Source organism: Atractosteus spatula, chromosome 10 (assembly GCF_055471065.1).
Source record: "Atractosteus spatula isolate fAtrSpa1 chromosome 10, fAtrSpa1.hap1, whole genome shotgun sequence".
Lineage (NCBI taxonomy): Eukaryota > Metazoa > Chordata > Actinopteri > Semionotiformes > Lepisosteidae > Atractosteus > Atractosteus spatula.
The window spans coordinates 17,517,193-17,588,994 of record NC_142715.1 but is presented as its reverse complement, the minus strand read 5'-3'; the positions used below and the strand labels follow the sequence as shown (position 1 = coordinate 17,588,994).

The window sequence follows — 71,802 nt, the reverse complement described above, 5'->3', positions numbered from 1 at the left end:
GCCATACTCACTGGGACTTGGAGGAGCAGAAGACTCTGTAGCAGTGGTGCTGCATGTTGTTGAGTCTGGGAATTAATAAAAGAGGTTGGTTCGGCACCAGCTCCAGACACCAGGGGGCGGAATTGACATTGGCATCCTTTCTGTCCCCTTTAACCAATGTGCAAACAACGTATCTTTTATTCCTCATTTATATAGAGGCTGGGGACCCTTAATAAAATTATATACTTTCTCACCTGGACATCCATTGCAACATGCATCACAATCTGAAAAAGAAATAGAGTTTGATGAGGCACTGCAAACCCATCCTGACTAACTCAGCCCCTGCTCACCCTTTAACCAGCATGCAGTCATGTTGAGTGAGTCCTGTTGTTCAGTACAGTGTCAATACGAGTGTGAACAGTGAGTCCTGTTGTTCAGTACAGTGTCAATACGAGTGTGAACAGTGAGTCCTGTTGTTCCGTACTGTGTCATTACGAGCATGCAGACAACATATATTTATATTTAATTTATATAGAGCCTGGAGACCCTTAATGTAGTTATATACTTATTCACCTGAACAATCAGTGCTGCTTTTATTAAAGTCTGAAAAAGAAACAGAGTTTGATGAGACACTGCAAAACCAGCATGGCTACCTCAGCCCCTGGTCACCCTTTAACCAGTGTGTAGCAAAATGGAAATGAGCGAAAGAAGGGAAAGAGAAGAAGCAGGGGAATAGAAAGATGGATCATTACTGTCCGCTGTGTCCCTGATCCAGTTGGTCCAGGGGTCTGTGTCTCTGGTCCAGTTAATACAAGGGTCTGTGACTCTGGTCCAGTTAGTCCAGGGGTCTGTGTCCCTGATCCAGTCAGTCCAGGGTTCTGTGTCCCTGGTCTAGTCAGTCCAGGGGTCTGTGACTCTGGTCCAGTTAGCCCAGGGGTCTGTGTCCCTGGTCTAGTCAGTCCAGGGGTCTGTGTCCCTGGTCTAGTCATTCCAGGGGTCTGTGTCCCTGGTCTTGTCAGTCCAGGGGTCTGTGTCCCTGGTCCAGTTAGTCCAGGGGTCTGTGTCCCTGATTCAGTTAGTCCAGGGCTCTGTGTCCCTGGTCCAGTCAGTCCAGGGGACTGTGACTCTGGTCCAGTCAGTCCAGGGGTCTGTGTCCCTGGTTCAGTTAATACAGGGGTCAGCTGGAACCTATTTTAGGTTTTCAGAGATGTTCTTTTTTATTTGTGAATGTACCTGTATATTTTTGCAAAACGTATTTTTTCCTACTGTTTAGAGGGATATACAGTGCCTTGGGAAAGTATTCGGCCCCCTTGAACTTTTCAACCTTTTGCCACATTTCAGGCTTCAAACATAAAGATATAATTTTTTTTTATTTTATGTGAAGAATCACCAACAAGTGGGACACAATTGTGAAGTGGAACGAAATCTATTGGATTTTTGAAACTAATAAAAAAAATGAAAAGTGGGGCGTGCAAAATTATTCGGCCCCTTTACTTTCAGTGCAGCAAACTCACTCCAGAAGTTCAGCGAGGATCTCTGAATGATCCAATGTTGTCCTAAATGACTGATGGTGATAAATAGAATCCACCTGTGTGTAATCAAGTCTCTGTATAAATGCACCTGCTCTGTGATAGTCTCAAGGTTCTGTTGAAAGCGCAGAGAGCATCATGAAGACCAAGGAACACACCAGGCAGGTCCGTAATACTGTTGTGGAGAAGTTTAAAGCCGGATTTGGATACAAAAAGATTTCCCAAGCTTCAAACATCCCAAGGAGCACTGTGCAAGCGATCATCTTGAAATGGAAGGAGTATCAGACCACTGCAAATCTACCAAGACCTGGCCGTCCCTCTAAACTTTCAGCTCAGACAAGGAGAAGACTGATCAGAGATGCAGCCAAGAGGCCCATGATCACTCTGGATGAACTGCAGAGAACTACAGCTGAGGTGGGAGAGTCTGTCCATAGGACAACAATCAGTCTTACACTGCACAAATCTGGCCTTTATGGAAGAGTGGCAAGAAGAAAGCCATTTCTCAAAGATATCCATAAAAAGTCTCGTCTAAAGTTTGCCACAAGCCACCTGGGAGACACCCCAAACATGTGGAAGAAGGTGCTCTGGTCAGATGAAACCAAAATCGAACTTTTTGGCCACAATGCAAAACGATATGTTTGGCGTAAAAGCAACACAGCTCATCACCCTCAACACACCATCCCCACTGTCAAACATGGTGGTGGCAGCATCATGGTTTGGGCCTGCTTTTCTTCAGCAGGGACAGGGAAGATGGTTACAATTGAGGGGAAGATGGATGCAGCCAAATACAGGACCATTCTGGATGAAAACCTGTTGGAGTCTGCAAAAGACCTGAGACTGGGACGGAGATTTATCTTCCAACAAGACAATGATCCCAAACATACAGCAAAATCTACAAAGGAATGGTTCACAAATAAACGTATCCAGGTGTTTGAATGGCCAAGTCAAAGTCCAGACCTGAATCCAATCGAGAATCTGTGGAAAGAGCTGAAAACTGCTGTTCACAAACGCTCTCCATCCAACCTCACTGAGCTCGAGCTGTTTTGCAAGGAAGAATGGGCAAGAATTTCAGTCTCTCGATGTGCAAAACTGATAGAGACATACCCCAAGCGACTTGCAGCTGTAATCGCAGCAAAAGGTGGCTCTACAAAGTATTAACGCAAGGGGGCCGAATAATTTTGCACGCCCCACTTTTCATTTTTTTATTAGTTAAAAAAGTTTCAAAAATCCAATAGATTTCGTTCCACTTCACAATTGTGTCCCACTTGTTGGTGATTCTTCACATAAAATAAAAAAATTATATCTTTATGTTTGAAGCCTGAAATGTGGCAAAAGGTTGAAAAGTTCAAGGGGGCCGAATACTTTCGCAAGGCACTGTATACACCCACACACACACCCCCACAGTTCTGACTGCATATTTAGTGCAGCAGCTTCCTGTTGGGTTTCTGTGGCTTTTTAAAAAGCCGTTTGTCGATTTCCTCTTGGAGTTGCAAGAGCCAGATAGATACGATCGACAAGAGCAGAGAAAATAGAAACGGTAAAAAAAATGCTTCCTTGCAATCTTGCAATTGCCGGCAATGTTTTTTGTATGTTCGTGTAAGGAAGAGGTGAATTTTTAGTGTCAGACAAATTAGAAAACGCTCGTGTGGAGAGGAGTGAGGAACAAGCTGCCCTGTCCATGTTGTTGAAGCCAATACCCTGGCTTCTCTCAGCCCAATTGGCGATGGGCTGTCACACAGGCCAGATGGGCCAACTGACACTTCTTTAAACAAAGGGGCGGTGTGGTGGCTCTGTGGCTAAGGATCTGTGCCTGTGGCTGAAAGGTTGCCACAGAATCCCACAGCCGGCAGAGGAATCCTACTCTGTTGGGCCCCCGAGCACAGCCCTTAACTCCAAGTGCTCCAGGGGCGCTGTATAAACGACCCCGTGCTCTGACCCCCAGCTTCTCTCCCCGTCTGTGTGCCTGTGTGTCTCATGGAGAGCAAGCTGGGGTCTGCAAAAAGACAATTTCCTAATGCAAGAAACTTTATATGGCCAATAAAGTGATCTTATCTTATGGTCCTATCTAAGGGGTGTGGTGCTCCACACTATAACCAGAAAGGCTTATATTTTCCATAGGTGTTTATCGGAGGACAAAAACAATTAATACAAATGATGTATTTGCAGAAGTAATTAACCAGTTAACAAGGGAAGTAGTTTGTTGTAGATGTGTCCTTGAGTTAACACTGCTAATTCCAAACAAGATAGCGGGTTGCATCTGCTCTACCAGAGTGATTGCTCTTACTGCGTCATATTAACCTGAAGAAAAGCTCCATTTCTCTACTAACGTCGATGCTTTTGATGCTTTTCTTCCAATTGCTGCTGCTTCTACTCCTCATAATCCTTTTCAGTTTTTGAGAACCAGATATTTAGCTTTGAAGCTGGAATTACAGAATATGTTTAGATATAAAACACGTGCAATATGTAGATATTCTGTCTGTGGTGCAGCTCCTACAGTAAATTATCTGGTTCCTATCCAGTACATACACAGTGGAAAGCGACAGTACTGGGACAGGGAGATTAAATGAAATGCACTGGTGTTTAAGAGACCAGTAAAGTCATATAGAGTTCAGCAGAAAGAAAAAACCCACTGTTTCGGCTGCTGAGCTCTCTGAAAGGTGTGATGCACAGTATGTATAAATTATAGACCTATTTACACATCGTATGTGTGCCGAGATCTATGTATATGAACAAGTACAGGTTTATTCCACGCTGAAAAGAGAAGAAAAACAACATTTCATCATATAAACTTCTTTTTTTCTTCTCTTTTCAGTGTGGAATAAACCTGTACTTGTTCATATACATAGATCTTGGCACACATATGATATGTACGTACATGTATAACCTTTACTTGTTGCTTTGCAGCCTACGCATGCTGACACAGCTCCCTATGTGATCTGTGTACAGTACATGTACATATCGTATGTCTGTGGAGAACTGTGGATATGAACATTTACACTACAGTAATACTTTCATTTCTATGATTTTTGTCCTGCCTCCCAGCAGCTGTGTTTTACACACAGAAACGTAACAAAACAGAACACCCAAATATCTCCAAACATCTGCTGGATGTGTTTTTCGAAATGCACGTACTGTATGTGTGTAGAACGCTCTGGGACTCGGTAGTGTGCTGGGGGCCAGGTTATGGAAGGTGATGGAAAGAGGATGGGAAGACGGAGCTCGCTCACCTGTGGAGTCGCCGGAGCATCCGGTGACTTCCCCCACGCGGTTCATAGGGAGCAGCAGCAGGAGGAGCAGGGAGATGAAGAGGCAGGCTCGGAGTCCCATGGCGTCTCTGCAGAGGCCAGCTGTGTCACACTCACACAGGCGCGGGTGTGAGCGGCACAGCTATTTGAACCCCCACTGCTATGCTGGAGGGACGTGGGGGGGGTGACATGTCGTTCGGTTTCCTGCGAGTAGTTTCAGAAACTTGTGTCTCCTCCCAGCAAAAATGAGTGAAAAAAAAAAACTGAAAATCAAGATTTGGAGACATTTAATTGTTCTGTATTTACACTTTAAGCAGGAATTGACCCATGAATAACTGGCTTACAAACCCCAGGTCGAGTCCAGCTGAGCCTCACTGTATGAACTGTGTTCAGTACTTATCTAGACGTGTTGTAAACAAAGCAATGTTTATTGCAGCTTTGGAATCAGTCCAGAGAAAATCAACCAGATACGTACCAGGGTTGAAGACAGATGACAGGCTAAAGGAACTGAGTCTCTTAGGTCTAAAGGGAGTGTCCCACACTGACAGGATACAGGAACTGAGACTCTTTAGTCTGAAGGGAGTGTCCCACACTGACAGCTGCAGGAACTGAGTCTCTTCAGTCTGAAGGGAGTGTCCCACATTGACAGACTGAAGGAACTGAGTCTCATTAGTCTGAAGGTAGTGTCCCACACTGACAGGCTGCAGGAACTGAGTCTCTTTATTCTGAAGGGAATGTCCCACACTGACAGCCTGGAGGAACACAGTCTCTTCAGTCTGAAGGGAGAGTCCCACACTGACAGGCTGCAGGAACTGAGTCTCTTTAGTCTGAAGGGAGTGCCCCACACTGACAGGCTGCAGGAACTGAGTCTCTTCAGTCTGAAGGGAGTGTCCCACATTGATAGACTGAAGGAACTGAGTCTCATTAGTCTGAAGGTAGTGTCCCACACTGACAGGCAGCAGGAACTGAGTCTCTTTATTCTGAAGGGAATGTCCCACACTGACAGCCTGGAGGAACACAGTCTCTTAAGTCTGAAGGGAGAGTCCCACACTGACAGGCTGCAGGAACTGAGTCTCTTTAGTCTGAAGGGAGTGTCCCACACTGACAGGCTGCAGGAACTGAGTCTCTTCAGTCTGAAGGGAGAGTCCCACATTGACAAACTGAAGGAACTGAGTCTCATTAGTCTGAAGGGAGTGTCCCACACTGACAGCCTGGAGGAACACAGTCTCTTCAGTCTGAAGGGAGAGTCCCACACTGACAGGCTGCAGGAACTGAGTCTTTTTAGTCTGAAGGGAGTTTCCCACACTGACAGCCTGTAGGGACTGAGTCTCTTTGGTCTGAAAGGAGTGTCCCACATTGACAGGCTGCATGAACTGAGTCTCTTCAGTCTGAAGGGAGTGTCCCACCCTGACAGGCTGAAGGAACTGAGTCTCTTTAGTTTGAAGGTAGTGTCCCACACTGACAGGATGAAGGAACTGAGTCTCTTTAGTCTGATGGAAATGTCCCACACTGACAGCCTGAAGGAACACAGTCTCCAGTCTGAAGGGAGAGTCCCACACTGACAGGCTGCAGGAACTGAGTCTCTTTAGTCTGAAGGAGACTAAAGACAGGCTGCAATGTCCCACACTGAAAGCTTGGAGGAACTGAGTCTCTTTGGTCTGAAGGGAGTGTCCATCATTGACAGGCTGCATGAACTGAATCTCTTCAGTCTGAAGGGAGTGTCCCACCCTGACAGGCTGAAGGAACTGAGTCTCTTTAGTTTGAAGGGAATGTCCCACACTGACAGCCTGAAGGAACAGAGTCTCCAGTCTGAAGGGAGAGTCCCACACTGACAGGCTGCAGGAACTGAGTCTCTTTAGTCTGAAGGGAATGTCCCACACTGACAGCCTGGAGGAACTCAGTCTCTTCAGTCTGAAGGGAGAGTCCCACACTGACAGGCTGCAGGAACTGAGTCTCTTTAGTCTGAAGGGAATGTCCCACACTGACAGCCTGGAGGAACTCAGTCTCTTCAGTCTGAAGGGAGAGTCCCACACTGAGAGGCTGCAGGAACTGAGTCTCTTCAGTCTGAAGGGAGTGTCCCACCCTGACAGGCTGCAGGAACTGAGTCTTTTTAGTCTGAAGGGAGTTTCCCACACTGACAGCCTGGAGGGACTGAGTCTCTTTGGTCTGAAGGGAGTGTCCCACATTGACAGGCTGCATGAACTGAGTCTCTTCAGTCTGAAGGGAGTGTCCCACCCTGACAGACTGAGGGCACTGAGTCTCTTTAGTCTGAAAGGTAGTGTCCCACACTGACAGGCTGAAGGAACTGAGTCTCTTTAGTCTGAAGGGAATGTCCCACACTGACAGCCTGAAGGAACAGAGTCTCCAGTCTGAAGGGAGAGTCCCACACTGACAGGCTGCAGGAACTGAGTCTCTTTAGTCTGAAGGGAGTGTCCCACACTGACAGGCTGCAGGAACTGAGTCTCTTTAGTCTGAAGGGAATGTCCCACACTGACAGCCTGGAGGAACTCAGTCTCTTCAGTCTGAAGGGAGAGTCCCACACTGACAGGCTGCAGGAACTGAGTCTCTTTAGTCTGAAGGGAATGTCCCACACTGACAGCCTGGAGGAACTCAGTCTCTTCAGTCTGAAGGGAGAGTCCCACACTGAGAGGCTGCAGGAACTGAGTCTTTTCAGTCTGAAGGGAGTGTCCCACATTGACAGACTGAAGGAACTGAGTCTCATTAGTCTGAAGGGAGTGTCCCACATTGACAGGCTGCATGAACTGAGTCTCTTCAGTCTGAAGGGAGTGTCCCACCCTGACAGGCTGCAGGAACTGAGTCTTTTTAGTCTGAAGGGAGTTTCCCACACTGACAGCCTGGAGGGACTGAGTCTCTTTGGTCTGAAGGGAGTGTCCCACATTGACATGCTGCATGAACTGAGTCTCTTCAGTCTGAAGGGAGTGTCCCACCCTGACAGGCTGAAGGAACTGAGTCTCTTTAGTCTGAAGGTAGTGTCCCACACTGACAGCCTGAAGGAACACAGTCTCCAGTCTGAAGGGAGAGTCCCACACTGACAGGCTGCAGGAACTGAGTCTCTTTAGTCTGAAGGAGACTAAAGACAGGCTGCAATGTCCCACACTGAAAGCTTGGAGGAACTGAGTCTCTTTGGTCTGAAGGGAGTGTCCCACATTGACAGGCTGCATGAACTGAGTCTCTTCAGTCTGAAGGGAGTGTCCCACCCTGACAGGCTGAAGGAACTGAGTCTCTTTAGTTTGAAGGGAATGTCCCACACTGACAGCCTGAAGGAACAGAGTCTCCAGTCTGAAGGGAGAGTCCCACACTGACAGGCTGCAGGAACTGAGTCTCTGTAGTCTGAAGGGAGTGTCCCACACTGACAGGCTGCAGGAACTGAGTCTCTTTAGTCTGAAGGGAATGTCCCACACTGACAGCCTGGAGGAACTCAGTCTCTTCAGTCTGAAGGGAGAGTCCCACACTGACAGGCTGCAGGAACTGAGTCTCTTTAATCTGAAGGGAATGTCCCACACTGACAGCCTGGAGGAACTCAGTCTCTTCAGTCTGAAGGGAGAGTCCCACATTGACAGGCTGCATGAACTGAGTCTCTTCAGTCTGAAGGGAGTGTCCCACACTGACAGGCTGCAGGAACTGAGTCTCTTTAGTCTGAAGGAGACTAAAAACAGGCTGCAATGTCCCACACTGACAGCTTGGAGGAACTGAGTCTCTTTGGTCTGAAGGGAGTGTCCCACATTGACAGACTGAAGGAACTGAGTCTCATTAGTCTGAAGGGAGTGTCCCACATTGACAGACTGAAGGAACTGAGTCTCATTAGTCTGAAGGTAGTGTCCCACACTTACAGGCTGCAGGAACTGAGTCTCTTTATTCTGAAGGGAGAGTCCCACACTGACAGCCTGGTGGAACACAGTCTCTTCAGTCTGAAGGGAGAGTCCCACATTGACAGGCTGCATGAACTGAGTCTCTTCAGTCTGAAGGGAGTGTCCCACCCTGACAGACTGAAGGTACTGAGTCTCTTTAGTCTGAAGGTAGTGTCCCACACTGACAGGCTGAAGGAACTGAGTCTCTTTAGTCTGAAGGAAATGTTCCACACTGACAGCCTGAAGGAACACAGTCTCCAGTCTGAAGGGAGAGTCCCACACTGACAGGCTGCAGGAACTGAGTCTCTTTAGTCTGAAGGAGACTAAAGACAGGCTGCAATGTCCCACACTGACAGCCTGGAGGAACTGAGTCTCTTTGGTCTGAAGGGAGTGTCCCACATTGACAGGCTGCATGAACTGAGTCTCTTCAGTCTGAAGGGAGTGTCCCACCCTGACAGACTGAAGGTACTGAGTCTCTTTAGTCTTAAGGTAGTGTCCCACACTGACAGGCTAAAGGAACTGAGTCTTTTTAGTTTGAAGGGAATGTCCCACACTGACAGCCTGAAGGAACACAGTCTCCAGTCTGAAGGGAGAGTCCCACACTGACAGGCTGCAGGAACTGAGTCTCTTTAGTCTGAAGGGAGTGTCCCACACTGACAGGCTGTAGGAACTGAGTCTCTTTAGTCTGAAGGGAATGTCCCACACTGACAGCCTGGAGGAACACAGTCTCTTCAGTCTGAAGGGAGAGTCCCACACTGACAGGCTGCAGGAACTGAGTCTTTTTAGTCTGAAGGGAGTGTCCCACATTAACAGGCTGCAGGAACTTTCTTTTTAGTCCGAAGGGAGTGTCCCACACTGACAGACTGAAGGAACTGAATCTCTTCAGTCTGAAGGGAGTGTCCCACACTGACAGGCTGCAGGAACTGAGTCTCTTTAGTTTGAAGGGAGTGTCTCACACTGACAGCCTGGAGGGACTGAGTCTGTTTAGTCTGAAGGGAGTGTCCCACATTGACAGGCTGCATGAACTGAGTCTCTTCAGTCTGAAGGGAGTGTCCCACCCTGACAGACTGAAGGTACTGAGTCTCTTTAGTCTGAAGGGAATGTCCCACACTGACAGCCTGAAGGAACACAGTCTCCAGTCTGAAGGGAGAGTCCCACACTGACAGGCTGCAGGAACTGAGTCTCTTTAGTCTGAAGGAGACTAAAGACAGGCTACAATGTCCCACACTGACAGCCTGGAGCAACTGAGTCTCTTAACCCCCTACGCTCAACCTAGAGCGATACCAGCTCAAGCACTCTTCAGGATCTTCGATCGGCTTCTAGAACTTTGTCTTTCCAAAATCAAATCGTCTCGCGGGTGAGCCAGAGCCTCTCCTGCATGCAACGGGCACAGGGCGGGGTACACCCTGGAGAGGACACCAGTCCATCACAGGACACACACTGGACAGGACACCAGTCCATTACAGAAGACACACACAGGACACACACAGGACACCAGACTCCCAGTACTGACACCTGTGCCCCCCTTCTGAGGTAAGCATCTTGTAGAAAGAAAGGGAACTGAAATTAAGGCACATGAAGATATAAGTAAATGAGACGTGACTGTTAGATGTGTTCAGGTACATCTGGGTGTCTCCAAGCTTTTTTACGCACTGTAACACAACACCTTCAAGCGACCCATAAGATGCTCAGACGTTCTGACAAGTCATTAACCCATGAAAACCAGGAAAAAAATGAGGCAGCGAGTTCTTATTTTCAAACTTTAGTTCAACATCAAATCAAGTCAAGTCAAGTCAAGTCAAGTTCAAGTTTATTGTTATTACACTCATATACATGGTATATGGTATAACAAAATGCTATTTAGCTAGCTCTCGGACATAAGAAAACAACAACAACAACAACAACAATACAATTGTGTAGCAAAAGAAAGACAGAGACAACAGGCAGTGTGCAAAAAACAACAGACGATGTGCAAAAAACCAACAACAGGCAATGTGCAAAACAACAAAAAGGTAACAGGTTGTGTGCAAAAATATGCATCAACAGAATAAAATAAAGGGATAGAAATTATGGGGGTTGAGCCTTTGACATGTATGGTAGAGGTAGATTTTCAATGTGTGTTTGGGTTTTTGGTAAGAAAGAAAGAAAGGAAGAAGGCACTGTGAGGTTCAGATCATAGGTGAGAGGTGAGGTGAGAGTGAGATTGAGAGAGGCTGGGAATTTAACAGTTTGATAGTGCAGGGGTAAAAACTGTCTCTGAGTCTGGTAGTCCGGGCCCGAATGCTCCGGTACCGTTTTCCAGATGGTAGCAGATCATAAAGTTCGTGAGGTCGGCGGTGACTAAACACTCCGCCTGCAGGGAGAGGGACGGGACGGAGACGGTTATTCTCTTCTGGCAGTTTATTTTAACTGTCACATTTCCACCGTCTCTCTCTCTCTTTCATTTTCGTCCTGCTCTCTCCCGTTTCCTCGTCACATGGCCGCCGCATGGCCAGTCAGAGAACAAGGAAACGCGTGTATCATCATCGTAAACCTGTCCAGAGACGGAAGTAGAGAGCTCTCTTTAACTTAAAAATATTTTAAACTGCATAACCGAATAAAACAATGACAACGGGCCAGGGCATAAACGCGCACCAGTTTCTGACGCGTAGGCGGACTTCAGAGGCGCCTGACTCCTTTTGTCGTTGAACCGACTTCTGTCTTCATTACTTCGGAGTTTCACTCCTACTTCGTATCAGAAATAAACAACTTTCCACACGACTTTACAGGAAGCTGGAAACAACAGGTTCGAGAAGTGATATTTACATGTCTCTATTTAGTGATATTTACATGTCCGGGGGAGGCTCAGTGGTTGTTATTCCTGCCCTGGAATCAGTTCAGAACCTGGGGTGCTGTCTGTGTGGAGTTCTTAACTGTGTCTGTGGGGGTTTCCTCCTGGTGCTCCAGTTTCCTCCCAGTCCAGAGACAGGCTGGGGGGTTAATTGACTCCTTGGTGTGTGTGTCCTGTGATGGACTGGTGCCCTGTCCAGGGTGTGTGTGTGTGTGTGTGTGTGTGTGGGTGTGTGTGTGTGAGTGTGTGTGTCCTGTGATGGACTGGTGCCCTGTCCAGTGTGTGTGTGTGTGTGGGTGTGTGGGTGTGTGTGTGAGTGTGTGAGTGTGTGTGTCCTGTGATGGACTGGTGCCCTGTCTAGGGTGTGTGTGTGCGTGTCCTGTGATGGACTGCTGTCCTGTCCAGGGTGAACCCTGCCTTGTGCCTGTTGCTTGCTGGGATAGACTCCAGCTCCCCCCTGTGACCCTGGACTGGATACAGCTGTTAGAAAATGGATGGATGGTTTGAATGTTTTTTTTTATTAATGTTTTTCTTCTCTTTTTTCAGGAGTGGATGGTTGTTTTAGGTGGGGATGGGGGGGCATGAGGGATTGAATCTGTTATTTTGTGATTGTTTATAAAAAATCCTTATAAATAGGATTAAACATTTTTTTTAAATGTCCACACTGGGGTCTGACACAGCGTGATCTGATGTCCCTCTGCGATGAGGAGCCTGCTGCCGTGTCTGGCTGTGCTGTTTGCCCTGTGCCTTACCAGTGAGTACCTCAGCCTCATCACCTCTCACGCCGGTGTATGGAGGTCTTGCCTGTCTGTCTGTCTGCCTGCCTGTGTTTGTTTGTCTGTTTGCCAGATTTCCTCTCTGTCCTCCTGCCTGTGTCTGTCTGATAGGCTCTCTGACTGTGTGCCTGCAAGTACTGTAGGTGTGTCTCTGATTGTCTGACTGTCTGCCTGCGAAAGTCTGTCTGACTGCCTGCAAGAGTCTGTCTGATAGACTGTGTGTATGACTGACTGACTGCCTGCATGTAGGTGTGTGTCTGATTGTCTGACTAATTCAGGTGGGGTAGCTGCATCAGCATGCGTAGCCTGCAAAGGAATAGGTTTATTCCATGCTGAAAAGAGAAGAAAGAAAACACAACATTTCAGCCATGGAGCCTTCAGGTATCAGGTGTCAGGTGTGATTGTCTGACTGTCTGCCTGTGTCTGTCTGACAGACTGACTGACTGCCTGCAAGTACTGTAGGTGTGTGTCTGATTGTCTGATTGTCTGACTGTCTGACTGTCTGCCTGCGAGAGTCTGTCTTACTCTATCTGACTGACTGCCTGCAAGTAGGTGTGTGTCTGATTGTCTGTCTAAAATTACGATGACACGTTTGTCAGCCAGCTCTTGAGAAAAGTTAGGATCGCACCAGTAAAAAAGAAATTCTCCCTCAGAGAACAAGAGCCGCCAGGACTGTTCCTCGTGTCAGAAGTGTGTGGCCAGCATGTGAAAGGAACTTAATCTCTTCAGTGTCTTAGATGGGCGCTATCTGTTTGGATATAGCTATCATCTAGAAGGAGTTTGCTGCTCGACAGAGATCTGCATGGAGTACTGACACACAGAAGACATGATGGATGGGTGGATTAATACCCTCATTCATTTATTTTCTTTTTCTTAATTGTATAATGTTAGAATGCCCAAAAGGGATGGGAAGCCAGTTGACCATGGACCCCCAGGGGTTTCTTTTCTCCATACTAAGGAGTTTTTGGTTCCTCTCCTCTGTTGTCTATTGGTCTTCTGTTCTTCTGTTCTGTATTCACACAATGTCACTTGCATTGTTCACTTGGGGCAACCTGTCGTGAAAGGCACTATATCCAAATAAATTGAATTGAAATTAAAAGGTCCGCACTCAAGTGCTAAGGAAACAGTGCTGTTCTCCTTTCACTCCCCCGCACACAGAGAGCGCCTCAGCCTCTCACTGGCTGGTCTACAGCTCCACGGCGGTGTCGGAGGCAGGGCTCTCTCCCAGCTCCTGATCTCCAGGGTGCTGGACCAGCAGACGGTCTCTCACTGGGACAGCGCCTCCTGGAGGCTCTGCTGGCCCAGCGGAGCTGCCGGCCTCAGAGACGTCGACTACGAGCACGATGAGACAGAGAGCAGGGAGAGGCTGAGGAAAGGGAGGAACATGGGGAAAGGTCAGTCAGCCCTCCGCTCTGTCCTCTGTCCTCTGTCCTCTGTCCTCTGTCCTCTGCCCCTGCCCCTGCCCCTGTCTCTGTCTCTGTGTGCGTGTCAGTGTCCTCTGTTTCTCTGTGTGTGCGTGTCAGTGTCCTCTGTCTCTGTCTCTGTCTCTGTCTCTGTGTGTGTGTGTGTCAGTGTCCCTGCTCTCTCTGTGTGTGTGTCACTGTCCCCTGTCTCTTTCTGTGTGTCAGTGTGCTCGGTCTCTGTGTGTATGTCAGTGTGCCCAGTCTCTCTCTGTGTGTCACTGTCCCCGGTCTCTTTGTGTGTGTCAGTGTCCCCGGTCTCTCTATGTGTGTCACTGTCCCCAGTCTCTGTGTGTGTGTGTCACTGTCCTTGGTCTCTCTTTGTGTGTCACTGTCCCTGGTCTCTCTGTCTGTGTCAGTGTCCTCGGTCTCTCTCTCCAGATGCGCTCCAGAGGTGGCAAGGCTGTAGACTGGAGGATGATGGGAGTGTGGCTCTTTTTGATCACTACAGCTTCAATGGACAAGACTTCCTGTCCTTTGAGGTGGACAACATGACCTGGAGAGCAAGTTCCCTGGAGGCAGAGGGCACTCAAAGGGACTGGAACCAGAACAAGATTAAAAACCAGTATACCAGATTCTTCCTGGAGACTGACTGTATAGAAACACTGAAGAGATTCCTGCAGTACAGAGAGAAACACAAAAACCACACAAAGGTGAGACAGAGAGATATCAGATACAATATGAGACAAATGCACCTAGAAGCTCTACACAAGAAGTTCCCCCATGTGCAGAGGAGTGGGTGGCACAGTGCAGTTTCTGGGGTGCTGTCTGTGTGGAGTTTGTATGTTCACCTCATGTTTGTGTGGGTTTCCTCCCACTTGCTGGTGGGTAAATTGGCTTATGGGAAATTGGCTCGTGTGTGAGTGTGTATCTGTGTCTGTGTGAATGTGAAGCTTGTGTGATCCTGTGTGAATAGGACGTGTCTGCAGTGCTCCAGTTCTACTGTGATCTCCTTTCTTAGCCTGAGGAACAGACAAAGAGAAAATGTGTTTGATTTGTATAATTGTCTAATACTGACATGTCTTGGTTGTAAAGGTTTGCAGAAAGGAGCCACACTATATTTTGTCTGTGCAGCGATGTCGCCTCACCTTGCACAGTGTCCACACTAATTCTCAGTGTGTTAACATTGCTTCCGGTCTCCCTCTCAGTCTCTCCTCAGGTGTTTGTCTCTTCCAAGCATCTGGGAGACACACAGAGCTGTTCCCTGTCCTGTCTGGTCACTGGCTTCAGTCCTAGAGTCATAGATGTCAGTTTGTCCAGGCCTGTAGAGACCGAGGGAGAGGACGTGTGGTCCAGTAGGCTCAGACCCAACGGAGACAGCTGAGGAAGAGTGTGGAGATCTGAGAGAGTAAGATCGAGGAATACAGCTGTACTGTCACTCATCACAGCTCCAACCACAGCGTCACGCTGAGCTGGGGTAAGTGTCTGGAGCAGATCAGTGTGTGTTATACTATATCACACACGGGGGTGAGTCTGGAGCAGATCAGTGTGTATTATACTGTATCACACACAGGGGTGATACAGGAGCAGATCAGTGTGTATTATACTATATCACACACGGGTGAGTCTGGAGCAGATCAGTGTGTATTATACTGTATCACACACTGGGGTGAGTCTGGAGCAGATCAGTGTGTATTATACTGTATCACACACAGGTGAGTCTGGAGCAGATCACTGTGTATTATACTGTATCACACACTAGGGTGATAACAGAGTCACATTATTTTTGTCATGCAGCAGGTAACGTCTGAAACTTTTCTTGTCTCTATAACAGATTATGCCGCATGTCTGAACTCTGACCACCTGGATTCCAGACTGCATGTCAGGGTGATTCTGGCACTTCTGTGTGTGATGGCAGCAGGGGCTGTAGTCATCTTGCACCAGAAGAAGCTGTGCTGTGTGCCATTTTTACCACTGTCTTCACAAAGTCTTTTCACAGACCCCAGCTTGCTCTCCATGAGACACACAGACAGGGAGAGAAGCTGGGGGTCAGAGTGCAGGGTCAGCCATTGTACAGCACCCCTGGAGCAGTTGGGGTTAAGGGCCTTGCTCAGGGGCCCAAAGGAGTAGGATTTCTCTGCCAGCCGCAGATTTTTAAAAAAGATTTTAAGATTTTTAAAGTACGCAGGCTGGATAGCCAGTAGCCATATCACCCTGCAGCTCGCAACTGGCAACCCACAGACACCCAGCAGTGTGAGTCTGGTCAGTACTTGGATGGGAGACCTTCTGGGAAAGCTGAGGTACTGCTGGGAGAGGTGTTAGTGTGGCCAGCAGGAGGCGCTCACCCTGCGGTCTGTGTGGGTCCTAATGCCCCAGTATAGTGATGGGGACACTAGACTGTAAACAGGCGCAGTCCTTCGGATGAGACGTCAAACCGAGGTCCTGACTCTCTGTGGTCATCAACAATCCCAGGGCGTTTCTCGAAAAGAGTAGGGGTGTTTCCCCAGTGTCCTGGTCTAATCCCCCCGTGGTCTTTACCAGTCACAGCCTCCTAATTATCCCCATCTCTGAACTGGCTTCATCCCTCTGCTCTCCTCCCCACTGAGAGCTGCTGTGTGCTGAGCGGACTGGAGCATCATCCAGGTGGGGCTGCACACTGGTGGGGCTGGAGGGGATCCCCATTAACCTGTAAAGTGCTTTGAGTGGAGTGTCCAGAAAAGCACTATATAAATGTAAGGGATTATTATTAATTTTTATTATTAAGCTGTTTAAGATGGCAACACACTTCAGGCACATGGAACATGAATGCTGGACACGAATATTAATAAGCTTCCAATGACAACACCACAGAGCAAGAACACGTTTGAGCTGAAAGATGTATATTTCACATTGAAACTGCAGGAAGTCTGATTACAGAGTAATTATGTGGTGAATGTTTCTACCACCCTGGGGGTGTCAAAGCATGGTGTTGTAGTCCTAGATGTTGATGCATTTTTTAAAACTCTGTTTGCTTTTGGACATCCACTTTGTAGGAAGAGATTTAGCTCGAGTTTGCTTTTTATTTTATTTTATAGAGATTGGCCTGTCTCATTATTGTCCAGTGCTTCAGGTTAAGGAGCTAGAATTGTGTTAAGGAGCCTCTGAGACTCCTTATTTGATATATATGGAGTACCTGGGGGACAGCTCTGTGGCTCAGTGGTTTTGCTTGGCTGCCTCGTACTGCAGAGGCCCCGGATTCAATTCCAGACCCAGAGTGCTGTCGGGGTGGAGTCTGCATATTCTTCTGTGTGTGTGTGTCCCTTATTGGACTAGCAGGGTACACCACTATCCATCCTGGATGCATGCACATGATCTCACAAAAGACTTGAACGCGGGTGCCTTGTGCTTCCATTGGATGACAGAGGAGCTACGACCACGATGATTACACAGTACCTAGTTTGGATGATGTCTTACGCTCATGAAAGTCGACTGCAGTTCCAGATATTGAGCAGGTATATTCAAGATTTATACAACCCTGACAGCCTCGATCCTTTCTTGACAGCCTTGTTAGGAGCAAAGGCAATTACTGCTATGTTTAATTACTCTGGTGACCGACACCAAGCTGCATGGTCACTATAATCCACTATTTATTCCATACATGCCAGTGTGATTAAGTAGCACTATAACCCTGAGTATGCACAGATATATACAGTATGTCTCCTTCAAGAAGTTCCTTGAAGTATGTTCCTTTTAAATCATTAATACTACACTTTATTATATTGATTAAATGAAATGGTCTGAGACATATGTTTGAAAAGTTTAAAATAGGCATAAGGGCATTATCTACAATGCAGTATTTCTAAATGTAAGAATGTGAGAGTTGTGTGGACCTTATCTTTTTTTTACCTTGTTTAGTCTTTTTTTTGGTCAAGTGTAATTGTATTACAGTATGTAGCCCCTGACGGTGTTATTGGTGTTATATGTTATATGTACTCTTGTTTGTACGGTATGAATTTTTGCTGTTGCAATAAAAAAAACGAAAGTCGTGCATAGCAATGGTCACTAAGGAAGTGCGGCTTAATCCCTGAATTCCGGTGTCCGTGCAGTAGAGGGAGACACTCCCTCCGCTCTCACAGTGGATCAGCTGTCACCCTGCTCACAAGGGGGTGGAGGGGATCCCCATTAACCTGTAAAGAGCTTTGAGTGGAGAGTCCACAAAAGTGCTATATAAGTGTAAGCAATTATTATTATTTATAACAAATCAAATTACTTAAGAACATATGAAAAGTTAATGATACCAATAGACAATTCAGCTTATTAGAGCTCAGTGTTTGTTCTGTACACATGTACTTATAATACATGGAATAATTTACAAAGATCCCACTACGTCCCCCTGTGTAGAATAGATGTTCATAATCTGTTTAGTCTATTGTTAGTCTCTAAGCTGTCAAAATTGAAAATCTGACGTTTAATCATATTCCACTTACTGTAAGTCCACTTGTTCTGATCTGTGGTTTCAATGTCATCAACCATCAACTAACCAACTATTTTTATTCTCCTAAAAACTTTTGAAATCCAACTTTTCAGCAGCTGGTCAGAAAGTCAAGTTGCCCAGTAAGGCTGATCGAATGTTCCCTTACAAACATACGTGAGAGGAAAAATACACCAGTGATTGCCAAAGCAAACAATTCTCAAATAGTATTTCCTTGGACCTGAATACTACTACTACATTTAAATGTGATAATATATATATATTCATTAAACAACTCTCAATGCATTTTCACTGTACTGAGACCAGACCTTCATGTTAAAACAGAGAACCACTCATAGAGAAAATATTATACTATATCCATATATATTGAACCTTAATATAAATGCTACGGTATTTGAAGCTTGCATTATTCTTAGATGTCGGTCTGTCGCCAGTGGCCAGTCGCCAGTGTTTCACAGAGGAATCCTGTGCAGACTGATCCTCCGACACTCAGTCTCCCATAGGGTGGCACTGCCCTGTGGAGCAAAGACATCACCGATGAAGTTCCTGGCATTCAGAATGCGCGACGCCAAGGCTGTGCTGCTTAAGCATCTCACCATCTTCCTCCTCGTCTTTCGAGAACACCACGCCATTGTCCTCCTGGCCCCAACGCAGGCTGGTGTTGCCCAGCTCGGTGTGCCTGGACAGCTCTCTCGTCACCTGCGGAGGGGACAGTACCACAGCAGCCCGGGTCAGAAATCAGGGCCCGGTACGTCTTCCTGAACGAGAGCCGCGGTCTTGTCGCGGCAGGGAGGACGCAATCACCGGGCGAAACAGGGAAGCAGCAGCAGACAGCGCCTGTGGTGGGTGATAGTGGTCTGTAGTGGGAGGTGGCAGCTGGAGTGAGCGCTCTGGAAAACGTGGGACGTAGTGTGATTCAAAGTCGCAGAACGAAGCAGGGAGGCAGCCAGAGAGGTGACGTCGAAAGCAAGCAAAGCCCGGAGCCGATAGATACCCAAGCGAAGCAGCTAAGAGATGAGGTCGAGGCGAGAAATCTTCGACGCCAAGGAGCAAACACAAGGGCAATCCAAGAGCAAGGTCAAGGGAAACGGGGTCAAAGAATCAAGGAAAACTTGACTAAGGAACACCAAGGCTCAAGCCTGAACTCCCTAACACTGAGTGAGTGGGGGGCTGACTGTGAGCAGTTGGAACTGATCTTCCACCCGATTGCACTGTCACGGCAACCAGGTGACTGACAGGTGGCCACGTCAGTTGCTGTGGTTACTCGGAAGGGTCTTCGAGCAATCCAACGTGAGCAGGCATGATACAATAAACAAAGCCAGCAAGGGAAAGGTCAGCGCTTCGATATAACTGCAACTATGATCTCCAGTATTCTCTCTCTTATATTCTAGTTTAAAGCCCTTATTTACTCTATAACTCTACCCTGCACTTTTGGGCCTATTCATATGCTCCCTTAATTCAAAATGCCAAAAGGAAGATAATAGTAATTTCTTCTGTTTGTTTTGTATTGTGTTTATTAATCACTTCCACTCCCCAGTTTATAAATACTCCCAGTCTGTCCACAGCTCTGCGCTCATCTTCTCTTGCTCCCCTCCCTCCATCCCATCTTGACCCTTGCAACTGCCTCCCTGGCTCATTCTTCACAAATGATTTCCCCAGCCAGGTGAGGTAACACTACAATAATAAGTACACTATCCCTTTATATTCATCTGATTGTTTCCTGAATTCCTAAAATGCTGCTTTTTAACCAAAGAAAATCCCCAATAATGATTCATATTGGTAGGAACCCACTGCGTGTAATGTGTGACAAACATTTTGATTGAGTGTATTTCTGATTTCTGTATAACGTAGCAATGTGTGGCTCATTATGCATAGCATTGACTGAATGATCTTTTTTGTCTACTGCAGCTCCAACAGTATGATTTGCTTAGTTTCTTCTTTACGAGGAGCCTCGAATATCGCAAGCCACCTATGCACACTGACACAACCTAGTAGTCGATTTCCTATACCTGGACCAGAAGCCACTCTTTAACATCTGGGTCATTAGGATTCACTTCCGAGTCCATTAATATCCTTACTCTCAGCACCACTCTCTTCCCTGTGGAGGAAAGGATGAAAACAGCGTAGAAGACAAAAAAAGAGGCAAACCCCATTCTGAAGTAGCATTAAGTGATTCACCCTGCCTGGTCTGAGGGACAGTTATATGGTCAAGGACGTCAAAACATCACTTACAATATTACAAAAGACTGGTGCTCTGGAGGTGGCTCCAGAGTCTATCCCAGCAAGCAACAGGTGCAAGGCAGGGTTAACCCTGGCAGTAATGCCAGTCTGTCACAGGGCACACACCACAGCTCATTTTCCCAGGAGCCGATTCAAAACCTACCAGCATGTCTTCGTACTGCAGGAGAAAACCCACGCAAAGACAAGGAGAACATTCAAACTCCATGCAGACAACAGCCCAGATACTGAACCCAGAGCTCAGGCACTACGAGGCAGCAATGCTAACCACTGCACCCAGTGCACCCTGGGACCGACTCTGGGCCACCACAAGTGCGAACTGGACAAGCGGTCGTGGAATAGCAAAGTGCCGGCGACGTTCCCCGCAAGGTTACCCCCATAAGGCTGTCGAAGTGGCACAGCGATAACTTACCACTGTAGCAGAAGAAAGCGTAGGTGGTATTGCAATTATAGTCATTCCAGGAGCCTCTCGCACTCCCCTGAAGATTCACGGCGCCACAGGTCTCGATGCCGCCATAATTGTTGGGCTCGCCCACGTGCCAGGGGCGGAAAGTGGAGACGTCCCCATCGGACCACTTCCAGGGCTCAGTGAACAGCCCGATCCAGACCTCCCTGCCTCCGGCCGTGACTCTTACTAACTCATTCTCGCTCTGGCTCCTCACCCGGGTCAGGTCGGTGTAATGTTCTCTGCAAAACGTCAGGGCTTCTGTCCAGTTCTTGGCCTCAGCCACCAGGAAGTATTGATCGGCTGCGCCTTCCCCTCCTGAAGAAGTGAACCCCAGTCAGTAGTCGGATTGAGGGTCGCGGAGCAGACTCGGCAAGCAACAGGCAAGATACCACCTGGATGGGACGCCAGTCCACTGCACGGAGGCACAAGCACCGCATACAGTCACACCAGGGCCAAACATTCCCAGCAGCCAATTCACTCACCAGAGCGTCTTTGGACTGTGGGAGGACACTGGAGCACCTGGAGGAAACCCCCACGCACAAGGGGAGAACATGCAAACTCCACCTCGCCACCCCAGGATTTGAACCCAGGGCCCCGGTGCCGCCATCCCATCAGCCCAAGAGCCACTCAAACGATGGAGAACAATGGGGAATTTCATTAGGAGGAATTACTCGTTCTCCCAACCCCCCCCCCTCCCACCACCACCTTCACATGCAGTAGTCGCGTGAGAAAGACCGTAAAAGGCTGTAAAAGACTCAGGGGCCATTTACCTTGATAGCAAACGGAATAGCTCATGAAACTGCAAGGGCGATCGGCCCACAACCCGCCGCCGACCATCGCCACGCAGTTCTCCTTGCCGCCGTAGTTGTTTGGTTCTCCTGCACGCCAGCTGGTAAAAGCAGACCTCCCCGCGCCGTAGAGGTAGCCCCCCCCGAGGGACCACTGCCACAGGTCCCAGACATAGTACAGGCCGGTCCAGGCGCAGCCCGTGACCGGCTCGGCGGTGGCAAGGAGCTGCTCCAGGTCGGCTGGCCCACTCACGGTAGCCATGTCCGTGTACTGGCCCCTGCAGTACGCCCGAGCCCCCGCCCACGTCTTGCGCTTGCTCACGAAGTGGTAGTGGTGAGGCGAGACCAACTCCCAGAGGCCTGAAACACGGGAGGCAGGGTTGAGGCTTAGGAGCAGGGGTGACCAGCTCGCGATGCCTGGCCAAGCCAGCGCAAGACATGCCAACGCGTCGGAGAAGCAAATCCGGTCAGGGAATGGCCCGGCACTTCTCAACCCGACATTTGTGGCTGTCGTTTTGAGTGGTTTTGTCTTCCCTGGGGGAGGATTTCAAATGGGTCTGCCAATGCACTGTGAAGTGGCACAGGGGCTTTAGGACTGCAGTTTCTCAGCGTTGGGACGCTGGGTTCAGCTCTGCTTCTGGTCTGGTTTGTATATTCGACACTGTGCTCACGCTGGGTTTCCTCTAGGGTGCTCCAGTCTGCTCCCCAGTCGAAAGGCATGCTGGTATGTTCACTGACGTCTGGGAGAGTTAGTGCCAGTGTGATGGAGTACCACTCCTTGTGCCTGCTGTTTACTGGAATAAGCTCTGGCTGTCCCACCACCCTGAACTGCATGAGGTGGAGCAGGTGGACGGATGGAATATCATATAATCAAGAGCACCGCTGATATCAAAGTCAGGCGGAACGATTAATTGGCACAAAGCAACGGCATCAACAAGACCAGATGATAATCAATCTAAGATGGCGCCGTGTTAGTGGCAGCCTGCTACAACAGCTCTGTGTCTTTTTGCTGTCTTTTTGTTTCTTTCAGTTAGTTAATGCTAGTGTGTTAGTGTTTTTTCCTCATACCTTTGCCGGCAACTAGATTTGCGATCACAACATGATGGATACTAGAAAGCTGAGATGCTTTTCTTGTTTTTTCTGATACTCGGACCTCTGTTTCTATCGGGTTGCAATGCCGATAGCTACAGAGGCATTGTCTACACGCGGGACCAGCTGATCGCGCTAGCGCATCCGGCTCTACTCACTGGAGAGAAGCCATCGGTGCCGGAGGAGCTGAGGAGGAGAAGCCGAGGCTGTAGGGCTGGTGCAGGCGAAGAGGCGAAAGGCGAAGAGAAGGAGATTTAAACCCTACCTTCCTTCGATCATCCTGGGAAATGTGAGGTCCTTAGTGAACAAGATGGACGAACTGGGAGCATTGGTGAGAAGCCAGAGGGAGTATCGTGAATGCAGTATCATGTGTTTCACCGAGACATGGCTGCAGGAACTTATTCCGGACTCAAACATTACCATTGGCAGCTTTCAGACAGTGCGGGCGGACAGAAACACCGAGAGTGGTAAGAGGAAAGGAGGGGGGCTTGCGGTGCTTGTCAACAACAGATGGTGGACATACTCATTTTAAGGAGCGCGTCTGTAACCCGGACACCACGGGAGTTTACATGCGCCATCTTTGTTGTTGTTTACATTCCACCTACGGCAAACGCAGAGGTAGCGTGTGACTTCATAAACACAGTCATAGCCAGGCTACAAACAAAGCACCCTAGCGCTTTTATAGCTATTTCAGGGGACTTTAACCACGTATCTATTTCCACCACTTTGCCTACTTTCCACCAATTTGTTAAGTGCCCGACCAGAGAAAACAAAAAACTGGACTTATTATATGCCAATGCTAAGGATGCATATAGTTCCACAGCCCTTCCCCCCCTTGGCAGATCAGATCACAACCTTGTCTTGCTTACACCACTATACACGCCTATTGTCCAGCGCCAACCTGCGACCATGAGGACTGTGAGGAGATGGTCTCAAGAGGCTATGGAGGATCTACGTGGTACTTTGGAGGCCACCGACTGGGATGTGCTGTGCGAACCACATGGGGACGACATAGACAGCATGGTGGACCGTGTCACTGACTACATTAACTTCTGCGTAGACAACACCATCCCCACCAAAGACGTACACTGCTTTTCCAATAACAAACCCTGGATCACCAGCGACCTGAAGGCTCTTCTGAATGACAAGAAGAGAGCCTTTAGGAGGGGGGATAAGGAAGAGGTCAAGCGTGTACAGAGGGAGCTAAAGCAGAAGTTAAGAGAGAGCAAGGACGCCTACAGGAGGAAGGTAGAGGACAAGCTGCAAAGGAATAGGGTAAGGGATGTATGGATCAGCATGAGAGATATCACTGGCTTCAAACAGGCTGGGGATGCAACAGAGGGGAACCTGGAGATGGCCAACGAGTTGAACCAGTTTTTTAACAGGTTTGATTCTGGGTGCTCTGTGGCTCAACACCCATCCCCCCACAGCCACACGCTCCCTAACCCTTCACAGCTGCGACTGCCTAACACCTCCTCCATCCCCCCACAAACATGGCCGCCTACAGCTACAACCCCCGACAGCTACTCACCCACCCATCCCCCACAGCTGCCACTCCAACACCTCCGCCATTAACACCTGCAGCACTGAAAGCCCTATGAGCACCATCCCCCAGGCCAGGCTGACCATCACAGCTGACCAGGTGAAGAAGGAGCTGAAGAGGCTGCACCAGGGTAAGGCCACAGGGCCAGATAACATCTGTCCCAGAGTTCTGAGGGCCTGTGTTGATCAGCTGAGCGGAGTGCTCCAGCGACTATTCAACCTGAGCCTGCGCTTGGAGAGAGTCCCGGTGCTCTGGAAGACATGCCTGGTCCCGGTACCAAAGAAAGGGCGCCCCTCTGTCCTCAACGACTACAGACCAGTTGAACTGACTTCTCACGTCATGAAGACACTGGAGAGGTTGGTCTTATCCCACCTGAGACCCCTTGGTCAGCTCATCACTGGACACCCTACAGTTCGCCTACCAGCCTAGTGTTGGTGTGGAGGATGTGATCATCTACATGCTGCAAAGGGCCTACTCACACCTGGACAGGGCTGGCAACACTGTAAGGATCATGTTTTTAGACTTCTCCAGTGCCTTCAATACCATCCAGCCCTTACTTCTAAGGAGGAAGCTGGAGGATATGCAAGTCGATGCCTCCATGACCTCGTGGATCACTGACTACCTGAGTGGTGTGGAGATGGTAGACTCGTACAAGTACCGGGGAGTGCACATATCGACGATAGACTGGAATGGTCTAAGAACATCGAGGCCATCTATAAGAAGGGACAGAGCCGGCTTTACTTCTTGAGGAGGCTCAGGTCCTTCAATGTATGTAGTAAGATGCTACATTTGTTCTATCAGTCGGTGGTGGCGAGCGCCATTTTCTACGCAGTGGTATGCTTGGGCTCTGGGATTAGAGCTGTGGATTCTAAAAGGCAGAACAAGCTCATCAGGAGAGCAAGCTCTGTCATTGGGTCTGACCTGGACCCCTTGGAGGTAGTGGCTGAGAGGAGAATGGTGTCCAAACTAGAGGCCATCATGGACAACATCTCCCATCCCCTCTATGACAGGCTTGTAGAAATGAAGAGCATGTTCAGCAATAGACTGATTCAACCACGGTGCGACAGGGAGCGCTACAGGAGGTCATTCTTGCCTTCTGCCATAAGACTGTACAAACCATCCACCTTGCGTCTGGGCAGAGGCAACATTGACAGTGACCTGTTTCTGGACTGAACGCATCTACACATCTACTGCTACATCTGGTCTCTTCTTTTCTTTTCCCGTTTACAACCGTTTTTTGTGCAATATATGCCAGGGACCCGTGCAATACATTTATATTTATATCTATATCTATATTTAGATCTATATTTATTTTCATATGTGTGATACGATTTTTCTGCGTACTGTTCTGTTCTAGTTTGTTCTTTGTGTGTCCGGACTGTGAGTAACTCTTTTAGTGCACCCCTCACTGTACTGATTGTATTGTATGTATTGCATTATTATTTTTATTATTATTATATAATTCGTTACACTGTGGCTGTGTTGTCTGTGTAAAGCTGCTGTTGCGCTGCACTTTCCCTCACGGGATCAATAAAGTATCTATCTATCTAAGGAGGTACAACCTCCGAGTTGGTAGGCTGGTGGCCACAGGTTCTTTGATGAGCAATCGGCCCCCTGGTCATTTCTGTACTTTGCTCAGATCCAGATGAGCGGACCAGTCCAGACTGCAGACGATCGCAGGTGATACAGCGGGATTAGCGGAGACCGAGAAGCGGGCAGCAAATGAAATTCAAATGATTTAAACCAAAAACACCTGACTCCTATCCTATCTCATGTCTAAGTGTGGGGTTCTGGCGTGCCGGCAGGAAAAACAAACTTTCTATGCAAAACTCAGGGAGGATACTCGGGGAAAAGACTGAGGTGTTTATGCTGATGCGTCGTTTGCATCCTCGAAACAATGTGAGCGAGCCATAAGCCACAGGCACAAGGCAGGACAGATGAATGACTATGTTAACACAGGGACACCAGCCTATTGCAGGGCACAGATATGCCCACACTCACACCAGGGCCAATTTTCCCAGAAGCCAATTAACCCACCAGCATGGCTTTGGACTGTGGGAGGAAACCGGGGCAAACCTATAAGAAACACACATGAACTGGAGGCACATACCAACTCCAGACAGCAGACAGCAGAACTGAATCCAGGGTGCAACCACTCCAGTCATTGGTGAGCCAAGTGCTTATGAGACTTTAGCCATCTTGATCCTGCAGAAAGAGACTGTGTCCCCAACAGAAAAAGTCTTGAACAGTCTCCTCACAAAGGACATAAGTAAAGGAAAGGCTGTGGAAATATGAAGATAACATGGAATGAAGGGCCAATCCTGGCCCTAGAGCTCTGATATTCACTTTTGAGACTATAAGACTGTTATTCACTGTTGAGACTTTAGACTGCTAAATAGCCAACCTGCAGCTCCTTTAGCAAATCACCTGTAATGGCGACATGGACACACAGTTTTCACTGTATTCAGCATAACCGCACTACTTGTATATATTGCATACACCATGGACACATAGCAGCTCTACTCATATTGAGTTTTATTCCATTTAAAAAAATGTAACCTCAATTTTGTGATTTTTGTGTTTTTGTGAATTTTGTGATTTCTGTGATTCTTGTGGTTTTTGTGAGCTCGCAGAAAAAGACAATTCATTGCCAGCAACTACTGCTGCTGCATGCCATTTTGTTGTGCATCTGATAAATAAACTTTGATTTGATTTGATTTTTGAGCCTGGAGGGCTTTTGTATCTTTTAATCTTTATTCCATCCTAGGCTCTTAATACCTGGATTTGGACCAGGACTGAGACCTCCAGATTTAGAAGCATCTTGAACCTTTCCCAGTGGGTTTTAAAGGGAGCCTGCAAATAATCAAAGGGCATATTGATGTCCTTTCTTGGACTCTTAATGGTTTGAATACACTCTAAATGCAATTAGACTCGATTGGCACTGTTATAAGGCTCTCACTCATAAATTTACCTGTCACACTCCAGGACCAGGAGTAAATAACAGTGCTTTGATCAATTAATAAAGGCCTGGATCACCTGGACTATGATCGATTAAACAGGTGGTCTGTTCAATAAAGTAACTAAGGGATCATTGGGAGCAAACATCAATAAAACCGACGATTCAGGGTGACCTGTAAGATTTACTTGACCTGAGCTCTCCCTGGGTCAGGATCAGAGAGCCCTGCACTGACTGGACCAGAGTCACAGACCCCTGGACTAACTGGACTGGTGGCACAGACCCCTGGACTGACTGGACCAGGGACACAGACTCCTAGACTAACTGGAACAGAGTCACAGACCCCTGGACTGACTGGACCAGAGACACAGACTCCTAGACTAACTGGAACAGAGTCACAGACCCCTGGACTGACTGGACCGGGGACACAGACCCCTGGACTAACTGGACTGGTGGCACAGACCCCTGGACTGACTGGACCAGGGACACAGACTCCTAGACTAACTGGAACAGAGTCACAGACCCCTGGAATGACTGGACCAGAGTCACAGACCCCTGGACTAATTGGACCAGAGGTCACAGATCCCTGGACTGACTGGTCCGGGGACACAGACCCCTGGACTAACTGGACCAGAGTCACAGATCCCTGGACTAATTGGACCTGGGTCACAGACCTCCTTGATTGACTGGACCAGAGGTCACAGACCGCCTGGACTAACTGGACCGGGGACACAGACCCCTGGACTGACTTTTTTGGGACTGACTGTAAGCGCCAGCCCTTTCAACGCTGAAGTTCAGAGGTCTGAATAAACCTCTTTTCATCTTCCATCTCTGCCAGTCCATATTGGAAAGGAGAGAAAAAGCCCACATGAGGAGATTACAATACATATGCTGTATATAATCATTTTTTTAAAGCCAGCCATTAATAAACCTTGGCAAATTGTCTATAACCGTTCACTGTATTTTTTTCCCTACGACACTATATAAATTTGTGACCAATTCTAAATAAAATAAACAAGTAGGCAGGAGCAAACAATGTATTTGAATGAAGCTGCACACATATTTCTTTGCCTCTTTACTGGAGAACTCCAAAAAGGTCGATCGTGTGCCCCAGGAAAAACCTTATAGGCCATCATGGACATCTCCCATCTTTCCCTCTAAGACATGCTTGGAAGAATGAAGAGCACATTCAGCGACAGGCTGATCCACACGCGGTGCGACAGGGGGCGCTACAGGAGGTCATTCGTGCCTTCAGCCATCAGACTGTAACACTCATCCACTGTGTGTCTGGGCAGGAGCAGCACTGACACTGACCTGGTTTTGGACTAAACAGTAAACTCTCTGCTTCCCTCTGTTTTTTTTCCCCGTTTACAACTGTTTTTTGTGCAATACATGCCAGGGACAATATATTTATATTGTGCAATACAACTTTTTTGTGTACTGTTCCGGCTTGCTCTTTGTATATTCTGGACTGTGAGCGACTCTTCTTAGCGCACTTCTCACTGACTGGACTGATTGGATTGTGTTTTTGTATTGTTGTATCATTTCGTTACACTGTTGCTGTGATGACTGTGCTGCTGTCGTACTGCAATTTCCCCTCAGGGGATCAATAAAGTATCTGTCGATAAGTAACCGTCGTTGTGTTTCAGATAGTTACAGAGAGCTGGTGACACAGTTCTGTTCACATACTAGGGTTGCCCTCCCATCTATCCAGGACATTTATGACAGACGGTGCTTGAGGAATGCTCTAAGCATCATCAAAGACCTCACACACCCCAGCTACAAACTGTATGACCCTCTACCATCTGGAAAACGGTACCGGAGCATTCGGGCCCGGGCTACCAGACTCAGAGACAGTTTTTACCCCTGCACTATCAAACTATTAAACTCCCAGCCTCTCTCTATCTCACCTCACCTCTCACCTATGATCTGAACCTCACAGTGCCTTCTTTCTTACCAAAAACTCAAACACACATTGAAATCTACCTCTACCTTACATGTCAAAAAGCTCACTCCCCATAATTTCTATCCTTTTACTTCATTCTGTTGATGCATGTTTTTGCACATCTGATGTTGTTTTGCACATTACCTGTTACCTTTTGTTGTTTTGCACACTGCCTGTTGTTGTTTTTGCACACTGCCTGTTGTCTCTGTCTTTCTTTTATTATACAATTGTATTGTTGTTTTTTGTATTACTTATCGTCTGAGAGCTAGCTAAATAGCTTTTCGTTCTACCATATACCTGTATATGAGTATAATGACAATGAACTTGAACTTGAATACTGTGCAGTAAAGCAACATCATCTTTCCAAACAGAGGTTCGGGATTAGTCCACACAAATGAAAAAAGGACTCACTAACCTGAGACGATCAAGGTGAGGCATATCTTCTTAGCCATCACTGTGGGTCAGCGAATCTGCAATCAGAGAAACACTTAAGAGCTCCTTTCAGATTTCTTCGATTTTCATTTAGATGTAGTTTCCAATTAGGTTCCAGCCTTTAGTGGCCCAGATGCGAACTTGGCTTTGCCGGACAAACACAACACATACATAATAAAGACATAATACATGATCAATTTACCAAGACCTGGGATGGAGTGGCGTCCTGTCAGAGTGTAGCCCGCCTAGTGCCCTTTGCTTGCCAGAATAGGTCCTGTGGCCCTGAATTGGTAAGATCAGATCACTTTTATTAGCCATATTCAATTTCTTGCATTAGGAATTTGTCTTTTCACAGACCCCAGCTTGCTCTCCATGAGACACACAGGCAGGGAGAGAGAAGCTGGGGGTCAGAGCGCAGGGTCAGCCATTTATACGACACCCATGGAGCAGCTGGGGTTCAGGGTCTTGCTCAGGGACCCAACAGAGTAGGATTCCTCTGCCAGCCGCGGGATTTGAACCGGCAAACCCTTCCAGCCACAGGCACAGAGCCTTAGCCACAGAGACACCGATTTGTTTTTAACTGGATAAGCAGTTACTTAAAGCAAGGTGATGTCATGAAAATAAAGGAGAAGCTGATCGTTTTTCATCTTTCTCATCAGGTTCTCCCTGGGTCAACATCGTTTGACCGGTACAGTTTCACTTAAGGCAGAGCCTGGCTTTGGAGTCGCCACTTACTCCACTAAAGCAACCGACCACTCCCTCTTCAAAACAGGTCGCATCGCGGGCTTACAGTGAAATAAACGCTCTTTTTGGGCCCTGTCGGTTCACTAGGTACTTAAAAAAAAAACCTACCCGCTTAAAAGTTCCCAGACTCTCAAACGACCAAAGCTTACATTTCTCGCAGGTTTGGACATTGACAATCTTTAAAATGTCCTGAAATTTCCCTATAATCCTCAAAATCTTCCTCCACACCTCGAAACAGTAACATCGGGATTTCCTAATAAGTCACTCATTACACAGCGTTTCTGAAACTTTGCACTTTTTCTGAAACTTTGCTCCTCAATATTTTTTTCCTCTCTAATTTAGTCACCACTCACTCTTCTTCTCCCCTCTGGATGCAGGGAGTGTCTCTGACCTCCCAGGACGCTGTGTAGACGCGGACTGTTACCAGGCCTGTACAGCCCTCGGATCACCTAGCTGCGGTCCCCATGGAAACCATTTGGGCTTAGCTAGGCCCTATCTAATTGATTCTCTGCAGGGACAATATTCATATCGGACTCCTCCCCCCACCCCATGCCAGGTGCCTAGGCAAATCAGTCTCTCTGCTTTACTTTGGGCTCATTTAAATTTTAATCCCTGGCAAATCAGGTTTGGATTTATATCTATTGGGGTGGGGGGGATAAATTTGTTTTCTTACGGCCAAGGTCCAGCAAAACCAATACGACAAAGACAAAACACTGTCAACAAAGAAGGTGGCGCAACAAAGTTTCAGCAGATTATTTCAGAAAATTAGTTTACACTGTTCAGAAGTCAGAGGGTGGCACAGTTCTGGTATAGTGGTTAGCATCCTTTGACGGACTGGCACCCTGTCCATCAAACGTACACTGAGAGGCTGAAATAAGTCTTTAGTCTGATGGAACTGAGTCTCCGTAGTCTGAAGGGAATGTCCCACACTGACAGGTCTGAAGGAGCTGAGTATCTTTAGTCTGAAGGGTAGTGTTCTACACTGACAGAATCTCTTGAGTCTTGAACATAGATCAAAGTCAACCCATCTGATTTTTTCGAAATGAACCATGAAACTCCAACCACAAGTGGAAACTACCCTAAATTGAGAAGAAGAGGCACCAACATTATATGCACTATTCTAAATGAGATCCTCCTACTCCTACTGTGCGATAAAATCTTAACACAACATAGTCTCATCTCTGCTGGCAGCTTTTCCCATATATATTCTAATCTATTTACTTCAGTACCACTTCCCATGTGTCTGCAAGTGTCTTGTTTAGCCAGCAAATACTCGTCTTTTTCAAAAACAGCTTCAACCTCAGTGGGTCCCCTTTTGTAATGGCATTTAGTACCAGCATGCAAAAACTCTTAACAACCTAGGTTGAAGGTGCAGGATCGTGGCCATAAACCCTACTATTTACTTTGCAAATCACGGCAGTGAAGTGGCGTTTCATGTCCTGCTTGTCCCGTGATCACCACAGGGTTAGATCAGCTTGTCCTGAATGTAAAAGACTAAGCCCACCCAAGAAAAGTGCGATTTCTTAAAAATAAGTTATTGGCGATAAAAAAATCTTGGGTTCCCGTGAAATTGTTCCTTTCTTGATCACGTACATCACGTTGTCATTATGCGACGCGTTACTTCTGGTGCGATAGCACAATCCCCGGTTGCCATCTTATAGTACAGATCGGCACTGGAATCAGTCTTCAAGAGAGCTGCAAACGCCTTACACTCACAGGCTGTGGGACTGAGCTTTTTTTTGAGCACCGAAAACTCTGAAAACTACGAGGGAAGATTCTCCAAAGCACGGACAAAGTTAACACGGTTGGGGGATGTAGCCAGATTTGGGGGGGGGGGGCAAATCAGCTGCCCCCGCCACAGTTTTAGGCGTTACCCCCAAACCCCCTATTGTCTTACATGTACCAACACAAGCACAAGAAAATGTAGAAACGTTTCAACAATTGTGATGTGTCTTCATGTGGGTCCGGCAGTCCCAATTTCTCATACCAGTGATTAAGCCCCAGTAACAAAATAAATCCATGGACAATTTAGAAAAATTGGAAAAAGTCTGAATTAAGCACAAAATCATAAGCTTTGTGAAGTGCTGTAAAGCACCTTGTTGTTGCAAATCCCTTGTCTCTCCACAGGCGAGGGCAAGAGTTCCCACAAAAAGCACGTTGTGATGTAGCCCTTCCTGCTCACGAGATCACTGTGATGACTGATGTAATGCGATGGACGAGTGAACAAGTGCAGGTGGTGCAGCAGACATTTCACTCCAGAAATGTTCCAACACGGCCTGCAGGCAGAGTTAACAAGTCAGCTCCACGTATCGGCACAACAGCCTGGAGGTTGACAGCAATATTTCTGTTAGATCAAAAGACACGTATCCGCAAGCCTGCTTGTTTACAGTGTAATAAAGGCCGCTTCACCTCAGCCGAAGTCTTGTTTCCTCACTGAATCTATTTTGTGATGCAAATTGGAGCTTTTACAAGTTACTGTGTACGTTTTACTTTTATTGTGGTTTGAAATGCGCTCATCAATGGCGATTCTCTCTAACCTATAAAAATAGCCGTGCAGCTCCCCTTTGTTTTAAGAGTGCACGTGCAGCCTATATCAGCATCTTGCAAATATGCAGCAGATCACTGCAGATCACATGAACAGAAACTGTCACCAGGACCTTGTGTTATATTGCAAATAGGGAGTTTTTATTTCGAAAGCTCTTGAACTGTATGACAAAATACAGTGACAAATTACGTGGCCCACACGTCTCTCCTCACACAGAACGGGGGTCCATTCCAGGAGGCATCCCTGGTTTTGCAACCCTGAATCGGATAAAGGGGTTGGAAAACGAAGGGATGGAATGAGATTAAAATGTGTGTGTGTTCCTGTAAGGTTGAACCGGTTGCTGTTGACAGTTGGTAGGGGGGATGTCAGAGGTTGGTTAAGCCACTGTGGTATGCTCCCGTAAACAGATTCAAACCCAAGACGCAAAGCCGCCTCTGGACGAATCGCTTGGACGTGGACGGTTGTCTAAACCCGTCCGAACCGCTAACGTGACAAATCGTCTCCGGGAAAACGCCTCATAACCTGTGAAAGGATGAGCCCATCATGCCTCACTTTCGGTCAGTACTGCTGGCTCAAATGCACATCCGGGAGGATCCACCGCAGCTGTCTAGTTATCCCGGACTTCGGCGAGGTTCTTCCGGACAGTGGAGAAGCGGATGACCCTGACCTCGTTCACACACTGCTTCTGGTCGTCCCAGATGTACTCGGAAGAAAGCAGCTTGGTGGGCTTGTTGCATATCAGGTACTTGTTCAGGTGGCTCTCCTCCTGCCAGGCCGCCTCGATGTTGTTCCTCTTGTCCACCAGCAGGTTCTCCTGGCAGGTCTTGACCAGCCAGTACACGTCGTCGATGAGCCCCCCGAACACGGCCACCTGGAAGTAGAAGTCGCCTCGGTTGAAGGGGATGTAGGCGGTGGGGGCCGGCCGGCGCTCATAGGGGAACTGGTCCCGGTGACTGTAATAGAACCAGGCGCCCCCACGTGGTTCTGGAAGTGCATGTCCATGTAAATATAATGGGCTCCCCCCGGATCTGCTCCTCGATGGTCTTCCGGATGATCTCCATCCTCCTCAGGGAGATCTCCTGCCAGCGGTCGAACTTGGGCACCCAGATGGCGGTGAGGTTCCTCCCGGGGGCCAGGGACACCTTCGGCACCTCGCCCGGCTGGTCAGTGAAGACGTAGTAGTGCACCCGGAACCCCACCAGGTAGTGCTTCTCCGCCGACTTGAGGAACCCCTTCAGGAAGCGCATGTACCTGGGAAAAGAGGGAGGATGGTTCGGGAACAGAGGGGACGTGGTGGTTAGTCTTTGCTTCCTCACGGTGATGGGGCCCTGGGGTGCTATTTCGCATGATCTCACCCTGGGTTAGAGTGGGTTTCCTCTGGGTGCTCCGGCTTCCTCCAACAGTCCAAAGACGTGGTGGTGGGTAAATTGGTGTCTGGGGAAAATTGGCCCTGCTATGAGTGTGTGTGTGAGCGTCTGTCTATGCGTTTGCCATGAGATGGACTGGCGTCCCATCCAGGTTGTAACCTGCCATATTCCCACTGCTTGCCTGGAAACCCCACTCTTTTTTCTCTACCCCTCGGAAGAGATATTTTCCCTTTCCAGGGCCTTTTCAATAGCGGATCCTAAATTTCAGCCCTGCTAGAGATTTTTCCTGCCGACTCCTTTTTCCAGGCATTTTTGAGAGCTTGCCTATACGAAGTGAAATATATTCAAAAATCAACATCAAGAGTTTAGCCCCCCCCCCCCCCAGAGCCAGTTAAATGTGCCAGCCTGAATTTGTGTTTTACTAAAATGGTTTACCCCTCAGCCAGTGGTTAAGGAATCCAGAAGTGAATTGCATCGACCTCTCTTGCCCTTGAGTGAACTTGTCTTGCACATAAAAAGCTCATGAACACGTAACATTTTCGACAATAATAATGCGGTACAACAACAATGCAATACCATAATACAAAACATTCAATGGCACCGCTCAATCAGAACTTCAGTACCATTAATAATAATAATAATAATAATAATAATAATAATAATTGCTTACACTTAAATAGCACTTTTCTGGACACTCCCTAACTCTTCACAGGTAATGGGGAATCCCAGTACCACCACCAATGTGCAGCCCCCACCTGGATGATGCAACGGCAGCCATAGTGCACCAGAAAGCTCCCCCACACACCAGCTCTCAGTAGGGAGGAGAGCAGAGTGATGAAGCCAATTCACTGATGTGGATTATTAGGAAGCCATGATTGGTAAAGGCCAATGGGAAATTTGGCCAGGACACCGGGGTTACACTGCTACTCTTTTCGAGAAACGCCCTGGGATTGTTAATGACCACAGAGTCAGGACCTCAATTTTACGTCTCATCAGAAGGATGGTGCCTTTTAACTGTATAGTGTCCCCCGTCACTATACTGGGGCATGAGGACCCACATGGACAGCAGTGTGAGCGCCCCCTGCTGACCCCACTAACACCTCTCCCAGCAGCAGCCTCAGCTTTCCCAGGAGTCTCTTCTCCAGGCTCACACCTGCTGAGCTCCAGTGGGGTTGCCAGTTGTGAGTTGCAGAGCGATATGGCTGCTAGCATTAGATTTGAATCAAACAATTAGCTTGTGAAGAGTCTAAAAATGACAGTAGTAATAAGAGGCCAGCCTCTTTTTGTTTTAGTGTTCAACAATAGAACGCTTTTAGTTAGAAAGAAAGTAAATGTTCTCTTAGTCTTGATACAGGGGATCTGGAACAGTGCCTCCTCCCAGAGTGTAGGAGAGCACATTCTAAAAGAAGTCACGGATACAGAAGACATATTTCTGTTAAGTACTCTTTGTGATCAACACGTCTTACTTGCCGACCGCGAAGACAGTGGTTGCTATTGTGAGATTGAGGGGCTTGTTGATGCTGTCGATGATCAAGGGGTCAAAGGTCCCATCCCAGACGATAGGAGCCAGCCAGGGGGTGACGGTCAGCATGTCTCTCATCCTGGGACACGAGCGAGAGGCGATCAGAGATCTGGAGACCCCAGTTCCAGCTGGCGCCTCATTTTCACTTATGATCTCAGGGATTGAAAACCAGGAGGTGACGGTGTTATGACACAGATGGGATGGGAGACCTCCTGGGAAAAACTAAGGTTGCTGCTGGAAAAGGTGTTAGTGGGGCCAGCAGGGGGTGCTCACCCTGCAGTCCATGTGGGTCCTAATGCCCCAGTAAAGTGATGGGGACACTATACTGAAAACAGGCGCCATCCTTCGGATGAGACGTAAAACCGAGGTCCTGACTCTGTGGTCATTAACAATCCCAGGGCGTTTCTCGAGAAGAGTAGCGGTGTAACCCCGGTATCCTGGCCAAATAACCCATTGGCCCTTACCAATCATGGCCTCCTAATAATCCCTCTCTATGAATTGGCTACATTACTCTGCTCTCCTCCCCACTGAGAGCTGCTGTGTGCTGAGCAGACTGGAGAATCATCCAGGTGGATGTTGCACATTGGTGGTGGTTGTGGGATTCCCCATTACCTGTAAAGCGCTTTGAGTGGAGTGTCCAGAAAAGCACTATATAAGTGTAAGCAATTATTATTATTATTACTGACCAACAGATGGAGCTGGGCATCGTTAAATCTGTGTGAGCTGGGATTGCATTCATCACACATTTAAGTCGTGCTGTTGTAGTGACAGGCAGGGCATGTTACTTCTCCTTGATCCAGCACAAAACGCTTGTCCAGTCTTGCTCTGTGACACTGTTAGGACATCAGGGAGGTAAATCTGTCTCGCTAACAACACCTCTCATCCGCTTCATGGGACTGTTATTAGGGAGCGGAGCACTGCTCCAGCTACAGCGTTCAGGGGAACGTTTCTGCAGGTCTTTCCTCCCGGCGGCTGTCAGGGTGTATAACGCTGCCCTAGGCTAGGACTGTTAGCCCTTCATCTGCTCATCTATGGACAGCATGTTACACTCATGCGCTTTGTGACACTGCATCAATATACATAATTTATACATTTTATACATAATGTTTTCTGGACATTTTGCACATCTTTTATTGCTTTACAGTGTCTATAAACATATTTTGCACACACCAATTTTGTCAACTTTATTTATTTTATTTTGAATTCTACGTACTTATTTAATTATTCTAATGCTGTGGTTATTCTGATTTTAGCTTAGTCTGATCCTTGCTTTTCTTGGGCTGGGCTGCTGTAACGCCTTAATTTTCTCTTTGGGGGTCAATAATGTCGTGTCTTACTTTGAAAGATCTCCAGCAACAGAAATTGACAGTCATACGGTTGTCAGATATACAGTCCACACAATTATTGGGACATCGATGTCCAAAACATTTCCTCTTTACAAACAAGAACTGTGTATTTGTCGTCTTTAGTGTGAGTGATATAGTAAGTAAACTGCTATATGTATTTTATTTTGGGGATAATTCCATTCGTGCAATAAGATGTCTGGACTACATTCCCCAGAATCCTCCAGGGGATGAAGGAGCTGCTGCTTTTTTTTTTAACCTGGTTTTAGTCCCCTTGCCAATTGTCTTCCCAAAACTGGTCAGATGACTAAGGGCAGCACTTCCTTAACCTACAGATTACTGGGAAATGTGGTCCAAACTGGGCTGTGCTCTTACAGTACATCTAGTAGACATTTGGGTCCAGGCCAGTGATTATAAGTACTGGAGCTCTGGCATATCCCCCTTAACTGGTAGCATGGAGAGCCCACACAGACTACATTCCACCCTGGTGATTAAAGATCGGCAAGCTACACAGTTACTAAGGCCCATGATATCAATAACTGATTCACTTAAGACATTACGTGCCCATTACCCAAAGACCACTATGGAACGCTATTCAAATCAGGGGATGGAATGCAACTGATGGAAAGAATACGATACAAAACTTTAGAGCAGACATCACTTGAAATTCATTATTGACTGGAAGCCAGTGCGGGGATGCGAGGACTTGGGTTATTCTGAAGTAAGGTATAAGACAGCTCCAGAGATAACAAACAGAATCATTGTCGTAGAGAGGTACTTCAAGATATGTTCACCTACTTCCCGACTGGATTAAAAAGGGATAAATCTTAAGACAAGCGTTTTACGTAAGACATTGTCAAAATCTGTACTCTTATAGCATTAAGGGAGAGACTATACAACCATTTTGTCCCCATCCGGACCAACGCATAAACTACAGTTAACAGTTCACTTTTCATTTCCATAAGCAAACTATTTTTAAATGTTTCTCCAAGTACTGAAAATGCAAATGTTCTCCAATATCTTCGAAATACAACCATAAAGTTTGTTTTCACAACAGCACAACTTGTTTGCAAGAAACAAATCAATTGCATAATATTGACAACAGCGCTTCAGACAGAAACTGCACCGTGGGCGTATTATAAATCAAAATCAAAACATAACACCAATGTTATTTTCAACATCCCTTGGAAAAAAAAAGCACATTTCTAGAGTAAAAACTAACTTTACATGCTAAAGAAGCACACAATAAAAGTTTTTTTCAACTGGCTAAGGAGAAGGCTGATATAACAAGTAGAAATATTTATTTCACATATTTGGAAGGCAGAGAAAATCCTTCCAAGACCAGTCTTCATTAAAAAAAATCACACACAGAATTCTTTAGATTTGTTCAATAATCTCGGTTATTTTTTCATCTAAGGCAGCAAACACACAAGAGAAGACCTGGAAAGATAAAATTATATCCTAGGTGTGCCACAACTTGCAAAACTGACTTTTGAAAAATGTTTTTCCCCCCGTTTTTGTTCTGGATATTTTTATCCGGTGTTTCTGGCTAGATGTCCAAGGGGGTCCCTTCAATTCAAGACCCTTGCCAGGCCTGTTCTGTGTATCCTTTCCAAGTCAAAGTTTGCTGGGCCTGAAATCCCATTTCTGAGGTTTTAAACAGTTCAAACTGAACTTGCTAATGCATTTTCATGTGTGTGTTTTCATTTGGTGCTTCCAAGTCAAATCATTCTAACAAGTTAGTTCACAAGATAACGTGGGGTTGAACTGATTTATTAAGGATTCTTTTATGATTTAAAGATGACTTGACTTTTACCACAAACTCACTGGAAATGTTTCTCAAATGGATGAAAGACAATACCTACCCCTCTGGACTGACATTAATCCCTGGAATGTTGTTCCAGTATTTCCTACTGTATTTGGGAGGGGCACTAAGAAAAATAGAACGGAGAAGAGCTGTTATTATCGAGAAGCCCTTAATAAAAGGAGTTTAAAAGGCTTTCTTTTTAAATTCTCCCAGGCTTTGAAGTACAACCATGTGTGGAGCAGAACAGGTGCTGGGAAGTAAGTTTTTTTATGCAAAAGTATTCAACATAATTCCAAAGATTTGTATCTAAACCTGGGCAGCATGCTGGCACTGCTTCAGAGGGCTGAGGCTTTGAGTTCAGTTCCTGAAGCACTGTTTGCGTGGAGTTTGCATGTTCTCCCTACATTTCGTAGGCTTTCCTCCCACTGCCCAAAGACATAGCAGTAGGCCAACTGGCTTCTGGGAGAAGAGGTCCTGGTGCGAGTGTGTGTGCGCATGTTTGCGTGTGTGTGTGTTAATGTGTGCTCTGCAATAGACTGGCGGCCTTCTAGAGTGGATCCTACCTTGTGCCTGTTGCTTGCTGGGATAGGCTCTGGCTCTTCCATGACTCTCGAATGACCTAGACATATATGTCATGAATCTTAAAAGGTCTTGATAGGAGCATCGCTGAAGTATACTTACCATGCAATACGACTCAGAATCGCTGGAGGTTTAGTGCCTAAATATCTGTGGATGAAACAATATCAGATATTCATTACAAATGTGGGGATGAACCCTTTAACATCATGTTTTCTAAACCTTATAACTCCTGTTCCTGTATCTCCTGCTATATCACGTGGAGGAAGACCTCATACTGTACGCAGCAGCACGTGGTCACACTCATGAAGATAATCCAAATCATGCAAAGTGCCTTTCTGTTCAAGTTCCCATTCAACGCTCTGAGGATTTTCCTGTACAAACAGGCTCTTAACTGAACGTGGCAATGTCAGTGTACATCCTTGGATCATGAAGTCATACTGTACTGTACACAGCAGTGTGTTCGGGAAAGATGGGGGTGTCGCAAACTCGCCTTCGAGTTCCCCCGAAGAGTGATGTGATGCAGCCCTTCCTGCTCACTAGTGCCTGTGATGATTAAGGCAATGTGAGGTACGGAGGAATAAGTCCAGGTTGTGCAGCAGACATTACACCACAGAAATGTTCCAACGTGATCTGCATGCAAAGTTAACAAATACGCAGTATTTGTGGGCAAAACCGACTGGAAGTCGAAAGGAGTATTTGTACTGGATCAAAAAGAGACAGATCCACAAGCCTGCTTGTTTACAGTGTCACAGGGCCGCTTCACCTCACCGGACATTTTGTTGCCTCGTTCTGAATCACAGAACATGGCGCTGGGCAGACCTGGAAATGTGATCTATTTTTTAGCTTTTCCAAGTTACTGTGCAGATGTTTTTTTTTCAATTTGAAATGCACTCATCCCTCATCCACGCTGTATATTTCTAACCCCAAACTATAAAAACAGCGTTGCCCGCTCCTCTTCAAAGGGATAACTGGGGCCAGGTGGGTCAATAAAACAACCTTTATAAAGCCATCAGGACTGACTTAGCTCAGCCCTGCTGGATATAAAACTCACTTCAGCTCTCGTCTTCACCATGACCTTCCCAGCACTACTGACTCAACCCTACAAACACAGACGCACTCAGAGGATAACACACATATCTTCACAACGAGCAGCTAACTTCTTCTCAGAACTACATAACACAGGGAAAAAAAGCCAAGAAGGAGCTGAACAACCATTGCCAATTTCCATCCTATGTCACGCCACACAGATTCCCATCATGCTTCACCCTTGTTCAGGCCATTCTGATCATTTGAATTTCTTTATGTACCCAATCACTAGGACTTTGTCTCATGAGGTCTAGAGGTCTTTCCTTCCCTATTCTTTAGTCTATTGGAAAGCACAGCTTGAGTGTGATGCATTTTGGCTTAATCCCATTTCACGTGACCACGTGCAAGAATCTGAATAATTCGGTGTATGCAAAACAAAACGTTTGAACGCTTTCAGTCTTGATTTTGATTCATCACCCATTTGTTTAGTGAGGCAGCTCATGCAGAATGGATTACAAAAGAATGCCTTTAGGGATTTTTATGCTTACTATGGCACTACATAATCATTATTAATTGTTCTATTATCCTTATCTTATCACTTTCAGACACATTTTGTGTTAATGTGTCTGAAAGAAAGAGGATTGGAAGGCAAAGCACTTCAAGCAACATTCCAGGGAAGCACTTCAGTCAGCCAACTCATAAGAGGCAACTATAATCTCATTTCTCCAAATTCATTGAGAGAGAAAACACAGACAACTTCTTTAAAATGAAAAGTGAAACACTGAGCAGGGGACAAAAGTGCAAATTGCAATGAAGAGCACTTGGGGACCGAGAACACGAGACACTTCTTTACACAAAGGGTGGTGAAGGTGTGGAACAAGCTGCCCAGCCACGTGGTTGAAGCCGATACCCTGGCTTTTCTCCAGACTCAGCTGGGTGAGGTCCTCCAGTCAGGACAGGAGGCTCTTCTGTACACAGAGGGGGGTGGGAGGGGGGAACAAGCTGCCCAGCTGCGTGGTTGAAGCCGATACCCTGGCTTCTCTCCAGACACAGCTGGTTGAGCTCCCTCCAGTCAGGACAGGAGGAATATTTTGCTCAAAGAAACGCCACTCAGGATGACCAAGAGGTGAATAGATTGTCTATGCCTTAGGCAAGAAAGAACAACCAGCACACCAATAGTCCCACCCACGGCTCTCTCACTGACACTGCAACACACCACCCACACAACCATAAACCACCGGGCGTTATCATTTGAGTAACTCAAGGTTACAAACACCCCCTCAGGGGGGTGGGGATCTGAGCACAAATGGAGAGCTGAAATACAGGAGAAAAACAGCCACGCAAAGGCAACATTCTGGCAACACTGTAACTAACACTGTAAATAACTAAGTTATTTGTCTTAGCCTATTATTTGTTATTTGTCAACGCATTGCAAAACTGTAACTTTTGGGTTGCGCAAGCAGGTAAAAAAATATATGATTCAGTGGTGCAGTTGCTAGCATTGCAACCTTAAATCACTGGGGGCTCTGGGTTGCATGTTCTCCCCGTGTCTGCATGGATTACCATGGGCTGCTCCAGCTTCCTCCCCGAGTTCCTGGACATGCTGGTAGGTCAATTGGAGTAATGTGTGAGTCAATATCGGTGCGTGCGTGCGTGCGTGTTGTAATATACTGGTGTCCTGTCCAGGGTGAACCCTGCTGGTACAGACTGCAGCTCCCCAACGACCGAGAATTGAAAGAAGCAGCTAGAAAAATGCATGGATGTACTGTCTGTAAGCCCATAAATACGAAGTAAAGTGTAAAGTGGTGATCTGTTAATACCGCCAAAGCATGAGTATTCTTTGAAATTCTTTTGACAAAATAGACAGTTTTCTCAATCTGGCCGCATCAACCACGGCCAAGCTATAAAGCAAACTCTGGGCTGTACGTACCCGAACGTCACTATAACCCCCAGGACAAATCCTGCCAGGGCACACTGCAAATACTTGGAGGTGGTGGTGGCCATTTCTCCTGCACAAAGAAACCGAAAATTTAAAAAAAAAGACTATGACTAAAGGAGGGTAGAGATGTCGGGTGTGATGTCACTGTGGCTCGGGTGTGATGTCAAGCCAGTGATGGACTGGCGTCACAGCAACCGGGTCTTTACCTGGCACGGCGGTTTACCTGCGGCCAACGGTGGGGGAAAAAAAAGGGGGAGACACACATCCATGGTCCAGGAGCTTTTTGAAGCCACTCCTTTCCGATCATTTGTGACAGAACGAGAAAGGCTCAGGTTTCGACTCAAGGGGTCAACATGGGGCGAGGTCATATCTGGCTCGCACGAAACAGAATTTCTACCTGAACGCCGATTTGCTGCGGCCTCGTACTGCGGGCCTCCGACAGAGTGAGCTGTATCTTCCAAAATATTCAGGCCCCCCGTACACTGGCAGCACCGTGAAATGTGATGTCAAGCCAGTGACCTTGCGGTGGACTGGCGTCACAGCAACTGGGTCGCCAATGATGTCATTGGCACGGTGCTTTACCTGCGGCAAACGGTGGGGGAAAAAAAAGGGGGGAGACACACATCCATGGTCCAAGAGCTTTTTGAAGCCACTACTTACCGATCATTTGTGACAGAACGAGAAAGGCTCAGGTTTCGACCCAAGGGGTCAATGTGGGGCGAGGTCACATCTAGCTCACACGAAGCAGGATTTTTACCTGAACGCAGATTTGCGGTCCCATACATTTTATTGACATTAATTTTGACTGACGGTGCCGGTCTTCTTCCTTCATTATCTACTGTTGAATTCCACTGCCCCTCAAGTGGAAGCAGGATTTTTACCTGAACGCAGATTTGCGGTCCCATACATTTTATTGACATTAATTTTGACTGACGGTGCCGGTCTTCTTCCTTCATTATCTACTGTTGAATTCCACTGCCCCTCAAGTCGGACTGTGCTGTTACCCCCTGTTCTGCTCCCCCTCTTCACCCTACAGTATATAAGGGGGGGGCACCCCAAACTTCGTTGCTCTCTTATGCCCCCTGGCCAGCTACAAGAGACTTGATTCAATTCACGATGCCTTATTGGCATGACCAATGAATAAGTCATTGTTGCCAAAACATACACAATTAACATAAGATCTACAGACAAGAGACTTCAAGAGACTCTCTCTCTGCCTGCAGTCTCTCTCCTTCCTTATGGACAGCAGCCATATCACCCTGTAGCTCCCCCAGCTGGCTGCCCCCCACTCGAGCTCAGCAGGTGAGAGCCTGGCCAGTCCCTGGAGGGAAGACTCCTGGGAAAGCTGAGGCTGCTGCTGGGAGAGTGGTTAGTGGGGACAGCAGGGGGCGCTCTCCCTGCAGTCTGTGTGGGTCCTGATGCCCCAGTATAGTGAAGGATGAGACGTAAAACTGAGGTCCTGACTCTCTGTGCTCATTAACAATCCCAGGGTGTTTCTGGAAAAGAGTAGGGATTTTACCCCGGTGTCCTGACCAAATTCCCCCCCTGTCCTTTACACATCATGGCCTCCTAATAACCCCCCTCTCTGAACTGGCTTCATTCCTCTGCTCTCCTCCCCACTGAGAGCTGCTGTGTGCTGAGCGGGCTGGAGCATCATCCAGGTGGGGCTGCACACTGGTGGGGTTGGAGGGGATCCCCATGACCTGTGAAGAGCTTTGAGTGGAGTGTCCAGAAAAGCGCTATATAAGTGTAAGCAATTAATAATTCTCTCTTCCTCTTGAATAGCACACTGCTGTAACTCAAAGGGCAATAAACCTCCAGCCTTCAGAGCCTGTATGACGTATCTGTGACGCCATCCTCCTCATGGCTTTGAGGCCGAATCGCCACAGTGCCCTTGTCTGCATCCTTAAAGAAATCCCAGAAACCCCAGCACCGCTTGGGTGCTTAAATCTCCCTCATGTCCGTTAAATTGGGGGGGGGGGGCTCCGTCTCGGCTGACCTCTGACCCCAGAAAACCAGTGCGTTTGGGTGTTTTGCATTCGGATTTCGATATCCCTGCAGGATTTCTGGCTTGTGCAACATTGATTTGTGGGGGGAACAAGTTACTGTTCGGATAAAAGAAAGTGTTACACTGGAATTTGAATAACACAGAAATGTCCCAACGTGATCTGCATGCAGGGTTAACAAGCAGTATTTGTGGGCAAAACCATCTCGATGTCCAGAGCAGTATTTCTACTGGATTAAAAGAGATGGATCCACAGACCTGTGTGTTTACGGTTTCACCTCACCGGGAGTTTTGTGGCCTTCGCGGAACCTGGTCTTTACCCATCATGGCCTCCTAATAACCCCCTCTCTGAACTGGCTTCATCCCTCTGCTCTCCTCTCCACTGAGAGCTGCTGTGTGCCTGGGGCGGACTGGAGCATCATCCAGATGGGGCTGCACACTGGGGGGGGGCTGGAGCTGTCCCCGTGACCTGAAGAGCTCTGAATGGAGAGTCTAGAAATTGCCTTGTTCTGAATCGCAGAACACGGCGCTGCGCAGACCTGGAGATTCAGTCTGCTTTGTGATGTAAACGGGAAGTTTTACAAGTTACTGTGTAAATTTTGCTTTTATTGTGGTCTAGACTTTCGATGCTGATTCTCTCTAAGCCAGAAACATAAAACTAGCATTGTAGTCCCCCTTTAAACCAAAGACAGCTTTATCATGTATTAACAAAGCTCCTGATACAGGGGAAATCAACAGATCCCAGCGATTACTTTAACGCCTTTGGTTAGGTAGTAACATGTAGTGCACGCAATGTGTACAAGATGAAAGGGGCAAAAACTGTGTATGTTGCATTAGAGATGAGACTAGATGGGTCTTGTATCGGCTGAGAGAGAACCCGGAGCCCACACATCCATCGTGACTTCCACAGCACATTCAACCCAACCCTGAAGTTGAGAAGAGCTGGAGAAGGAATGATGGTCGGGCTTTTGACACCGTTTTACAGTATAGTGTCCCCCGTCACTATACTGGGGCATCAGGACCCACACAGACTGCAGGGTGAGCACACCCTGCTGACCCCACTAACACCAGTCCATTACAAACAGACTCACACCAGAGCCCCGTTTTCCCAGAAGTCAATTAACCCCACCAGCCTGGCTCTGGACTGTGGGAGGAAACTGGACCACCTCGAGGAAACTCAGGCCAACAATGGGAGAACATGCAAACTCCACACAGACAGCCCTCTGAGTCAGGACCTCGGTTTTACATCTCATCTGAAGGACAGCACCTGTTTACGGTATAGTGTCCCCAGTCACTATACTGGGGCATCAGGACTCACCCAGACCGCCGGGTGAGCACCCCCTGCTGGCCCCACTAACACCTTTCCCAGCAGCAGCCTCAGCTTTCCCAGGAGTCTCCCCTCCAGGTACTGACCAGGATCCCACCTGCTGAGCTCCAGTGGCTGCTGGCCATACAACGCCCTGAAAGTCTGTGGAATTGAACCCAGGCTCTCATCGACCACAAACCAGCGCGCTACACTACAAGCTACGGCGCCTGGTGGGCTTGAAACACCCATCTTTTAACTAACAGGCGAAAGCACTAACCAAGTGCGCCACAGAGGCCCAGACCAATACGCCCCCAACGGGATCAGGAACAGAGGCAGGAAGAGGAAACAAAAGGCTGGAGAGGCAAATCGTTACACCTGAATAAGGCAACAGGCCGAAACCAGAAATGATTGCTTTGGGGAGTGGAGAGGCAGAGTATCTGTGAGGGTTTTGGGGTGGATGTGCTTAATTTTCTGGATTTAGCTAGGATCTTCGTTGGGCAAGATGACATGCCAAAAGGAATTCAGGGTTACAAGCACAGCGGGTCATCTGTCTGGCTCTTGGTCGGATGAGAGGGATAGCGACAGAAAGCACTCCCGCTTCTGACTGGGGAGAAATATCAAGGTTAGCTGCGAAAAGAGATCTTTGCAGGACACGTATGCAAAATCCACTAACAGCGGATAACAAGCCTTGACGTTCTAAATGCATGAAGCAGGCACTTGATAAAAACTGCCTAATGCGGGCAGTATTTCTAAGGTGGGGGGAAAAATGCTGTCTTAATCACATCTTTCACATATCAGGAGACAAGAGAGGATCGAGTGCGAGTCACAGATTTCTGGCTACAGATATTGTCTGGCGGGCCTTTTACTTCTTAACGATCAACTTCGCCGCGCTTCAAGGGATATCAAACATCTTGGAGGTGTTTTAAACCTTGCTCCTGATCTGCTGCTTTATAAAACTAGCTCCTTCATTTTCATTATTGAATCTTTGCTTTGAAATTCACTACTACAATTTATTCTGAAATCATGAGAACCCCTAGTATTGCACACAGATGGGAGGCCACTTTCATGGTGTGGCTTGTGAAGATAATTTTGTGCACATAACTGAGGTATGCCAATACAAAGAGTTAGAATCATGTGTTTCTTTCATATGCTCTATTTATTTTTGGGGTTTTTACTTTGAATGCGTGGAGTGGGTTGTGGACACTACCTAAATATGAATTGCCGGTTCAAAGGCTTGTGGCTACAAGTAATGAAATGGGAAGAGCACTGCACACATCTTGTAAAATCCACTGAGCGTTGAATGTGCTCATGAGGCCCGAAGGAAATAGATTCTAAAAAGCGTCAAATACCTTTGCAGGGCTCTGTATATCAGACTGATCACAAGGAAAAACAGGAAGAATGATGTAGTTAATAATGGCAATAAAGTAACAAAACAGTAAAAACTAGCAACAACGAAGCAAAAGGAAATTTTGCCCTGAATGTTACTGGTTTCTTTAAACAGAACCACAACACTATCCCATAAGTCCTCTGCCTCCTGCTAGCACTTTTGCTGGGGTTTTTTTTTTGCAGTCTTGAGAAAAGCTGAAAAATGCACCCCTTTCTAGACCAATAGCACTGATCCAACAACGTAAAAATGAATCCTAAAAGGCTGTCCAGGAAGGATCCACACAAACCGCCAAGAGAGCCACACAACTCACCTGATGATGGGACTGGAGGGGACAGAATTGTGGAAGAGCGTCTCCAAGCCCCTAAACAACAGCAGCTTTGGTCCCCTTATGAGCAAACGGACCAGGAACAGGAACAGGAATAGAGACCACAGCCCAGGAGCTGAAAAACGAAATCACATAGGGTTAATGGTTAACCCGCTAGGCAGGGGCTACGCCTCGTGTTGTGGCAACAAGTCAGGTTGCTCTGAAGATTCGTCATCTCAAGTGGAAACCAGGGCAACAGTGGGTAGCGCTGCTGCCCCCCAAGTTCAACCGGTTGTCTGTGTGGAGTTTGTGTGTCCTCCCCATGCCTGGCTGTCCTACACCGACAGGCTGGAGGAACTGAGTCCCTTTAGTCTGAAGGGAGTGTCCCACACCGACAGGCTGAAGGAACTGAGTCCTTTTAGTCTGAAGGCAGTGTTTCACACTGCCAGGCTGAAGGAACTGAGTCTCTTTAGTCTAAAGGCAGTGTTTCACACTGCCAGGCTGAGGGAACGAAGTCTCTTTAGTCTGAAGAGAGTGTCCCACACTGACAGGCTGGAGGAACTGTGTCTCTTTACTCTGAAGGCAGTGTTTCATCTTTGACAGGCTGAAGGAACTGAGTCTCTTTAGTTTGAAGGGAGTGTCCCATAATGACAGGCTGGAGGAACTGAGTCTCTTTAGTCTGAAGGGAGTGTCCCATAATGACAGGCTGGAGGAACTGAGTCTCTTTAGTCTGAAGAGAGTGTCCCACATTGCCAGGATGGAGGAACTGAGTCCAGTGATAACAGGCTTCCCTGTCTGTCGGGGCAGTGAACAGTTTCTCAGACAGGTGCTGGTTACAGGATCTCTGAAATCGGCTCCGACCTACCATGCTGCCACGGCGACGGTGCGCCACCCAGTGAAAGTGGCGGCCTGTCCCTGGACTGAGGGCAGAAACTGGAGCGCCTGGAGGAAACCAGGGAGAGAACATGCAAACTCCACACAGAGAGCACCCCACACCCCAGGTCAAGCACTGTGAAGCAGCAACGCCCGACGATGCGGAAGGGCTTTTCCAAATGAGCGTGCAACTCACACTGGTGCCCAGGAAGGCCTGCTACCGGAACGCAACCTCATTTTCTTAATGTAGTTTATTCGAAGCAGTTCACAGGAGCTGGAGGTGAGGACTGAGCGGGGGTCCAGCGTGCGAGAGTGATGTTGTGTGTGTGTGTGTGTGTGTCTGGATCGTTGGGAGCGCCGTCTGATTTGTGTATTTGCTAAAACAAGAGGACGTGTCTGTGTGTGCGTTCGACTCTGTGAGGGTGCAGTTCTAACTGTCTCTCTACAACGCATGAGGGGCTTAATCTGCCTCTGAGAAGCTGGCTTTTCAGAAGAAAATTCATTGAAAAGGCACAGCCTGGCCCTCTTCTCTCTCTCCCGACGTATAATGCGTGTTACACACTGAGGGGAGAAGCTGGTGTTTTCAGCTGGAACCCAAATGCATCTTTGATTTATGGTGTATTCAACGCAGACGGAGCCCTGTGATACTGTATCGTAGGAATCAGAGATGAAGGATAAGCCGTTTAAAGAAATCAGCTCAGGAGTTGCCGAGTGTGAGAGAGGTGGGGGTGCACATCACATTTGTGAACGGGTAAGGCTTGTGTGTTTTTATCCTGACTTATCTTTATCAAGCTCGTTTGCGTGTGTGTGTGTGTGTGTGTGTTTGTGTGTGTGGAACTCTGTTCAGGCCTACGTTTGTAACCGTGTGGGTCTTCTGTGTAGGTGGGGGGGCTGAGCCTGTCTCTGAGAAGCTGGGTCTTCAGAAGAAAAATGAATTAAAATGCAAGGCCTCGCCCTCTTCTCTCACTCTTGATGCAGAACGCTTGTTTCACACTGAGGGATGAAGCTGGTGTCTTCAGCTGTAACCCTAGCTATTTATACAAACGGCTCTTTTATGAAAAGCAGCTCTAGGCCTAGACAAGAGGAACAGATAAAACAAATCTTGGATTTATGGCTTATTCAAAGCAGACTGAGTGCTGCTATACTGTATGTAGGAGCCAGAGATGAAGAATGAGCTATTTATGGAAATCAGGAGTGTGAGAGAGGGAGTGTGTGTTTTTCCTCCCAACAGAGAAGGCTTGTGGTTCTTTCTGCTTTTCTGCACAGGCTGCCAGCATGAGTGCGTGTTGGGTTCTTGGTTTGAACGCTCGAATTGTCCGGCTGGAGTTTTTTGTTCCTATTGGAGGCCATATTTCTGCACAAGGTGCTCGCGGCTGTCTCTGTGCGGGTGTGTGTTTGTAATGACGTGTGCGCGCCTCTCTGTTTCAGTATAAAAAATGCATTTAAGACATTCAGCCTTTTTATGTTCCTTATATTCTTTCCTTGTTGACAGTAATAACTAAGGTGGCTGCTAGAAGAGGTGTTAGTGGGGCCAGCAGGGGGCGCTCACCCTGCGGTCTGTGTGGGTCCTGATGCCCCAGTATAGTGATGGGGACTACACTGTAAACAGGTGCCATTCTTCAGATGAGACGTAAAACCGAGGTCCTGACTCTCTGTGGTCATTAAAAATCCCAGGGCTTTTCTCGAAAAGAGTAGGGGTGTGACCCCGGCGTCCTTGCCAAATTTCCCATTGGCCCTTACCAATCATGGCCTCCTAATAATCCCCATCTCTGAACTGGCTTCATCACTCTGCTCTCCTCCCCACTGAGAGCTGATGTGTGGGGAGCGTTCTGGCACACTATGGCTGCCGTCGCATCATCCAGGTGGGGCTGCACATTGGTTTTGGTGGAGGGGAGTCCCCATGTCCTGTAAAGTGCTTTGAGTGGAGTATCCAGAAAAGCGCTATATAAGTGTAAGCAATTATTATTAATTATAATGTAATAAGTCCATTATTTCTCATTTCACCACTCCATTGCAAGGCATACACAACACAAACACCAGGAACAATTATCCCAGAAGCCAGTTAACCTACCAGCATGTGTTTGGACTGTGGAAGGAAACCCAATTGAGCACAGGAGAACATGCACACTCCCCCCAGACAGCTCCCAAGAGTTGAACCCGGAATCCCCAGCAATACTAACCATCCCCAAGCTACTCCACAATCTGCATCCAGTCATGGCAAAAGACTCTTTCCTGTTACAATATTACCCTCAGTGGGTCTATATAACCCTGAGGAAAACCTTAGGACAACAGCTGGTTGGCCTCACAAGTTTCAGGAAGAGAGGGGACGTCATCAAGGAGCTCAGAAATAAGATCGGGAGGGACTGGAACTGTGGGATGGTAGAAACTTCAGTAAGGAAGTCAGAGTCGGTGTGCTCTTCAAGGACAAACTCAGACAGGAGAAATTGAGATCACTTCCCATTTCACTTATTAATAACAGGCTGCCCGCAGGCTCGGTGATTCTCAGCATGCACATCGGCACCACTGTGCAGCCCCAGAAGCGCTTGAACTTCAGTTCAGGATCATGCAAGACTGCAATCAACGTAAGCATCCTTCACATCCTTCACAAACTAAGAAAGCCAAAAGCATCAGGGAGTGTGTGTCTCACACTTCTCCCATCTGGGAGACACCTCTGTGCCCCTCAGGTGTAAAACCAACAGACTCAGGAAATCTTTCATCCCCACTGCAGTCACTCTCTTAAACCAAGCAGAGTAACTACCCAGTCTCCTGTTTCTTATCTCCTGTAACACCACTGTATTCTCTTCCCTATTGATGATGTGTATTTGTCATTGTTTGTGTTTGACTGTTTCCCCCAGGTGACACTAAAGCTTGAAATTGATGTTGTGAGCATTGCTCAGGACAGTCGTATTGGTCTCCATGGACAACAATTGACTGTAGTCTAGCAAGGGTGGATGAAAACAACTTTGCATTTTTTAGAGATCACAGCAATGGATTCATGAATACCACATCAGCCAAAGTAATTAACAAGAGTTCGTTTTGGCGCCTTGAGAGTCACTGGAGTCAGTGGGGAGATAGGGCGAGATCAGATGTCATATTTGAATGTATATCTCCAGTTATTTGAATGGACTGCCCTGGTCACAGGCGGCACAGAGAGTTTACATACTGAAAGAGGGGGGTAATTTGAGGTACGTGGGCTTTAAGTTCATTCGCCAGTTCTAAATGCGGCCTGCACCAGCCTTTCTGAGCACAAACTCTCTGCTCTCTTCTGTTAACTTGAAGGTTGCAACAGATCTTGCAGATGAGGGCTGTGTTAAAGGAGCCTGGATCACACCCAGAAATTGTCTCATTGATGAATTAAGGTGGCAAAACGAACTTGTCTTCTGGATGTCGGCTTTGCTGATGACACAGCTGTGTAATGTGGTGTCAGCTAAGATACACACCGGCATGCACGCACTCAGACCAGGGCAATATAATACACGCTATACATAACGTAACAGTGTAATAATATAGTGTGTGATCTCCTGTACCAACCTGAGGAACAGACAGTGAGCCCGTCTCTCAGTAATAATAATAATACAGTGTTTGATCTCCTGTCCCAGCCTGAGGAACAGACAGTGAGTCTGTCTCTCAGTAATAACAATAATACAGTGTGTGATCTCCTGTCCCAGCCTGAGGAACAGACAGTGAGTCTGTCTCTCAGTAATAATAATAATCCAGTGTGTTTTCTCCTGTCCCAGCCTGAGGAACAGACAGTGAGCCTGTCTCTCAATAATAATAATAATCCAGTGTATTATCTCCTGTCCCAGCCTGAGGAACTGACAGTGAGCTTGTCTCTCAATAATAATAATAATAATAATAATAATAATAATAATAATAATAATCCAGTGTGTGATCTCCTGTCCCAGCCTGAGGAACAGACAGTGAGCCTGTCTCTCAATAATAACAATAATACAGTGTGTGATCTCCTGTCCCAGCCTGAGGAACAGACAGTGAGCCTGTCTCTCAATAATAATAATAATACAGTGTGTGATCTCCTGTCCCAGGACAAGGAACAGCATGCCTGTCTCATAACAACAATAATTCTGCATTATGTGTAGATTCTGCTTTTTAAACTCCAACCCTAGCTCTGCCTCATTTAACCAGCCTGTTCATAACAGCAATCGTCGGGTTATGTAGCCCAATGCAAAATCATAAGAATAATTAAAATCATTTGCACAGAATTCCTTTTGGAAATTCCTACCAGGAAATAATCCATGAGTGCCCAGTGGTGCCATGGTTAGCACTTCTACACAGCACTGAGGCCCTGGGTTCAATTCTGAACTTGCGGTGCTGTCTGTGTGGAGTTTGTATGTTGGTAGGTTCATTAGCTTCTGAGAAACCTGGCCCTGGTGTAAGTGTGTCTGTATCTGTGTCTGTACGCATCCTGTCCAGGGTGTAATAATAATAATAACATCACTTTAGTAACCCTTTACAATTTCTTGTAATTCATTAGGAATGATCTTTTCACAGACCCCAGCTTGCTCACCATAAGACACACAGATAGGGAGAGAGCCTGGGTTCAGAGCACAGGGGCTGCCATTGTACGGTACCCCTGGAGCAGTTGGGGTTAAGGGCATTGCTCAGGAGCCCAAAGGAGTACGATTCTTTTGACAGCTGCAGGATTTGAACTAGCAAACCCTTCCAGCCACAGGCGTAGATCCTTAGCCACAGAGCCACTGCTCCTCCCCAAAATGTGTGAGTGTGTGCATCTGTGTATGTCCTGTGATGGACTGGTGTCCTGTCCAGGGTGTGTGAGTGTGTGTGTGTCCTGTGATGGACTGTGTCCTGTCCAGGGTGTGTGAGTGTGTGTGTGTCCTGTGAAAGACTGGTGTCCTGTCCAGGGTGAACAGGCCTTGCGCCTGTTGCTTGCTGGGATAGACTCCAGCTGCCCACTGTGACCCTCTACTTGATAAAGCAGTAAGAAAATGGACAGTAATAACCCAGAAAATAAAAAAACAAGACTTCCCCATTCCCTGCTATTAGTGTAAGCTGCTCTCTTTGTGAGGATAAAGGAAGCAAACACAAATTTGCATTTTTTTGCCTTTCAGCACATTTTCCTAAGCAAACGTTCCCGCAGAGTACTTAGCAACGTTTAAAACGACACTATGTCTAAGAAAACAACCTACAAAGTGCTCGGGGAACAAAATCCCTTTGCCTGTCATGTTCATGAGGGGGAGGCACGCTGATTTGAATGGTCTCTCTGTGACGCATCAAGCTGGAGGGGGTCTGGGTGTCACCTTTGTTGAACAGCCACGGGATCCCAGGCTTGCTGGATCCCAGAGGCTCAGAGGGAACAGGAGCAGGGGGAGGGGGAAAGAAAACAGCCTTCATCCCAGAGCAACGGACTGCATCCCACAGACCAGCAGCCTTCACCATAGGAGGAAGGAGTTTTAACACCGACTGAGGTGCGGGCGAGAACCAGGCTGCTTGTGGATGAAGCAGAAACACAGGAGGGATAAGAGACAGGCAGGTAGGAGGTAGGAGGAAGGGGGATTTTGTATACTGTGCACATACCGTTTACAGATGTTCAGGCGCATAGCTCAAAGGTGTTTCTCAAAATACGCTTGAGTGGAAAGCAATCCGGATCCAACCTTACTTACACCACTAAAGGAGGGCATTTTGCCTCTGGGCAATAAGACTGCTAAACAGCAGCACAGCAGCCATATCACCCTGCAACTCACAACTAGCAACCCACTAAAACTAAGCAGGTTAAGCAGGTGTGAGCCTGGTCAGTACCTGGATGGGAGACCTCTGGGGAAAAACATTGGTTGCTGCTGGAAGAGGTGTCAGTGGGGCCAGCAGGGGGTGCTCACCCTGTGGCCCATGTGGGTCCTAATGCCCCAGTATAACGACGGGGACACTATACTGTAAACATGTGCTGTCCTTCGGATGAGATGTAAAACCAAGGTCCTGATGCTCTCTGGTCATTAAAAATCCCAGGGTGTTTCTTGAAAAGAGTAGGGGTGTTATCCCAGTGTCCTGGCCGAATTTGCAAAATTGGAATGACTATTAAATTGTTAATGTGCGATTGTTTCTAGAGATGCAAAGTTCTGAGTCGTGAAGGACAGGTGTTCTTCTTTCATAAGGTTAGGAGCTGGACTGTTACGGAACGTAGTCACTTTTATTATAAATCAGTGTTTCTTTTATCAGTATTCTGTGCTACACTGAGAAATTCTAGTACCACTCAAGATGATCTAGAATTTGTTTCTGTACACTGTCCAAGTGTGAGCCTTTAGAAAACCGAAAAATGTAACATAGCCTGGGCAACAGGGCCCTAGTTATTGAAACAGGTTACGCATTCTCAGAGCAACGTGTGAGTAATTTGCCAAAACCAGAGATCACAATAGTGTCGTGAATACTCAGGACAAACACAACTACAAACTCAATCTGGACATTTGACTGAGACTCTTGAAATTTGACATTTTAGTTTCATACTTGCACATGAGTCCTAACAATTTTAGCTGTTCATCTCATTTTAGCACTAAGAAATAAAATATTAATTTTATGTGCAGTTTCTATTTTCTAAAACAAATGGCATTATTTATATATTTATTATTAAATTATTTTCATTATTAATTCGGAAATATTTTTGCTTGTATTTTCATCTTAACATGTTCATATGGACTAGAGTTCTGCCTCGTCACACTAAGCAGCACCTGACAGCTGTCTGACCCTTGCTAACAACTACAACATGGTGGAAACTGAAAGTAAATCGGAGGTCCTAAGTTCATCTCATAACTTGGTTCTAAAAGTGTAATAGAGATGTTGACACAAAAGGCATGATGCTAAGATGACAATCTAAATAGATACTTTATTGATCCCGTGATGGAAATTGCAGTAGGGGTTGTGTGACTGTCTTAATGCTTAACAGTGTTTAACATAATAGCTCCCTGGCTGAAAACCTAGCACCTCTTCCTCCACCTCAACTTCACCCTTGTAGCTGTCTCCCTGGTTCATTCCTCATGAAGGAGGTGGGTTGGGACAGTGCTGATCTTCAGTCGGTGCTCTCAGTTCCTCAGCCAGGCAAGCTAATCTCAAACAATGAAATATTAAGGAAGTATGCAATATCACCTGAAGACTACATTGACTTTATACCAATATGTATAGTGATGATAAATAAATGAAAATTATACTAACATTACAGTATTTATTCCTATATCAGCCTACTATATTCCCGGCCAACGCAAGTGTTTCTTTGGTGTTAGTGGGGCCAGTAGCGGGTGCTCACCCTGCGGTCTGTGTGGGTCGTAATGCCCCAGTACAGTGACAGGGACACTATACTGTAAACAGGCGCCGTCCTTTGGATGAGACGTAAAACCGAGGTCCTGACTCTCTGTGGTCATTAACACTCACATGGCGTTTCTCAAAAGAGTAGGGGTGTTACCCTGGCGTCCTGGCCAAATTTCCCATTGGCCCTTACCAATCATGGCCTCCTAATAATCCCCATCTATGAATTGGCGTCATTACTCTGCTCTCCTCCCCACTGATAGCTGGTATGTGGGGAGCGTTCTGGCGCACTATGGCTGCCATCGTATCATCCAGGTGGATGCTGCACATTGGTGGTGGTGGAGGGGAGTCCCCATTACCTGTAAAGCGCCTTGAGTTGAGTGTCCAGAAAAACGCTATATAAGTGTAAGAAATTATTATTATTATTACTCACTTGATACAAAAATCACGTTTGTTTTCACAGCAGTGAAACTGTTTTGGTCACAAACAAATCAAACCGATAGCTTTATGTCGACAACAGCACTTCAGACAGAAACCGCACAACAGGCGTATTATAAATATTTTGACCAGCAAACTCAAAACACGGCGCCACGGACTGCATATCGCAAGACACAAAACAACAGCATGTTTCATAAGCGGATACAACCGCACATGAATATTTTATCAAAGGAACGCATTATCTAATGTTGCCGTTTCTCCTTCAAAATACTGTAACGCCCTCGCCTGGTGGTGAGGAGGAAGCGCCCCTAGGCGCTCGTAGTACCGCTGGGCATGCTGGGAGTGGTAGCCGGGGAGAGTCTGAGGGTCAGCACGATGACCAGCGGCTGACCCTACCTGTGTAAATAATGTCCTAGTAATTCTAGTGCCCTGTGTAGTCCTGTAAAAGTGTAGTGTGTTGTTAGGTAATTACCACCCTAAATAAGTGTACGTGTTCTGTCAGTCTCCTCATGTGTTTGTAGATCCTGTGTTTGGTTTTGTGTGGCTGAAAATGAATAAAGCTAATGCTTGTTTGTTAATTGCGTCTTCACTCGTCCTTGTTCTGAAAAGAACCTGCAAACGCTACATTTGTGTCAGAAGCGGGCAGAATGGACAACTCGTGGCAGACAGTACCCGATTCTATTAAGCGCCGGCTGACGCTGGAAGAAACAGAACCCATCGATAGCGCACATAAGGAGCCTGAGCAACTCCTGGGTGCGATAGGTGGCCACAGCCCTTACCAGGGCTATTCAATAGTGGTCCCGCCGGTAGAATTGGGGCGACCGGCCGCTACTCCTGGTCAGCGAGCACCCCAGATAGAGGATACTCTCCCTGCCGGAGCCGATCAGCGATTCCCACACCCATCGTCGCGGGTGAGACCAGGTCGCTACAATGGGGAAGGGCCGTGGGAAATCTATGAGGCGCAGTTCCAGCTCGCGGCCCGGACGAATGGCTGGAGCCGGGCGGAGATGGTCGGCCACCTGGCGGCGGCGCTGGAAGGAGCGGCCTGCCAGGCGCTCCTGGACGTCCCAGAGGAGGACAGAGGCGAATACACGGCGCTGGCAGTGGCTCTCCAGCTGCGCTTCGGTGTGGAGGAGGCGCCGGACTTGATGCGGGAGAGGCTGGCCCTGCGGCGGCGCCAACCAGGAGAGCGACTGGGCCCGGTTGCCGCTGATGTCGCTTTCCTCGCCCGCCGAGGATACCCAACTTTTCCCCGGGAGGCGCAGCGGGAGATGGCTCTCCAGGCTTTTCTCAAGGCCCTCTCACCCGAGGAGCTGCGGCACCACGTGCAGCTGGCCGCGCCAACATCGCTGGAGCAGGCCTTGGCCCTTGCTACACGGGCTGAGGCCGTATTCGGGGTGGCTGGAAGCGCCAGCAGACGCAGTGCGCCCTGCCGGCTGACCGAGACGGCGATGGAGGGATCCAGCGAGGGAGAAGAGGAGCCAGCCCGGGCAGCGACCCCCGCGGGACAGCCCCGCACGCTGATTTGCAACCGCTGCGGGAAGAGGGGACACCGAGCCCGGTTCTGCCGGGCACCTGAACCTCGCACTCCTCGATCGGCGTCGGGAAACGGGAACGGGGCGGCTCAGCGTGGGGAAGGCCGCCCCTCGAACACCTCAACCCCCGCTCCAGAGAGCGCTGTTAAGACCGGCGCCCCTCACGCCACCGTGGGGCGAGTCGGCTGTAGCCGGGGCCTGTACCTCCACTGCAAAATCGAGGACCAACCCTGCCTGGCCTTACTTGACACCGGTTCATCGGTAACCCTACTCCGGCCGGGCGTCCTCCCCGACTGAGGGCACCAACCCCCCAGGATGGGAGGCCTCCAGCCTGCGGCTAAGAACCGTGACGGGACAGCTCGCTGCAGTCCGGGGGAAACAGGTGCTTGCCTTCCGTCTAGGTGCAGCGACGGTACGCCACCCCTGCTACCTCGCACCCATCCAGGAGGACTGCATTCTGGGGCTGGACGTACTGCAGCGAGTGGGGGCCAGTTTGGACTTGCCGGGGAGCGAGCGTGCCAGATCCTGCTCCCGAGTCAGCCGGGGGGCCAGACAAGGCGGCGGCGGCGGGGGCCGAGCGTTGCGTGGAAGCGAGGCGCGCTGTTGAGGATGTCTACCAGCGGAGCTGCGAGGGCCTCGATCAGGACCAGCGGCAGCGGCTCCAGGAGCTACTCGCCCAGAACGAGGATCTCTTTGCGGCGAGAGATGAGGACTGCACCCGCACTGCCCTGGTCCAACACGAGATCAACACCGGTGACGCTCGGCCCATCCGCATCCCACCGGGACGCATGATTCACGCCAAGCGGACCGCCGCCGAGGAAAAGATCTGGGAGATGGCCGCAACGGGGGTGATTGAGCCCTCCGCGAGCCCGTGGTCGGCGCCAGCTGTACTGGTCAAAAAAAAAGACGGCTCGTGGAGGTTCTGCGTCAACTACCGCAAGCTGAACAAGGTCACCCAGAAAGATTCCTACCCCCTGCCGAGGATAGATGACACCCTAGACTACATCACCGGGTCGACCTGGTTCAGCTCCCTGGACCTCCGCTGCGGCTACTGGCAGGTACCGCTTGCTCCCGATGCTCGCCCGAAGACGGCCTTTTCTATCGGCCAGGGCCTCTGGCAGTTTACTGTCATGCCTTTTGGCCTGTGCAATGCCCCGGCGACGTTCGAGAGGCTGATGGAGAGGGTGCTGGCATCTGTCCCGCGGAACCAGTGTGTGCTGTACCTGGACGATCTGCTGGTTCATGCCCTAGGCTTCGACCAGGCCTTGACAAACCTCCAGGCGGTGCTGGCCTGCATCCGCCGTGCTGGCCTGAGGCTCAACCCCCGCAAGTGCGAGCTCCTGCGGCGGGAGGCGACCTTCCTGGGACACGTTGTTGGAGCGCGAGGGGTGGCTACGGACCCAGGTAAGGTCGCCGCAGTGAGGGGCTGGCCGACTCCCCACACCGCCGCGGAGCTGCGCAGCTCTCTGGGGTTGGCCTCGTACTACCGGAGGTTCGTCCGGGACTTTGCCAGCATCGCTGCCCCGCTGCACCGCCTCACCGACAAGGGCCGCCGTTTTGACTGGGACTCGGGCTGTGAGACTGCCTTCGGCCGGTTGCGTGAAGCTCTGGTGGGGGCCCCCGTGCTGGCCTACCCCGACCCGCGGTTGCCGTATGTTCTTGATACCGACGCGAGTGACTCGGGGATGGGCGTGGTGTTGGCGCAGGAGGGGCCGGATGGGGAGCGCGTAGTGGCATACTATAGTCGGGCTTTGACTAGGCCTGAGCGGAACTACTGCGTGACCCGTCGCGAGCTGCTGGCGGTGATGGCGGCGGTTCACCACTTCAGGCCGTACCTGTTCGGGACCCGGTTCCGGCTGAGGACCGACCATGCGTCCCTCACCTGGCTGCTCCACTTTAAGGAGCCGGAGGGGCAGATGGCGCAATGGATAGAGATCCTGCAGGAGTACGACTTCACTGTCGTGCACCGTGCGGGGTCTCGCCATCTCAATGCTGATGCTCTCTCGCGGCGCCCCTGCGAGGCCGCGGACTGCCACCACTGCGCCCGGCGGGAGCAGTGTGAGGAGGCTGTCCGCCCTGTGGCGGGGGTGAGCACCGCGGCCACGGCCCGGGAGGGGCCACTGGGGGTGAGCCTGCCAGACCTGGCGCAGCGTCAGGCAGCTGATCCTGACGTGGGGCCGGTGCTCCGCTGGAGGGCAGCAGGAGTGCGGCCTACGCGAGAGGAGCTCGCCCCGCACCCAAAGTCCGTCAAGGCCCTCTGCGTCCTGTGGGAGGCCTTGGAGGTAAAGGACGGGGTGCTGCGCCGGGGGTGGCGGGTACCCTCCAGTGGCGAGGTACGGTGGCAGCTGGTGGTGCCTCGGTCGCTCCGCGGGGCGGTGCTCCGAGCGGTGCACGGCCAGCCGGGCGTGGGGCACTTCGGCGGTAAAAAAACCCTGCAGCGTCTCCGAGGCCATTTTTATTGGGGTCTTTGCCACCGGGACGTGGAGCGGTACTGCCGAATGTGTGCGGTGTGCGTGGCGCAGAAGGGTCCCCCCGAGCACTCCCGGGCCCCCCTCCAACAACACCAGGTGGGGGCTCCTATGGAGCGGGTGGGGGTGGACGTTTTGGGCCCGTTCCGCGCACCTACATCTTGGTGGCCATGGATTATTTTACGAAGTGGCCGGAGGCCTACGCCCTCCCGGACCAGAGTGCCCCCACGGTGGCCGATGCACTGCTGGAGGGGATGTTTGCCAGGCTGGGGGTGCCGGAGGAGTTACACAGTGACCAGGGGCGTAACTTCGAGTCCCAGGTCTTCACCAGAGTGTGCCAGCGCCTGGGGATCACTAAGACGCGGACCACACCGCTGCATCCCCAGAGCGACGGGTTGGTGGAGCGGTTTATTCGGACGCTCGCCACCCAGCTGGCCACTCTGGTGTCCCGGCACCAACGGGACTGGGACCGCTACCTCCCCCTTGCGCTCTGGGCGTACAGGACCGCGGTCCAGGAATCCACCGGGTGCACCCCGGCCTCGCTCATGCTGGGCCGGGAAATGCGAACACCGGTGGACAAGGTCTTCGGCCCGCCGCCCGGAGACGGGTCGGCACCGCCGGCTGGACCGGGCTACGAGTGGGACCTGCGGCAGCGGATGCAGCGGGTGCACAGCTTTGCACGGACCCACCTGACACAGGCGGGGGTCCGGTAGAAGCGGTACTACGACCTGCGCTGCAGGGGGCCTGCCTTCCAGCCCGGGGACTCGGTTTGGGTGTACAACCCGCGCCGCCGCAAAGGCCTCAGCCCTAAGCTGGCGCCGTCGTGGGAGGGACCCGCTGAGGTACTCGGGGTGGTGGGCGAGGTCTGCTACCGTGTCCGGTTGCGAACACGGGGGAGAGTGGTGGTCCTGCACCGAGACCGCCTGGCCCCCTACCGGGCCCGGGAGGAGGAGCCGTGTGGGGAGGCTCTAGAGGAGCAGCCGGGGCTGGAGCCGGCCAATAGTGGGGCGTCCGTGGGTCGCCAGCCGTCACCGCGGCGCAGCGGCCGCTCACGCAGGGTTCCGCAGCAGTTGGCCGAATACGAGTACAGCCTGAGGGGGGTGTTCGACGTCGGCAAGACGCCAGACGCTTCAGGTGGGGGCAGTGTAACGCCCTCGCCTGGTGGTGAGGAGGAAGCGCCCCTAGGCGTTCGTAGTACCGCCGGGCATGCTGGGATTGGTAGCCGGGGAGAGTATGAGGGTCAGCACGATGACCAGCGGCTGACCCTACCTGTGTAAATAATGTCCTAGTAATTCTAGTGCCCTGTGTAGTCCTGTAAAAGTATAGTGTGTTGTTAGGTAATTACCACCCTAAATATGTGTACGCGTTCCGTCAGTCTCCTCATGTGTGTGTGTGTCGATCCTGTGTTTGGTTTTGTGTGGTTGTAAACGAATAAAGCTAATGCTTGTTTGTTAATCGCGTCTCCACTCGTCCTTGTTCTGAACCTGCTAGCGTTACAATATAAAGGTGTTCTCTGTTTTCAAAGGATAGTTACTTAATTGGCATAATGATTTGGTATTGATTTTGTATCGTTGTATTATAAAGTTTGTGCTTTCTGTGTTTGTATCGTATTGTGAACTTATTTTTTAAACAAATGCTTACAAAGGCAAACACGGCACACATCTGTTTATACCAGCGGTGAATTGTACATTTTTATTAACTACAAGCTACTGTGCACTTCTGGGAGTATAACAGGTTCGATATAAAGTGGCAGAAATATAAAAGGGGAAAATACCCCAGACTGCGTGTAAAGCCCTCGTTGTGACTGTTTTAGATAAAAATGGCGTACTGTGCACGAAATGTTGCAGAAACACAATCTGATATTTTGATAATTATTATTTTAATAATTTGATCAAATTGAGGCCCAGGATCCAAATCTTCAGTTCTGATTTTTTAAAGTGATATCTTTCCTTCCTGTCGTGGAAGTCACACGATGTGAGCAATTGTTTTTTTTACGTTGCGATCCAAAGAGCCTCAGACGCACTGTAACCAAACCAGAATGGATTCTGCTGGGAGCCGGGCTGAGCTCATTCTCACTCCCTGTGCTGAAAACAGAATTATTTCTTCCCCGAACATCGTCTACAGATCACTTGTGCGCTTTTAACCTTCTCGCAGCTACGGGCGAGACTGACGCTCATGATATGAAGGCACCCGCTGGAACACATTCTCTAACTCTCACAATCGCGACAGACTTCGCTTTTTAAAAAAAAAGTAGATATAGCCCTGAAAAAAGCATTAGCTTTATCAGTTTTTACATTCATCTATTTTGAATCAAAGTTTGATTTTTTTATTGTATTTTACATTATAATTATAATAATCATTATTGCTTACACTTATATAGCGCTGTTCTGGATACTCCACTCAATGCGCTTTACAGGTAATGGGGACTCCCCTCCACCACCACCATTCTCCTGAATGATCACAGAGCATCAGGACCTCGGTTTTACGTCTCAGCCGAAGGACGGCACCTGTTTACAGTTTAGTGTCCCCATCATTGTACTGGGGTATTAGGACCCGCATGGACCGCAGGGTGTGCGCCTAGCGACAGAAACCAGACGTGTGTCGGGCTCAGCTGCAAGCAGGACAATGACGTCACGGGGACAAAGTAGAGGAAATCAAAACGGTTCTATAAAAGACCTGTGTCAGCTGTTGGTTTGCACTCTGGATTCTAAATCCTCCGATCCGATTTTAAATCTCTCTAATACCTGAGCTGCGGCTTCTTCCGAGTATTTATTCGTATACTTATTATGTGTAAGTGTATAGATGAAACCTTTCATATATTGTTCAGCTTAAATCAACTTTACTAATCCAAGAGAGAAGTATAGTATGAAGGATGTGACAAATTTATGATTTCTTGGAACAAAACGGTTTTTATTTGCTGTCGAAATGAAGCGGAATTTTAGTGCGACACACAAACCCTTTGTCTTTTTTAGAGTGATTTTTAAACAGACATAAATGTAGAAAATGTGTTTTTTTAGCACTACAATAGCAGGGTCAGTGGCGTAATGAATAACGCGTCAGGCCTCGCGTCAGAAAATTATAGGTTGGACTGCCGTCTGTCTTATACAACTTACATTCTTTTATATAAATAAACTGCCCCTGAAAGCTATAGAAAACACTTTGGGTAAGTTGTCTGCAGCCTCATGCGAATTTCGACAACTTACCCAAAACACTGTAGAGTCTGGAGATCAGCTCCAGCTCTGAACTCAATTGCAATAAAAACCATGCGTAACAAAACTGGAGAACAGCTGAACTTGTGCTCAGTTCGGTGATGAGGGTTCAGAACTGTCGTTGTTGTAATTAGCACGAACTGCACAGGCTCTGAATCAGACCATGTCAATTAGTCTGATCAGTGTAGGACACGTTAATGTAGAATTATTAATAGGTTTGTTAGTTAGTTCAGGTTTACCTACCTGAACTAATGTAGAATTATTACTTGGTCTGTCTCTTGTTTGTATATAAATGAATGTCTCTGACAACTTAATGTTAGTTTTACGATTTAAGTCAGGCGTTGACATATGCACGAGTATACGAAATGTCTCACTCCTGATTCAACTCATGTTCTATAGGAGATTGGCGATTCCTCCTGTTTCTCGTACAACCATATCAGAACAGAAGCCCGTGTCACCCAGCTGTGATTCAAGATCGACTCGCATCTTTATCCCTTTTTTGTTCATGATCATTATTTTCTTTAGTTATGATCAATATTGAACTTCTTCTAAATGAAATGACAATAATCAAACATGCAGGCAGATTTTTGAAAAGTATTCGGAATTGACAGGGTGCCCCTTTGGAACAGTCGTCAGAAAATGTGAGAAAATGAAAGTTATGTAAGCTCTCACACAAAGCATTGAAGATTGAAATCTGAGTGTAAAAAGATACCTGTCTCCCAATGATAGGCAGGGATACACACCATGACTCGAATAGACTCAGCGAACTTTAACACCTATGATATAACGAGTGCTTTGCATGTGTCAAACTTCTAGAAGGAACTACTACAACAGTTGTGGACATAATTCAAAACCGCCGGCAACTTCTGAGAAAATAATGTTCACTCATGGAATTTGGTCTTTGAATGGCTGGCGGGAAAATTCATTTATACTCCTGTTGCACCCTCAGCTGAAACATGTTAAAATAACAACGCAGATTTGTTGGAGAACCTGACAAGAATTATTGGGTTAGCACTGTATGTTATTTGGTATCTTTACTTTATTTTATTTATATATTTTTAATATAAATGTAAACATGCATGCTGTATAATCTATTGTAATTTTAAAATATGTTAGCTGAGGATGCGAGGGGAGCTATTATACCTTGTGAAACACGCAAGGAACTATAAAAAAGGCTGGTATTTGAATAAAACTGGCGATCACAAGAAAACCACAATTTATGTGGTATTGTCATCAATATCCTTCAAAATCGACATTCAAATGAAGGATTTGAAGAAACTATGAAAAAAGCAACAGTAATAGCAGAGGATTTTGATTTTTTCTCTTCAAGTCAGTAGATCACTGTAGAGTTGCGCCCCTACAAACAGCACAAAGGATGAATCCCACCTCCTTTGTTATTGCTACGTTTGTGCCGGTGAAAGTAGCGTTTGTGGTATTGAAAGCATCTTGGAAGATGAAGGTGCAGTCACTTCCACATGTCATGATACCATTAGATCCGACGACAAGAGCTGAAGCCCCCCCAGTCCAAGCCAGCAATGTGAGGAAGGTAGCGTGGCCGAGCTGTCTAAGGTGCTGATTTAGGTTCCAGTCTCTCTGGGAGCGTGGGTTCGAGTCCCACCACTGCCAAATGTTAGTGTTTTAAGACATGCAATACGATCAATAAAAGCTCTTTTTGTTAGTCTGTTGAGAGGCTGCGTGAGATGTTTAGAATTAGACTTTCTAAAAGACAGGCTGTCAGCTTAACATCAAGGCAGAAAAAATATTTTTTCTCAACAGAAATTCTCTTTGGCACTTTCAGCTTTATGTAGGGAACAACGTCTGCCGAGATCACTTTTAATATTGGCTGTGTTAGCGAGCTGCTTTTCCCTTTGAAACTTTTACTTCTTCATGCTGAATCATTGGCAGGGGTAAAGCTTATTAAATCTTTTCGCATAGCGCTCCATCAGAAATACGTTCTCCTTGGTCAAAACGGTGTAGGGAAAAATAACCGGTTCAGGGACGCCAAATATGTAATCATAGTGGCTCTCTGAAGGCACCAGTTCTGTAGGGTTTGGGCATTTACTGAGACAATTATTAATTGTAGCAGTAAATCACAAAGTTGATTCTTTTGATGGCTTTAGAATCCAACCATGCGACATAACTCAAACAACGCACACACACAGGTACTAATACACGAGGATACATTTATTAATACATAGAATATGCATATAAACCTAACAGATCTTATCGAGAGGGTTATCAGAATACAAAAGATATATATTCATTCAGTTACGAAGTGTTACACATCAAGAGGACATACGTTCAGTATATCATTCATTTAGACCGTTTCGTAAATGAACTTGGTTATAACTTCTACATTAGATACTCAAAACAAGTACATAACGCTTAGGAATTAAACTGATATCAACTGGTTTGGATAACAATTGAATTCTCGAGCTGTAATGCATTGAAGTTGAATACTCATCCAATTTCTGGGGATTCATATCTCCTGCGGGCACAAAGAAACAGTTGCAGGCTTGTGCTGTCCAATCCGCGCTCTCTGGCTCTGTGCCAGGCTGTGCTGTGCGGCTTGCGACGGTGCGCTGCTGATGCTCACTGACCGGCTAGTTAGTGTTGGCTTTAACTAGCAAAGTTTGTGCACAGGAGAAAAGATGACTGTGGGTCCCAGCAAGTCAGGAAGAGGACCAGTTCGTTCCTGATGAAGCGCTAGTTCTGAATAGTGATTCAGCTGTCCACAGTTCCGACCTGTTGCTGGTTACTCTCTGGCAACCTCCACTCTAGACTCTTAGAACAAAGGAAAGTTCTGGCACTTGGACACACTGGCCGTTCCGTGGTTGTCCGGGCTGAGTCTCAGGATGGTCAGGAGGCGCGCTGCGAGAATGTCCTGCCCTTGGGAGCCTTCTGCTCCTGGGCCGTCCTGCCCTGGAATTCTCCTTTGAATTTCACTGAATCTTCTGAATCTGAATCTCACTGAATCTCTGTGTTGCCTGTTTTTACCTGGAGGAACTTCAGCTCATTGATTGGCTGAAAGTTCCATGGGCATCAGAGTCCCACGTGGGTTACTCGGCCCTACCAGTCCCTGATTGGTTGATTAAGGTGAGATATGAGTCACTTAGTCCTGACACTTAGTAATGCAGTCCAGATGTCCAACTGGCACTCCCTAGACAGATAGGCGCCAATGGATGACCATTGATCATGATAGCCAGGCTTAGCTGTGCACCCCCCTTTGGGAGCTGTCCTAGGAAACCTTAAATCACCCTAATGGTCTCTCTGTGGCTGCACCACAGAGATGAACAGAGAAATGGGGCCTCATTTGGGAAGCTCAGAAACACTTAATTCTGCCTTATTATTAAGCCTCGCCGCTACATATCCCCCCTTTTTGAAGGTCCCGAGGCATTGTTGCCTTCAAAACAAAACAGAGTTAAGTGATGTCCCTTGCCATTAGAACATTAATCTTAAATGTCCACATTACTCCTCGAGAATTCATACCGGAACCAGCATTGGATACAAACAGGATGAATAACATCTGGAGTATGTATAAACACGGTAGGAGACATTGTTTAAGTCTAGGAATTACACATCAGGAAGTTCACTGTCAATATCTGATACCTCTGTGGTAGATATTTGGGGAGAAGTCACTTCCTTTCTTTTGACATGCTACCTTTGACTCATTCGTGCTACCCAGAGTACATCTTGATGTGAGAGTACATCATTCAGAGTACACTGTCAGTCATGATCCAGCTACCCGGCAGCAGTGTTACAATAACACCAGTTCCTGTTCCCAGCCCCCCGATAAACCACAACACCTTTGTTGGGTATCTGCTAGGGTGGTTTGGAGGTTTGTTCCATTAAAGCAAACTAACTACCTGTACCTCTTCAGGGCTTACTGTTTCTTGGATTTCTATCCAATTCCTTAGTGTGGCACCTGAAGGCATCCATGACCTCAAGTTTGGTCTTATGTTGTCTGGTTCTAGACCGTACAGTGTTAAGTTACCATGCTGTACTATGGCCTCCTCAGGAACTTAAAGGAACTGTTTTATTAGGTAGCTGCATCATGCCTGTCACAAGTCACAGTGTCAGTTAAACGTGGTGTGCTGACCAGCCATTTACTTCCCACCTGCTCTTCATGGGGTTCATTAACCTTCCTCTGCTCGTTAGTAGCTTTACACCCTTCATTGGTGAATCGTTTAGACACAGCCAATGGATAGCTTTGGTAGCCATACCCATCTCAAGATTTGGAACCGAATTCAATCTTGGTTTGCCTTCTGGGTGAGCTATGAGCGATGGGGTTAATGTCACATACTCCTCTACTGAGAAGAGTGGAATCAAGTGGGTTGGGAATTGTGCCGTGGTTAGACTGGCTACAGTGGCACTAAACTCCCTTAACAGGTCTTGTGTCAACATTCTGGCCTGTTGCACACAAGCATAAACCCACTGTATAACACCAACAATCATGTCCACTGGTTGGGGAATAAGGTTTAACCCTGTTGCATAGGAAATTGCCTGTAGGGTTTTCCCTAAGCTTTCCAACTTTTGCTGCTGTCGATACAGTCTGTCACTACCCTCTGGTATCTCTGACACCTGCCTTCTTGGGGCAGTCAGGGTGAGAGTGCCAGTAGCACACAAACCTACCAGAAAAAGCAAACGTGCAACAGTGGCGGCAGCAATCAGTCCTCCCAAAAGTCTTTTCGGGTGGCTGATCCCAGTCATCTCCTTCTGAGTGACTGTCGCCTTTCTAAGCTGGCGCAGCGTGTACATGGTGTCTTTCTCAGTATGCCATGTGGCATCTTGGGCACCAACATCCTGGAAATCTGGGGAGATCTGACGCAGCTGCTGATGCTGCTCTTCCTTTTCCAGGGCATCTGCTTTTTCAATTTGTTCATGCCTGTGCTCTAGGAACCCTGCAGGGGGCGGTGCAGCGGTGGAGCATGCCTGACCCTCGGCTGAGTGGTCATCTGGAGCACCTGAGTGATCTGGGATTGTTACCCTATTCTCACTGTTCAGGTCCACCCTGCACACTTCCTGATTGAGGAATCCCTCTATTGGCATGTTTACAATCGTTAGCTGGGCGTGGGTGTAGAACACCTGCTCGCTCCCCCCTTCCCTCGCTAGGGGTTCAGGGAGCTGCCCCAGCACTGGGATAGCTAGTTCATTGTCTTTGAACTTACTATCACCCACCAGGCCCATGTCAGTGCAGGCGGGGATTCTGACACCCCTCTTTGCGATGTCCTGCACTGGCAGGCGGGTGGCTTGACCATCCAGCTCCAGTCTGGGTGAACCACTGTTGGTCAGACTCAGACTGACAGACTGAGCTGGTGGCTGTAAGAAAACCGGCTCGGCTTTCATTCCCTGTCCCTTCCTGGGGACTGGGTGTGTTGGAAACCCTGCTGTCGAGGCGGGAACAATCAGGTCAGTCTCACTCACTACCTGGTAGTTGTGAGAAATAATGTTACCTGACTGCAGGTTCCCTGGGTCACAGCAGAGGGAATCGGCATCTGGGATCAGGTGTGTCCACAGCGCAGCAGTCTCAGCGTCCAGCTGGACCTCCTGTCTAACCTGTGAATGTTGCACCAGGGGCACCTGGCGGTGGCCCCGTGACAGCTGCTCAAGCAGATCCTCACTGATAGAGGACCTCTCAGGGCTAAGGATGAGGGCTACATCACCAACCTGCTCTCCTGCCATCTGGATCCCTTCCACCACTGCAGGGTGGTGGTCCTGACCCCTCTTGGGTGCCAGGGTGCACAGGGAAAGCTCCTTCTCATCGCCAGGTGGGGAGATCTGCTCCTCTTTAGGGATGTGAAAGGGGTGTGCTTTACCTGGTGGATCGGGCGGCTGCTCGGAGCACCGCTCCTGTGGCATGGAGTCTGTTGTGACCTCAGCCGGGACACGACTTCCCTGTATATCCGGGGAACAAGGAAATATTTTTATTTCTTGTCCAGAGGGAACAGAAGAAATCTTCACATAGGCTTCTGTGTTCGGTGGGCACTGTGTGAGCACAGTCTGCCTCTTGGCCCCCCTTTCCTTCTGTACAGAAGGCTTAGGAGCCTTGACCTGTTTCCACACTTTGCCTTTCTGGTGATCCACCAAAGGTTCCTCTCTGAGTCGCATGCCCTTTTCTTTTTCAACCCGTTTGAGCTTGCCGTGTGACATCAAACACCTTTCAACCTCAGTGTCAATCAGTTTCTCACTGGGTAAGACATCTCCCATGGCAGCCTTGAGGTAAAAGCTTCCTGCTTTTCCTCTGTGTTTTACTGCCTGCTCTGTGACTTCAGGGGTGGAGTCAGCACTCGCTTGGGAGTGGCTGACCTCATCCAGGCAGGAACCCTTCCGCTCAATCAGATAGACTGAGGGAGGGAGAGGGGGCGGGTCTCCGCCTCCTCCAGTGGAGAGTATCAGCTCATTCACGCTTCCGGCAGCCTTGGGGAGCGGTTGTCCCTGTCCTAATAAAGCTTGTTCAAGCCTGGCCAGGCGGGCGGCTACTGAATCCTTTTGTTCAACTTTATCTAGCCCTTTCCCTCCCCCGGTGTTCTCATGGCTCTTAGGATGCTGGGTGCGGTCCTGTGTGCCTGCTTTGGAACGGGGCTTAGCCAGCTCAGGAGCCTGTGCTCCTTCGAGCAGGGGGGAATTAACCCTGCTGGCTCTGACGGCGAACACAGTCGCTTTAACAGCTTTTTGCTCAGAGCGACTTTGGACATCATACTCCCAGGCTTTCTGCGCGAATCTCTTAATATCAGTCATTTTCATGGTCTGTGCATCTGTATGCATTAAGATCATCTTTCTGACTGACGGGTGGAGATTCGCAATGAATAAACCCTTGAAATGTGTGTTCTCTTCGCAACCCTCATCATTTCGCCCTGCAAAATAAGTTCGTCTAAGTCTCTCGTAATATTCGCGAGGGGACTCTGCTCTCTCGTGCTTAATGTTAAGAGCGGCGGCTATCGCAGCAGTCGGGTCAATAAACGCACTGTATTCTTCGATAAGTGCATGACATAGCTGCTCAAAATCATTACAGACTTCTTTCATCTGCCTAGCCATCCACTCATGTACAGCTCTGCTGGTAGTTTTCCTGACCAGAAACACTTTCTCCTGTTCTGTGGCGTTTGGCAGGTACTGCAGGTTATACCTGAGGTCTTGAATATAACTCTCAATATTATTCTCTGACACTGCGGGGTCAAATCTCTCTATGTCCTTCGCTAGCTCTCTCAGAGAATGGAGATTTATCCTTCTAGCTTCTCCGCTGACGGAGATATGGAAGAGATCGTGGTCAGACTTGTCGCTGCTAGAGAGAGTGCTTAATAGCGACTCGAATTCAGACCTTTTAGCAACCATCGTTAAACTTAAAGAGTATTACTTTTAAGTACGAAATCACAGTTTTACCACAGAAAACCACAAGATCAAGTATGCAATCAAGGCGGTAGATCGCAAAAGATCACAAAACACTCAAGCACTGCTTAAAGAGCAAGGGGAACTTTTTCTTTCGGCTTTCAGCACACTGTATTATCGTGTATGAAACCCGCGGTGTTTTATATTGAATTATTCCGCTTGGTTGACTCATTACAGTCTTGCCACGCCCACCCAGGGACGCCAAATAATGTAGGGAAAAATAACCGGTTCAGGGACGCCAAATATGTAATCATAGTGGCTCTCTGAAGGCACCAGTTCTGTAGGGTTTGGGCATTTACTGAGACAATTATTAATTGTAGCAGTAAATCACAAAGTTGATTCTTTTGATGGCTTTAGAATCCAACCATGCGACATAACTCAAACAACGCACACACACAGGTACTAATACACGAGGATACATTTATTAATACATAGAATATGCATATAAACCTAACAGATCTTATCGAGAGGGTTATCAGAATACAAAAGATATATATTCATTCAGTTACGAAGTGTTACACATCAAGAGGACATACGTTCAGTATATCATTCATTTAGACCGTTTCGTAAATGAACTTGGTTATAACTTCTACATTAGATACTCAAAACAAGTACATAACTCTTAGGAATTAAACTGATATCAACTGGTTTGGATAACAATTGAATTCTCGAGCTGTAATGCATTGAAGTTGAATACTCATCCAATTTCTGGGGATTCATATCTCCTGCGGGCACAAAGAAACAGTTGCAGGCTTGTGCTGTCCAATCCGTGCTCTCTGGCTCTGTGCCAGGCTGTGCTGTGCGGCTTGCGACGGTGCGCTGCTGATGCTCACTGACCGGCTAGTTAGTGTTGGCTTTAACTAGCAAAGTTTGTGCACAGGAGAAAAGATGACTGTGGGTCCCAGCAAGTCAGGAAGAGGACCGGTTCGTTCCTGATGAAGCGCTAGTTCTGAATAGTGATTCAGCTGTCCACAGTTCCGACCTGTTGCTGGTTACTCTCTGGCAACCTCCACTCTAGACTCTTAGAACAAAGGAAAGTTCTGGCACTCAGACACACTGGCCGTTCCGTGGTTGTCCGGGCTGAGTCTCAGGATGGTCAGGAGGCGCGCTGCGAGAATGTCCTGCCCTTGGGAGCCTTCTGCTCCTGGGCCGTCCTGCCCTGGAATTCTCCTTTGAATTTCACTGAATCTTCTGAATCTGAATCTCACTGAATCTCTG

At 48.0% G+C, this 71,802-nt stretch overlaps 1 protein-coding gene, 1 long non-coding RNA gene and 1 pseudogene across 2 annotated transcripts; 1 reads left to right on the top strand and 2 right to left on the bottom strand.

The window, feature by feature from the left end:
• Positions 1-11,292: 11,292 nt before the first annotated feature.
• On the top strand, positions 11,293-13,447 carry LOC148825566 (uncharacterized). Its single transcript, XR_016091777.1, has 3 exons — positions 11,293-11,407; positions 12,133-12,206; positions 13,387-13,447. It is a non-coding gene; the product is annotated as an uncharacterized LOC148825566 (long non-coding RNA).
• A 5,183-nt stretch (positions 13,448-18,630) lies between these two features.
• LOC148825565 (C-type mannose receptor 2-like) lies at positions 18,631-29,558 on the bottom strand. Its single transcript, XM_088926228.1, has 5 exons — positions 29,522-29,558; positions 21,556-21,933; positions 20,750-21,100; positions 20,109-20,197; positions 18,631-18,798 (listed from the first exon to the last, which is right to left on the bottom strand). Exons 1-5 carry the CDS (start codon positions 29,556-29,558, stop codon positions 18,631-18,633), a joined length of 1,023 nt encoding a protein of 340 aa, XP_088782354.1.
• A 3,876-nt stretch (positions 29,559-33,434) lies between these two features.
• On the bottom strand, positions 33,435-57,336 carry LOC148825564 (globoside alpha-1,3-N-acetylgalactosaminyltransferase 1-like; annotated as a pseudogene).
• Positions 57,337-71,802: the final 14,466 nt, after the last annotated feature.

Excerpts from the sequence above, each read along its gene's own strand:
- LOC148825565 (XM_088926228.1), bottom strand. The coding sequence starts at position 29,558 with ATGGCTAAGAAGATATGCCTCACCTTGATCGTCTCAG. Across the intron at positions 21,101-21,555 it reads CTATTCCGTTTGCTATCAAG|GAGGGGAAGGCGCAGCCGAT; the intron begins GTAAATGGCCCC and ends TCACTTCTTCAG. Across the intron at positions 18,799-20,108 it reads AAGAGTGGCTTCTGGTCCAG|GTGACGAGAGAGCTGTCCAG; the intron begins GTATAGGAAATC and ends TCCCCTCCGCAG.